General features: G+C 45.1%; 4 protein-coding genes across 6 annotated transcripts in view; 3 read left to right on the forward strand and 1 right to left on the reverse strand.

Annotated features, from left to right (window-relative positions):
• The first annotated feature begins 868 nt into the window (after positions 1-868).
• On the forward strand, positions 869-11,529 carry AMACR (alpha-methylacyl-CoA racemase). 2 transcript variants are annotated; one of them, XM_004583639.3, is made up of 5 exons: positions 869-1,149; positions 2,822-2,965; positions 4,684-4,844; positions 7,627-7,813; positions 10,795-11,529. In XM_004583639.3, the coding sequence occupies exons 1-5, from the start codon at positions 903-905 to the stop codon at positions 11,202-11,204; spliced, it is 1,149 nt and encodes a 382-aa protein (XP_004583696.2). In that variant the 5' UTR covers positions 869-902; the 3' UTR covers positions 11,205-11,529. The 2 variants fall into 2 exon arrangements, with proteins under 2 accessions (XP_004583696.2, XP_058536103.1); XM_058680120.1 differs by lacking the exons at positions 4,684-4,844; positions 10,795-11,529 and having other exon boundaries at positions 7,627-7,811.
• A 3,124-nt stretch (positions 11,530-14,653) lies between these two features.
• SLC45A2 (solute carrier family 45 member 2) lies at positions 14,654-39,158 on the forward strand. 2 transcript variants are annotated; one of them, XM_004583638.2, is made up of 7 exons: positions 14,654-15,065; positions 17,037-17,213; positions 25,591-25,916; positions 32,522-32,665; positions 33,432-33,555; positions 36,066-36,277; positions 38,846-39,158. In XM_004583638.2, the coding sequence occupies exons 1-7, from the start codon at positions 14,681-14,683 to the stop codon at positions 39,071-39,073; spliced, it is 1,596 nt and encodes a 531-aa protein (XP_004583695.2). In that variant the 5' UTR covers positions 14,654-14,680; the 3' UTR covers positions 39,074-39,158. The 2 variants fall into 2 exon arrangements, with proteins under 2 accessions (XP_004583695.2, XP_012782020.2); XM_012926566.2 differs by lacking the exons at positions 25,591-25,916; positions 36,066-36,277; positions 38,846-39,158 and having other exon boundaries at positions 33,432-33,457.
• A 5,269-nt stretch (positions 39,159-44,427) lies between these two features.
• RXFP3 (relaxin family peptide receptor 3) lies at positions 44,428-46,405 on the reverse strand. The gene is made up of 3 exons (XM_058679997.1): positions 46,337-46,405; positions 46,162-46,244; positions 44,428-45,997 (listed from the first exon to the last, which is right to left on the reverse strand). Exons 1-3 carry the CDS (start codon positions 46,403-46,405, stop codon positions 44,428-44,430), a joined length of 1,722 nt encoding a protein of 573 aa, XP_058535980.1.
• An 18,900-nt stretch (positions 46,406-65,305) lies between these two features.
• Positions 65,306-69,927, forward strand: part of LOC131483082 (A disintegrin and metalloproteinase with thrombospondin motifs 12-like) — a 25,372-nt gene continuing 20,750 nt past the window's right edge. Inside the window, exon 1 of the mRNA XM_058679998.1 lies at positions 65,306-65,726. Coding sequence (XP_058535981.1) covers positions 65,600-65,726 — 127 coding nt within the window. The 5' untranslated portion in view covers positions 65,306-65,599. The remainder of the gene's footprint in view (positions 65,727-69,927) is intronic.

Genomic DNA, 69,927 nt, shown 5'->3' on the forward strand with positions numbered 1-69,927 from the left:
TGATCCTGAGCGTTAACTCAAGCCACAACTGCACTTCTTTTAAAAAAGAAAAAACAGATTTGGAGCAAATATGACGAAAGACTAATGTGCCAATCTGAATGCTTTCTAACTTTGTCCGTTTTAAGTTTCTCAAAAACAGAACATAAAAGGAAAGAGACATGGACATTCTTGATGCAGGCAGAGCAGGGTGCTTGCCACTCCCGGGGTGCCAACCCGCAGAAGGAAAGTCACAAGAGCCATGGAAATAATGTTTTAAATTCACAAAGTGAGGCAGATTAAAAAAACAGACAGCTATCCATGTCAGGCCAGTGAGCAAACTGAAAAAGAAACCAAAGGCAAATTCAAATGCTTTCCAAGTGTACCTTGCCCTTTAATATATTTTATTTATTTGAAAAGCACACAGAGAGGGATTAATTTTTAAAAATAGATAAATAAAACCCACGAAAAGTGTAACTCAAAATCATTTTTTGGAGGAAATCAACAGGTAGCTAAGGAAAAAGGGCATGAAGCCGACCGCCCAGAGTCCGTAGAAGGAAAGAAATACTTGGGCATTGTTCTTATCGATTTATGCTTTTTTTTTCTTCTAGGGCTCGGCAGGTGCGCGGGCTGAAATAGCAGGAGGGAAGGGGCGCACCGCAGCTTAGGTAAAGTCGCCCAGCGGGCACGGTGCGCCCAGGCACAGCCTCTGCCCAGAAGAGAGCTGCAAGTCAAAGTCACGCACTTTGCACTTGGCGCCAGCGACCCCGCGAGGCTGCGCAGGGAAGCGCGTCAGTGCGCAGACTCGGCGGGCGGTCGCACGCAGGCGCACAGCGAGCGCACCCCGCCTCCCCGGGTTGGGGCCTGGCGCAGCTCCGCGGCTCGCTCAGTCAGCTGTGGTATAGCGGCGGGCCAGGTGGCACGCCATGGCGCTGAGGGGCATCCTTGTGTTGGAGCTGTCCGGCCTGGCGCCGGGTCCGTTCTGCGGGATGATCCTGGCCGACTTCGGGGCGCAGGTGGTGCGCGTGGACCGCCCGGGCTCCCGCGGCGACGGCGGCGTCATGTCCCGGGGCAAGCGCTCGCTGGTGCTGGACCTGAAGCAGCCGCGAGGGGTGTCGGTGCTGCGGCGCCTGTGCGCCCGGGCGGACGTGCTGCTGGAGCCCTTCCGCTGTGGTGAGCCCGGGTCCAGGATGGAGATGGCAGCTGCCACCCCGTTGCCCCGTGTGCGCCCTGGACGCTTGACCTCCCCAGCCCTTCTAGGTCTTCCTGTGGCGTGTGAGGCCCGACCTTTGCCTCTGAGGCTCATCTTGAGATAACGGCGGTGGTCCCCTCTTCTTGGCTTCTCGCTGACCCTCCTCCCCCTTATTCCTAATCACCTTGCTTGTGGACGTGTTTGAGCCCTGTGAGAATCCCGTGTGAACCATAGATTGTCCCCCTGGGGAACTGCGATCTGGTGTCTGGTCCATTAACTGCCGTTCTACACAGAGTTGGCCAACACTTTCTGCCTTCAGGATTGGTGTTCCTGTGTTCAGCTTCAGCTAGCTTCCTTGACTTTGCCCTCAGCTCCCTGGTGTCACTTTGTCCATCCCACGTGACACCCAGATCTCGGCTGGTCCCTCTGCAGCTCCCTGAATTCCCAGTCACCTCTCCTGGGGACAGAACTAGTATCCGTGCAGGTACCTGAGTCAGGTACCCCTAGTTCGTTTGACACCCATTTCTGTCAAGCTCACCTGCCTTCAGCGATCCGGGAACTAGTGGGTTGGAATGGCTCCTGTCCATACCAGGTACAATCACGTGGACCCTGGCTCGGCAGCCCTTTAAAAACTGGAGTTTGAAGTCCACCATCACTTGCAAGCCTTCTCAGGCAACCTACCACCAGTGAAATTTTGCTCAAGTTACCTATGCCAAAATACTGCCAGGGAAGAAAGAGTTAGGAAATGTTTGATGAGAACATTGGGTGGCTGGAGAGTGCATTGAAGTGTAGCTCGGTTCACCCTGGCAGCTGTGTGAGGACTTAATCATTAGGGTTATATAATAAATCACACTTTAATTGAAGATGAGGGATTAGAGGTTGTATGGCTGGTGGCTGGCTAGCTAGAGGATTATCAGGTTCTTTATCCAGTGTTCGTAGCTCTCAGATGATAGTGTCTATTATGGAACCTTGATTGTATTTAGTCCCAGCAGATGTGGGTGCCAAGCACCTGGCTTTGTTCCCTAAATATGTTTGTAACTAGATTAAGAACTCAGGAGCCATGAGAGCTGGCCTTTCTGGGATAGCTAGCCCCTTCCCATGGGTCTTTATTGTGTCTCTATTGAAGGTGGTGATGTATGCTGGGCACTTCAGGGGCTTTAAAAGAGTGAATCCTGAATTTTAGGTTAAAAAAAAAGCTTAATCATGCATACATTTTCACAGTGTACATTTTTCACATTATGAAATTTTTAAACCAAACAAAAAATTTTTTTTTGCTTCCAAATAGGAATCTTTTTAGCTTCATTTTCCATGAGATTTTGGCCTGCAGCCTGAGTTTGAAGGTGATAGGCACTGATGTGGGCATAGAAAGGGGGACACAGGGACAAGTATGCCAGCTCTGTAGCTTGAGTAGGGGTTGATACACCTACAGGGAAGTAAAGGGGTCCTAGGAAAACAATCACTCTCTGGGGCAGAGGCTGTCCATCCCAGAGGCAGGGCCTTCACTCTCTGGGTCTGTAATGGAAACATGTTAGAAAACCCACCGCAAATGTGGGTATTGGGATCACTTCCAGGATGCTGGCCACTGCTGGCCTAGAAGAATAGATTTTCTCTAGGTTCAGCACAAGCTGTCTGAAATTGTTGTTGCCTCTGCAGGTGTCATGGAGAAGATGCAGCTGGGCCCCGAGATCCTGCGGCGGGAGAATCCCAGGCTCATCTATGCTAGGTTGACTGGGTTTGGCCAGTCAGGCAAGTTCGCCAGGGTAGCTGGCCATGATATCAACTATTTGGCTCTGTCAGGTATGTCATGAAGGGAGATTTAGAAGTTTCTCTGGATCTTGTGTTTGTTTCCTGTGGAGCTACAGGTGCATTGATGAAGAAGCATTTTTATATGTGAACATGTAACTAGGTGTCAGGCGCAGTAAGAACTCGGTTATTTGAAGTGAGTTAACCAGCACATTTGAGCGATGATATAGTCTCACTTGTCATATTTCTTGACTGCGTAAGTGGTGTCAGTTATCAGATAAGCCCCTAGCAGGACCCAAGAGACTTGCTGGTGTTGGGGTGGTTGTTCCGTAGATGGTTGTGTCACCCCTCCCCACCCCTCTCCCTTGAATCATTGTTTCAGGCTTCTGTGAACACTAGAAAAAGCACCTGGATCTCAGGTGCTATACTCATTTCATTACAATATTTGCTGTAAGAACTTGCCTTAGGAGGACCTGATTCTAGAATTCTACCAACTCTGTGTTACATGATAAAGCATGGGTAGGGGATGTCTGGCCGGCCAACTGTACAAAGCCAAAGAAATCACTTGAGACTGCCGAAGAGACCAGGCATTGAGCAAGTCCATAGCAGGCTGATTGTCAAGTTGCTGACTTTGTGTGGTGGGGCCTCAGCTACTTGTGCTCTCACCCAGGGCCTCCCAGTGTGTGCGTGTGTGTGTTGGCAGGGAGCTGGAAGCAGAGCTTGGCTTGAACCTAGGCTCTAATAGAAAATAAAGGCATTCGGTTTTTTTTTCTTTTTTTTTTTAAGATTTATTTATTTATTTTTATTGGAAAGGCAGATTTACAAAGAGAAGGGGAGACAGAGAGGAAGATCTTCCATCCACTGGTTCACTCCCCAGATGGCCACAATAGCTGAGCTGATTTGAAGCCAGGAGTCAAGAGCTTCTTCCAGGTCTCCCACACAGATGCAGGGACCCAAGGTCATAGGCCATTCTCTACTGCTTTCTCAGACCGCAAGCAGGGAGCTGGATGGGAATGGAGCAGCTCGGACACAAGTCGGTACCCATATGGGATCCTGGCACTTGCTGGGGAGGATTAGCCAATTGAGCCATGTGCTATGCCTGAAATATAGACATTCTAAACTTTTGGTGGTACCAAATGCCTGCCCTGTTATGCTGTTCTAAAACAATCAGCTAAATTGATAATGATCTCCTTCTCACTACTCCAGAAGTCAGCATTAAAATTCCACAATTGTCAGCTGTAAAATTTTGAAGATAGGCCTGGCATGGTAGCCTAGCAGCTAAAGTCCTCACCTTGCATGCACCAGGATCCCATATGGGTATTGGTTTTAATCCTGGCTGCCCCACTTCTCACACAGCTCTCTGCTCGTGGCCTGGAAAAGCAGTGGAGGATGGCCCAAAGCCTTGGGACCCTGTACCCGCATGGGAGACCCGGAAGAGGCTCCTGGCTTCAGATCAGTGCAGCTCCGGCCATTGTGGCCACTTGGGGAGTGAATCAAAGGATAGATCTTCCTGTCTGTCTCTCCTCCTCTCTGTATATCTGCCTTTCCAATAAAAAAATAAATCTTTATAACAATTTTTTTGTAGACAAAAAAATTTCAAAATTAGGAGCCTGTCTTGAGGGAGAGCCTGTTAGTCTGCTGAAGAAGTTGGATTTGGAAAAGTGCTGTGTACTGGTGTTCATGTAGGTCAGCTACTGGAGAGACGTGTTAGTTCTCTAAGGTGCTCATGTGTTTACTTAGAAGGGACATTAGATTTGTTTCTCACGGTGCAGGTATTCTGTCCAAACTTGGCAGCACAGGTGAGAGCCCACATCCTCCTCTGAATCTCCTGGCTGACTTCAGTGGCGGCAGCCTTGTGTGTGCGCTGGGCATCATGATGGCCCTTTTCGAACGCACACGCTCGGGCAAAGGTCAAGTCATTGATGCAAGCATGGTGAGTACCAACTGGAGAATTGTCATAGAAACCAAGGAAGGATCAGGTGCTGGGGAGAAAAAGATTTACCCAACCTGGGTAAACACCTTGAGAGTCTGAAGACCAAACTGTGTAACTTGGATTGGGTCATTGGTGACCTTTGCAAAATCTATTTCCACACCAAAATTGCCTTCTTTGGGGTACCTTGGCCTGCTACTTCCTCTCTGTCCTACCAGGTGAGCCCAGCCCACCCCATACTGTGTGCCTTGTGACACTGTCATTAGGATACATCTGACATTGTCCCTGTGTCCTCCCTGGCCTGTGTTCCAGATATGGGCAGCTTGTGGTTTTATTTCCAGCTTCTGGCTCAACTGTGGTTCAGTCGCAGCATGAAATAGCAGGAGCTCTGGTTTTGTTGTGGACACATGGAGTTTTGTCCCCCTCAAAGACAGGTGTTCTAAATGCAGAAACATGTAAGCTGCACAGAGTAATTACTTGTGTTAAAAGGTGAGAAAGTGAGCATGACACATGCATGAATGGGGTTGTTTCACATGGGGAAATTGCTTGCCATCATGGGTCAGAGTTGCCCGAAGGGAAGAGGTCTGGGGGAAGGGAGAGAGGCACCTGAAGAATATCCAGCTGTGTTTCCCAGTGAAAGAGAGCACGACACTCCCCTAAACTTGGCCTCCATGATGAGGTAGGGAGTAGGGGGCTAGTACCTCCACAGGTGTGAAGCCACCTCCACAAGTTCCACCTGGAACTTAAGTTCCATGTTTCCATGACAGCCCCCCAAATGTCCCAGATGAAAAAAAAAACATTGTAATGTACAAGTCAGGGGACAGAAGTACATAGAGAGACTTGCAGTGACTTCCAGCTCACTACCAGTTATACCATATCAGTTTCATACCTACTTATACCATATCAGTTTCATACCTTGCTGTTCACCTCCTTTCATCCGTGAAGGTGATTGGCATGGAAGACCTTTGATCTGAGAGAGCAGACTGCCTTCTTCTGCAGCAGGCAGTGGCAGGCCTTTTGACCCCGAAGCCTGGGCTTTCAGTCATGTGTCTCTGCTGCCCTTCACATGATCCATGGGGGCCGTGAATGAGGGGCAAACACACGCCCTTGGAGTTTAGGGGAGAATCTGAGGCTTACTGAGGACTACATGAATATTTAGCCATAATTTGAGGAATTTACTAAACATAAATTACTTGCTTATTAGAAGTCAAATATAGATAAAAGAAGATGGCTGCTTTCATCAGACTATAATTGTATTCACTGCTGCCCAGCGTTGTGACACAGTTTCCCCACTGGGCCCATTCCCTTTCTTGGATCTCGCACTCTCCAGGTAGTTCTGTGGTGTAGTTTGACAGGATTTGCCCCCAGTCCTAGCATCTGTCGGCTGATGCTGCAGCAAAGTCCAATCAACCTGCACTTATCCTGGTTCCTGCATGCACCAGTGGCACCAGTTAACCTAGCCTTGTTCTCCCCTCAACCTAGTCCACATCCAGGCCAACAGGTGTTATAGCCCTCCCCAGCCTGGTCTGCCCACAGTCCCAGTTCCCGCACTTGCCAGTGGGAGCAGTAGCCCAGCAGGGAAGTCCACGCTGCCCCACTACCAGGCTCGCCACCCTTCCCCTGAGATTTCACATGGACTGATGTGTGCTGCGGCCCAGTCTGGCATGGCCTGCTTAACCTCAACATTTGTTGGTAAGTGCTGTAACCTGGCCCGGCCCAGTCTGTGCCCACTGCCAGCTCATGCTGGTAGGTGCTGCCACCTAACCCCACCCAGTCAGCCCCCAGTCCTGGCCCTGAAGTGAATAGGCTGGTATGTGGTCCAACCTGGCCTGTCCTGGTTCTCAGATCTGCCATTGAATGTTATAAACTGGCCCAGCCTGGCCTGTCCCCACCCTGATCCACACGTATGCCAATGGGTACTGTAACCTGGCATGGTTTCTGCTATTACTTGTCTTGGTTATTGCACTTACCTCTAGGGACTGCTTCTTGGTAAAGGTGTTCCCCAAGCTGCTGTATCAGGTCTCCTCTCAATTGCAGATTTTGCTCACACCAGTGGGTCCTTGACCCAGGCTGACTTAATTTACTTTCCTGCCAGGAACAGTGTCCTTACCCAGCTGCCCCATACCCAATGCGGTTCTTGCTGTTGGATGTTACAGCCCAGCCAGATCTGTCATGCCCAGATACAGTTCTCATGTGATTTAGTGGATGCCGAGACCTAGCCCAGCCTGTTCTAGACTCACCCTGGCTTTCATGAGCACCAGTGGGTGCTGGGTTCTCGTCCAGTCTGGCACACCCCAAACTCAGTCCACATCCATGTTGAAGGACACTACAGCCATGTCCAGCCCAGATTGCCAACCCCATTTTGGCTTTTGTGCTCACAAGTGGGAAGCACAATCCAACTGGGGCTTCCCCTTACCTCCCCAACCAGGCCTGTTTCCAGCCACAGAGCTTGCACACATTCTAGTGGTTGCTCTGACCCAGCCCAGCGTAGCCTATCCTCCATCTCAGTCTGCCATCAGATGCTGCATCCTGGTCTGATCCTACCTGCCCCCAGTCCCAGCTCTTCCTGGAGGGTGCTGCAGCCTAGCCCTGCCCAGTCTGCTCCCATCCCTGACTCATGCAAACCAGTAGGTGTGATAGCCTAACCCAGCATGTTCCACACTTCAGCCTGGCTCCTGCACATGCCAGTGTGCAAAGGTTTGGTTTGACCCTGCCTGATTTGCCCATAAGTCATACTCTTACGGTAAGATTGTCTGGATTTGCATTGTATTTTGCTTCTTTAAAGGTGGAGGGAACTGCGTATCTGAGTTCCTTTCTCTGGAAAACTCTGAAATCGGGACTGTGGGAACAAGCTCCAGGAAAGAACCTGTTAGACGGTGGAGCACCTTTCTACGCGACATACAGGACTGCGGACGGGGAGTTCATGGCTGTGGGAGCAATAGAACCTCAGTTCTATCAGCTGCTGATTGAAGGTAGTCATCTTGATTGGCCTCTCCCCACTTCCTTTTGCTGTGGGTATTCTTTAACCTCTATTTTGGGTTCTTTTGTGAGATTCATTTCTTTTATTGTTTATCCGCTCTCTAATTAACCCAATGATCAGCTCCAACGCTTGTTATAGCTTTGCAACAGGTTCACATTGGGAAGAATAAACCCTCCAACTTTGTTATTTTTCAGTATTGTTTAGGGTATTCAAAATTGTTTGCATTTTCATATGCATTTTAGCATCAACTTCTAGTTTCTGCAAGCTTTTTTTGAGAGGGGGCTGTATTAGCTTGTGCATCAGACTGGAGTGTGGTCATCTTTTAAGCCTTTCAATCAGAACGTGAGACACTTCTATTTGGGTCTCTTTAGTTTCTTTCAGTGATGCCTTGAAGTTTTCAGGTCTGAGTCCCATGCTTGGTGCACATTGTTATTTTTTTTAAAAGATTTATTTTTATTACAAAGTCAGATACACAGAGAGGAGAAGAGACAGAGAGGAAGATCTTCCGTCCGATGATTCACTCCCCAAGTGAGCCGCAACGGGCCGATGCGCGCCGATCCGACGCAGGGAACCAGGAACCTCCTCCAGGTCTCCCACGCGGGTGCAGGGTCCCAAATCCTTGGGCCGTCCTCAACTGCCCTCCCAGGCCACAAGCAGGGAGCTGGATGGGAAGTGGAGCTGCTGGGACCAGAACCGGCGCCCACATGGGATCCCGGGGCGTTCAAGGCGAGGACGTTAGCTGCTAGGCCACGCCGCTGGGCCCGCACATTGTTATTTTCAAACGTGCTTGTGTGGAGTGCTCATTGAACGTCTGTTCTGCCTCAAAGAAGGAATCATTCTGAAGTGCTAAAAGTTAAACAAGACATTGTTTTAGCAAATTAATTGCCTCAGTCCTCAACTTCTGATCACCTTCTTGTAAGTTTTCTCCTGTGGAGTTCTGTAACATGTATGTCTGGTTGTTCCTTCTCTGCATCCACAGTCCTCTGTGATGGCCTTAGCCTGCTTTTTCTTCAAAATCTACAAAGGATCCTAGTTGCAAGTGGGTAAATCAGCTTTTGTATAGTCTACCAGCCCCTGCCAAAATATCCCAGAATTCTTTTTCTTTTACAATATTTAGTTATAAAAATTTTACCTGTACTCATCATGAAGGGACCTCAAAAGTATGTATTTTTGTAAAGTTTTGAAACCCACACCTAGTTTTTCATAATATTCATTTCCCATGCATTTTTAGAAGACTTATTATTTCTCTCTCAGTACATACTAGACAACTCCCCACATTTATAGTGGTTTTTGAAGTAGCTTTAATTGCACATGTTGTTTGTTTCCTCTTAATTTCGTGACGTCTCTGTGGCCGTGTCTTGGGGTACATCCTCAGTGTCTGAACACAAGTGCACAGGCTTTGTGTAAGCTGCACCTCAGCTGCAGTGTGTCCGTGCTTCCGGGGCAACGAGGTCTCCTGGACTGAGAGTGTTGTTAGATTTTATGACAACAAAACCTTTTAGAGTGCAATGAAATAAGCAATAGAGAATTTTAAAAAATTGTCTTAAAACTTCAAAATACTGTTTTTATAAAATCCAGAAAAAAGAAATTATCACTGGGAGCATGGAGAAGCTGAAACCCTTTGGTATTACAGTGGGGGTAAACATAGAACCATGCTGTGACTGCATAATAAAGGATAAACAAAATATGGCAGCTACATGCAAAAACATTACTAAGCTGTGAAAAGGAAGGGAATTCTGACTCACCTACAACATGGATGAACCTTCAAGATGTTGTGTTAAATAAGCTCAGGGAAGAACAAACATTGTGTAATTGCACTTCTGTAAGATAGTCACAATAGTGCAATCCATAAAAGCATATAGTAAAATGGTGGCTGTTGGAGGCTGGGAGAAGGAAGGAATAGAGAATTCCTGTTAGATGGATAGCAGGATTTCCTGTCTTCTTGCTTCTCTGGGGACTTGGGCATCTTCAGAGCATTTTTCAAGTAGCCACTGAGCTTTTCATGAGGGGGCGGAAAGGAAGGTAAAGGCATGCATGCGGGAAAGGGCCTTTCATCATCCACATTAAAACACACTCTTCTATGAGAGAAGAAAAATGACATTTATTCTCCGCCCCAGGAAACCGGCCTAGGGTAGAAGTTAACCAGTACTGGCACTCGGCAGTATTTGCAGAGTCGGCTTGTGCAGTCAATAAAGAAGCACAGATGAGGCCTTGGGCAGAGGAAGCCACCCTTCCTGCTGAGTCCCCAGGCTCAGGCTTTCATCTCCTGGTGCTGAGGGGTCCTGCCAAGCCCTTTCGTGCTGGCAGGTCAGTGTGCACTCCCCACTGTTGACTGGCTGGCTGAGAACTTTCTTGCTTATATACTGTAGACAATTTGTAGGAGACTGTGGCTTTATACATCCTTTGTTCCTGGAACTTAGCCTTTTTTGCTTCCTTTACTTTAACCAAATATAGAAGTGAATGTTTGTGACACTGCAATCCTGAATTTAATCATTTGTCTTCAAGGTTTCTTGCTTAAAAACTGAGATAGTGAGTGATATTGCTTAAATTTATTATTTTTAGAGCTTAGATATATGATACAAAACGTGGGGTAGTTTTAATTCAGTGTGACAGATAATAACAGCCTAAGGAAATGTCTTTCTCAAAACCAACCCAGAGAGGAAGGGAAGACATCAGTCTCCGGAAGCTGGACATTGATAGCAGACTACTTTTGATGAAATGTCAATATCAAAGTCTTGGCAGTGACTGCCTCCCCTACTATCGCTGCCTTCTCCAGCCTTTGGCTTCAATTTCAAACTGAATCTGGATTTTCTTCCCTTGTCACATTTAAGAAATCATCATAGAACATCTTATCTGGAACAGCATGGTGGGCTCAAAATTTATTTCCATTCATTCTAATCACTCTATCCATAGCCTAGTAATTTCAGAAATTGCATTCCCCCTTTCTTCTCTCCCTCCCCCAACCTCCACCAGGACTCGGACTGAAGTCTGATGAACTCCCTAATCAGATGAGTGTAGCTGATTGGCCAGAAATGAAGAAGAAATTTGCAGATGTATTTGCAAAGAAGACCAAGGCAGAATGGTGTAAGATCTTTGATGGCACAGATGCTTGTGTGACTCCCGTGCTGTCCCTTGAAGAGGCTGTTCGTCACGAGCACAACAGGGAACGGGGCTCGTTCATCACGGATGGAAGTCAAGATGTGAGTCCCCGCCCTGCCCCAGTGCTGTCCGACACGCCAGCCCGCCCTTCTGCCCAAAGAGATGCTTTTATGGGAGAACACTCTGAAGAGATCCTTAAAGAATTCGGATTCAGCCAGGAAGAGATAAATCAGCTGAAATTAGATAAAATCATTACAACTAATAGACCAACTGCTAATCTGTAACTTAGGGCTCATAGTTCAGGTGAAGTTGAATATTGCTTTTACAGTGTTGAATAATCTGCAAAATTATATGCATGGAAACATGGCAGAACAGTAATGCAGTGATCCAGTTATCCTGATCATGAAACAAACAAGCATTGATTTCCTGGTCGTGATAGGGTTCTCAGTATGATGATCATGAAAGTGTTGATTTTGAAGCCTTTTGAGTATTTATAATGATTTAGGACAGTATTTCTATACATTTAATTAAGATATTTTAGTGATATTAAAATGCTACTATATATTTTAAATGGATAAATTTAATGTGTTTAATTAAATTGTTTTCGTCTAAAATGTGCTTATACCTTAAAACATTTCAAAATTTTATTTAAGAGGCAGAGAGGGACGGAGCTCCCATTCCGTAATTTAATGCCCAGCGATGCAGAGGAGGGGTGGTATAGAGGGACGTGAAGCTAAGCAGTGACCTGGTTCCTTGATTCATCACTACTGCTTCCCAGGGTTTGCAGGAACAGGAAGGGTTGAACTCTAATGTCATACCTGAGCATCGTAACTTGTATCTTAACCACTAGGCCATATGCCCGCTTCTGCTTGTACTTTTAAGTTTGTGAGAAATCTCTTCAAATACCATTTCAATAACTTTGTGATTAATTGAAATATTTTCGGTTCAATTGTTTTACCAACGTGAAAATTCTTTTTGAAAACCACAGTTACAGAGAGAGGAAAAGGCGGAGGAGACAAAGAGAATCTCCCACTGCCGGGTTTGCTCCGCAGGTGGCTGCAGTGGCCACCTGTGCAGTTGGTCCCTGCCCGCAGGCTGCTCCCTGGGGCTGCCTTGGCATCCTGGTATTTCTGCTTTTCTGAGGCTCATGTGCCACACTGCTTGCTGCTTTCCCTGGTGAGCATTTCGTGTTGCTGTTACCTCTAACTTCCTGGGATCTCCATCGCAGCTTTCCTGCGGCTCTATTGAGCATGACCTCATCAGAGGTTCCAAACCCGTGGTACAGCTTTGGCCAGCCTCCCAGGCTTTCCTTTATATCGTGGTGTGAGCCACCTGACCCCCCACAACACCAGCATGAGCCACCCCCAGGCCTACCTGAGCCATAGTTGCTGTTCTAGCATGCTCCACTGCCTGAAAGCAGGGATAAAAGCTGGTTACTTTTAGACAGTCTCACTGAGAGCATCCTATGGTGTCCTGGCCTGCCAACCAAGGGAGAAGGGCGTCCGGCATCTAAGTTCTCCTGAGTGCCCTTGGGGCTCCTTCTCGCATTGTCTTAGCACATGTCTCTGTTTCATGGGTGCTCATGTCCTTAGCCAGTGACACCTTTCCTCTCCCAAAAAAGCTCTTTCTTTCTTCTCTGGCCAGACAGCAAACTTTTGTTAGTGCCTCTGATTCTCGCTGTGGGATTTACTACACATGTCCAGCAACACTCTTGGACAGCCTGGATGCTTTTCTGTCAAACACCTGTACACATCACTTTTAAGTTTGGCCTCCAGCATGATGTTGGGGCAAGACACAATAAAATCAGGTTCTTACAGTGCAGCAAGGGTGATTGTTAGCCCAATTCCCAGTAAGATATTTCCATTTAAAGTATCATCAGTGTGGTTTTATCATCCACATTTGTGTCAGCGTTCTGCTCTTGTAAGCCTTCACTGGAACTGTCCTTAATGCTCTGCTTATAAACATTCTAGGCTTTCTCTGGCCAGCTTTTCCAAACTTCCAGTATTTCCCAATAAGCCAGTTCTAGTGTTCAGTAGCAATTAGACTGAGCTTGATAATTTGCCAGATATTGTCATGTGAATCAAACAAGGGTGTTGGTGACACAATTTTGGCTCCCAACCTAGAGGCTAGAAGAGGTTGCCAGATCCAGTCACTTGGCTGGGCATCACCTGGGCTGACTGTTTGCTCTATCATCAGGTGAATAGCAAGCTCTGGATCTTATCTCCACACAGAGCCACAGCAGAAGAGAGGTCTCAGGAGCTCCCCGCAAACTTTGGACTGAGCGAAGTCACAAGCCAGGCCTACCCCAGTCTTTGTCAAGGAAGGGAAGATCCTGCTTAGCAGGTCAGCTGGCTTCCAGAGCTGCCCTGAACTCAGCTTCCCAAAGTGCAAGGGTGTAGGATGGAGCAGTGTGTTCCAGGACCCTGTCCAGGTCCCACCAGGATGGAGGGATTGCAGGGTGGGGGTTGGAGAGGCAGCTAGCGAGGTCTGTTACAGACAGGATCTCTACTGCTCCTCAGTGATTGCAGGGGACGGCAGAGCAGGTGTCCCTACTTCACAGAGGAGCAGAGACTCAGAACATCCTAAGCCTCATTAATTCTCCCCTTCTGTAGTGTCTCCATAATTGTTATCCATGGCACCCTATGCAGCGCACATAGTTTACTCACTTCATGTTCTTTCAGCAAATGTTTATTGATGAACTACAGTGCCAGCTGTTATATTAGACATTAGAGGTAAATTAATGAGCAAAACAGACCTCACCTGCCCTTAAGGAGATCAAAGACTGACACAGGATACAGCACAAACACAGACCTGCCAGCTATAACACTACAGGATGTGCAAGGAAAGTATCAGGGTGTCAGGAGACAGCTCATGATTTAAAGGAAGGGTGAGCCTTTGCACCATTTGAAGTCTTGTTTGTTTTTTGCTTTATTTTTAAAATTTTCATTTGAAAGGTAGAGCAGCACACACCCAAACATACACACATATACATGAACATTCATATGAGAGAGATATGATCGGAGGACTTTTCCATCCTCTTACTTACTTTTACAAATACTTGCAGCGGCCAGGTCTAGGCCAGGCTGAATCTGGGAGCCTGGAACTCCGCCTGAGTCTTTACAGGTGAGAAGGGCCCAAACACCTGAGCCATCATTTGCTGCCTCCCAAGCACATAAGCAGGAAGCTGGATTGGAAGCAAATATGGGATTTGAACCCAGGCACTCTGATAGGAAATGCAGGGATCTCAATGGCTGATTTACCCACTGTGCTACAGCTCTTACGCCCTAAGTCTGGTTTTTGACTACATATATGTATAAGCTTATATAGTCTGATACAGAATATCTAAAGGCAGACAAAAGTATATTTGTAAAAGAATACTGACCCATTTATATTTTGATTTACATTCTGTATTTGTTATCTCTAAGCCATGTAAGGGGGAGGGAGAGAGAGAAAGAGAAAAAGAGAAAGCGGGAGAAACAGGGCAAAGGAAGATAGTGTAAGAGAAGCATTCAGACATTCTAAGGAGCCAGAGGGCTCCCAGCAGCTAATCTCCGTCATGCTTTCTACCCCAGCACCTCCCCACCCGTCCTTTCATCGTGACTTGTGATCTGAAAGGCATGAAAGAATTTGAGCCCCTCCCCCAGCCTGACCATCTCTGTTGGCTGCTCAGCCTGGCTCCATGTCAAGCCATTTGGAGCACAGAGCTGGGGAGCGTGAGGGAAGTCCTGGGCGCCCAGCAGGTTTCCTTGTCTCATCGACCATGGGCAGCGACAGTGGGCAAACAGACACCCACACCTATCACTCTCTAGCTGCAGATGGGCCCTTCGGCTCTGTGGAGCCTTCTAAAAGGCCCACAGGCAGACTGATCATGCACAGCATGGCTATGTTCGGCCGGGAGTTTTGCTATGCGGTGGAGGCGGCTTATGTGACCCCAGTCCTGCTCAGCGTGGGCCTGCCCAAGAATCTGTACAGCACCGTCTGGCTCCTCAGCCCTGTCCTCGGATTCCTGCTGCAGCCAGTGGTTGGATCGGCCAGCGACCACTGCAGGTCCAGCTGGGGCCGCCGCAGACCCTACATCCTGGCTCTGAGCATCATGATGCTGTTAGGCATGGCCCTGTACCTCAATGGGGATGCAGTCATATCAGGTACGTGGACTGCATGAGGTGGGCGGGTGGAGATGAATGTCCTCTTGTACCCCTTTTAGGAGGACATGGTTAATTTCTACTTAGTGACATTTTGTAGAAATTGATTAGAATCAGTGATCTCTCTTAGGACACAGTGAACTTCCTCCCACCTCTGAGTGACGGGTTCTGTGGCCTTTGAAAACAAAGTAATAGAATGCATTGCCTTTTATTGTGGTGAAGATTTTAAAATAAGGTCACATTTGTACGTATTTTAACAAATCAGTGTTATGTGTTTATCAGTTGAGTTTCCCTTTGAGCGCATTATTCCCTACTTAGTACTTTATCCAATTGGCCGTCTGCCAACTGGCCTCATAAGTAATTCTAGTAAATCACCTTTATGTAGAAATGAATATTGATTCTGCCCATAACTTTGTGTAGAATGTTTTAATGTGTATAGAGCATCAGTCTGTCAGCTCAAGGAGACATTTTGGCATTGTAAATTCTGGACAAAAATAAACCTGGTGGTAGGCCCTATTCTAGCCACTAATCAGCCATCAATTAATCAGTAGTTGGCAGAGGAACAACATAAAGGTAGCATTGAGAAGGATTGTTAAAAATAGCACACATTTTTAGGCTGTTAACTCGCAAGCTGGATGGTTGTGAACCAGCCAGATCAGGTACCATTTGTATATATTTGAAAGAATGCAAAAATGAGTACTTCTAGGATATTTCTGGAATAATGAACAAAAAACTATTAAGAATCGCTGGCTCTAGTGAAACCTAAAGCATTGGAAGTGAGAAGTGAAGAGTAGGCTTATGTTTTTGAAAAAAAAAAAAAGTATTCAGTGGTGACTCTTCCAAATGTCTGCTTCTGGGCCAGGCTGAAATCAGGAGAAGGAAGCTCAGTCTGACTCTCCCTGTGGGTGACATGTGACCTGTTGCCTCCCAAGGTCTGCACTAGGAGGAAGCTGGAGTGAGGAGCAAGAGGCAGTAGCAAAGCCACGGACTCCAGTGAGAATATGGTCATCTACACTGGTGCCTTAATGACTAGACCACTCCTATGCTTATTTTTATACAGCAACTTTTTTTCAGCATGGGCATGCATTGCATTTCATTCTGAAGAAAATTAATGCATGGTAAAGGAGTCCACAATGTATGTTCAATGGGGGAAGACTGAATAAGTCACAGTCTATCCATAGAATGAAGTTAAAAATGGTAAGGGAACTCTTCCCTAACTAAAATGAAAAGCACAAGATGGCTGAGGACAGATGAGCAGGTGCACACTCTGTGACCTCGTTCTCCAGTACTGCTGAAATGTGTGGCCTCTGAGCTCCAACAAGGACGTCAAGCATCATGTGGGATGATCGGAGATGCGAATTGTCAGGTTCCCCCACCCTGGACCTCTTGAATCAGAACTTTGGGAAAGTTACAACATGGTGCTTAAGTGGTGGGTAAACACACTCAAGTTTGCACAGCACTGCATTTGAGGACAGTGATACACCTCCATGTGTGTGTTGATGTTCATTAACAAAGGTTGGAAAAGAGTGCCACGGCTGGGCCTGGGATATGAACCATTTCCCTGTGCCTTTATTTATCACTGTGATTGTTTATGATAAGTATGCCTACATTTTTATTTAAAGACGAATGATTCACTACCAGAAACTTCACCACTTAAAAACATGCAATTCAATGCTTTTTAGTATATTCATCAATTTCCAGAACATTTTCATCAACCCAGAAAGCAACTCCTTAGCAGTTGCTCTCATCTTCTTTTCCTTCCCTCCAATGAACCAGACATAGGAAATCATTGATTTATTATGCATCTCTGTTCACCTTTCCTGGGCATTCACTGATAATAATGAAGCTATTTTTATTTAGGAAACAAAGCAAAATGAAAGCAAAGGGAAATGAGCTGACAGGAAGCTTAGATGGAAATAAAAAATGTGGATCATTCTAAAGACTTTTGGAGACAGATATGTTTTTCTCTCTTAGCTTTGGTTGCTAATCCAAGGAGGAAACTGGTTGGGGCCATAACAATCACCATGATAGGTGTGGTTCTCTTCGATTTTGCTGCTGACTTCATCGATGGACCCATCAAAGCCTACTTATTTGATGTCTGCTCCCATCAGGACAAAGAGAGGGGCCTCCACTATCATGCCCTCTTCACAGGTACGGGGTGCTCCAGGGAGTCTCTCCTTCAGCTCTGCAGACAGGGAGACGCTCTCTGGGTCATCTGACATCTCTGAACAGGAATTGTTTCAATGAATGGACTCATTGATGGGATGTTCCCATGATGTGGAGTCTACTTCCACATGCCTTTCTCTAAACAAAGTCAGCTTGTGACTGGGGTTAAAGAGTTTTAGCAAAGGAAGTTTATGCAAGAGCTTTCTTAAGAACTCTTTGTAGATATGTTTGCAAGTGAAATAAAAGAAACTAAAAGAAACTTTGTATACTTGCGTTTTAGAACAGTGGAGCATAAGGTAGAAGCTTACTGAAAATGCAGATTCCTGGGCCCCTCTTCCAGTTCTCCTGATTCAGATGATCTGGGGTTCAGCCTAGAAATTTGTATTTTCTTTAATAAGCAGTTCATATGATTTTGTGGCAAGGATCTTAAGAATCACATTTACAAACAGAAACAAACCAAGTAAATAAAAAATGTCAGGTCTGTGATTTCTTGGGTATACAACAAGTGGGTAGTTCTCTGTGTCCTGGCTTGAAATAGTACATGCCAAATGAACAAGTGTGTTTTGGGATTCTTTGGATTACTAGGTACTGCTGTCAGCCTTTCTTTTGGTTGCTGTTGGGTCAATCACTTAGAACAGTTCTACTTAGGGCACTAGTTGGTACTGTGCGAGGATGCGTGTTACATGACATCAGGATCCTGGCCCAGAGAAGATTGTGACATCTAGGAGAGGGACTTTGTTAGCCCCCACTTTATTAGATTGTCTTCATAGCACAACTAGTGTATTATTCATTTTATGTTTTGCTGTGTTCTGTCTCCTTCTGTGACCAGAAAAGGAAAAATATCACTTTTGTTTAAGATTTATATCTGTGGAGTAATGAGTAGTGTCTGCACACATATTTTGGGGTGACTGGGTCTAAATTTCTGTCTCTCATGCAAGAAGGAATTTGAGGGTGAAATATAAATGAAGGTCAGCAGATACAAGATTTATTCACATGCAAAGAGAAAATACACAGTCAACAAGGAATGTGAGCATGCTGAAGAGAAATCTGTACTCAACAGGGTTTGGGTTATCAGTGGATCCTACTTATCAGTGGATCCTATCTAGAGGCACAAGGAGCAGTGTCTCGGGTAGCGTTTAATTGAATATAAAGGGCAGAGTTTCAGAAGGGACTTGCATTGCATTCTTTGTTGGAAATGGAAGTATAATGGTGTCAGATGCATGATGGGAATGAATGTCATCAATTATAATTCTATTATAGTAGCATTGTAATGAGCCAAAGGTCATCATGAGGACACAAGCAGAAGCCAATTGGAGATTTTTGCTGATATCAGCTCTCAGTGGTGGTGTAATGGAGGCTGAGGCTTTCTGTGGCACTGACAGAGGTAGAGACGGGTCAGTGTATGTGGCTCTGCAGCACAGTGGAGGCCACAGGGAAGACTATCTCACCTCCTCCTACCTACCTCCCTGCCCATGTCATGTGGGAGACATTGGGTCATTGCTGTTTGAGCAAACATGTGAATGGTGAATTTTTACTGATTTGAGAGACTCAGAAAAAGAGAATCAGTGACACAGACAGAGGAGAGAGCTCCCTTCATACATGAAGTAACTGGCCCGTTGCATAGACTGGTTGTCCTAGTTTCAGATTTTGTTTACCTAGTTTATTCTCCTAATCCCAAAGTTTATTCTGTTTCATCATATTGGCTGAAATTAAAGCAACGTCATGGAGACTTTTTGGCTTTGGAACCTGACACATGGAAAGTTACTGCTCAAAAGATGTTAGGCATGTGGCCATGGCTTCCCAGCTTACCAATGTAAATAAAGTATGCTTTGCTGCTGCTAATATTAGAAGTAAAGAACCCTATTATTCCAATGCCAACACATGGTAGATTTCTGCTAGTTTAAGGCATACATTCATTTTGAGATTTTCTGCTGCTACTGGTACTTGTGTGGAGCCACCAGACACACAAGTTTGGTATTTCCCTGGCTCAGGCTCTTACTGTGTCATGTCTGAACCACAATACTTACCCATTAACCATTTTTTTCCAATCTCTAATTCCTTCTCACTCCAGTTAAACCAATAGACAGTTTCTAGATTCCCGTTTTCACCAACTGTAATAAGGACTTAATGACATGTATACAGTGGCTCCCCATTTACTTCCTGAATAAGCAACTGATTTCCAGATAGAATTCAAGCTCCAACTCTTCCAATCTGTTTACATCTTCCTTGCCAAACTTTCTTTTCTATTACTCTATCCCCACTTTTTGGGTTCGAACCAATTTCCCAATATGTCCCCAGGGGCAGAGGGCAGGTCTGCTTTATTCACTTCACGCATCATTTCTCCACATTGCCTGGCAGAGCACAAGTACCCAAAATTAATACTGATGGACAAATGAAGAAACCTTAAATTTCTTCTGCAAGTTCTGGGTCTTGGAAAACCGCTGTCCCCTTTTCTGCTATGGAGATCAAGATTGCTTGGAAACATTCACTTCTAGGAAGTGGACCTCTTACTAGCTCCCAGATTGTATATCTACTGAATTTCTAACTTCGTTAGGGACTTGGTCCAAAAAAGAATCGAGCACAAAGATTTATTGAGTGACTGAACATCAAGATATGAGCGATGTTTGTAACTCTGGCAGGAACAGACAGTCAAGACAGCAGTTCACATACACATCCTGAACTTTACCTCCCCTTGGCACTTGTATGTCCTTCTTGGACTGACCTTGCCTGGAGAGGTTAGAAATGCAAGACCAAGTGCCAGCATGGTTGGTTTCTCGTGGAAGTTCTCACACAGCATGCTCACACTGCCTTTCCCCTGCACATCCGTGGATTCTTCCTTCTGTCACAGCAACACCAATCGTATTATATCAGGGCTTCATTCAGCCTTAGTGACTTCCTTGGAAGTCCTACCCACAGGAAGCAACAGCTTGGCCCAAGTACAGAAGTCAGTATGCTTGGAAGCACACGATTCTGTGGCCTTGAACTGTTGCTCAACTGCAGACCCTCACCTGCAGGCCTTGACCTGGTCTCAGACCTTTACCCACTGGTGGACTGTTGCCTTCAGAGTCTGACCTTTGTCTCTGACACCAGCAGCCTGTGAACTCAAAGTCTGCCCTGCTCTTTCTTATCAAGCATGTTGTTATTATTATTAACTAATTACTATTATTTTTTTTACAAGCTACCTGTAGCACCTTCCACTTGCTGCTGGCCCCTTCTTTATCTGTTATTTGGATTACACTCAAGCAATTTATTGCTTAGGGAAAGGTTTGGGTGTAACAAATCAAAATCCCCCAGTAGCTTAAACACACAGGTTCATTTTTCTTATGCAAATAAAGCCTGATACCTGCTGCTAACTAGATGGTGTCCTGGTGTTAGAGGTGCTGCTTCTTGGATAGTTTCTGATCAGCAGCCAGATGTCAGAAATATTGAATTTATGTTTACTTGATTGCTTGAGGAAGAGGGCAAAGGGATAATGTAATAAGTAAGGGAAGGTAATTTCATGTCTTTTTTTAGAAAAAAAAATTAATGCTTCAAAAATGTATGTTTTCACGTTATTTGAGAGAGAAGCAAATTTCTTTCAGTTCACTCCCCACTTGCCTGCAACTGCCAAATCTGAGCCAGGCCAAACTTTGGAGCCAGGATCTCCATCTACACGGGTTAATCCATTGTGCCACAAGTCACCCACGCTTTTTCAAATGTTATTCATGTCTTTCTTGCTTTTTCTGTCTCTTTCCCTTTTTCTCTCCCTCACTTGCCTGCTCCTCTTATAAAGTGTGACTAGTTGAATTCTGATGAATTAAATGTAAATGTAAGACATTACTGTATTTTCCTTGTTCTAAATGGAAGCCAGTTAAAAAAACAAAGTGAAAATGAAGAGCAGTGCATTATTACGACACATTATTGTGTGACACACCTTATGAATTTACATAAACTTGGCAAACAGATGACTGTAGCATTCCACTTGAAACAAGTATTCTCTGGCAAAAGGTTATTTGGTGTCATTGACTATTTTGATTTTTTGTTAATAGCAATGTTATTCATCCAAGGAATCCAATCATTCCTGTAAATTGAAATTCTTTTTATTTATTTCAGAGTTGTAGACATGGACTAGTAATTTCAAATGCCTCACAGATAAGTGTCAAAGAGTTCACTCCCAAGATATTTCCTAGTGTGTTTTTGATATTATGTTTAAAAGAGTCTACTGGCTCTCAGGAAAAAATTTTATTCTTCCAGCTTCTGTCTTTCACGTGCCAAACTAAATTTATTAATTTTTTTGAGTGCTAGAGAGAAAAACGGTGAGGCAGATATTTAGAAAGAGCTCCCGTCTTCTTGTTCACTCTCAGATACTTGCGACAGCTAGGTTGGGACAGTGTCAAAGTCAGAAGCTAGAAACTCAATCCAGGTCTCCCACGTGGGTGGCAGGAAGCCAGCTGGTTGAATCATTACTAAAGTCTTCCATTAGCAGCATGCTTAAGTCAGGAGGTAAAAACCAGAACTTGAAACTGTGTACTTTGTTGTAAAATGCGAGTCCCTTAACCTTTGGGATAAATGCCTACTCCTCTGTCTCTTCTGTTTAAAAGTAACTGTACCCTTCTTCCAACCCTGGCATAGGCAGGGTATGTCTGGTGGCTCCACCCATGTTTTCTTAGCACGCAGGAAAAAGCTACACTTTTCTGTGTATTTGGACTGAGTTGTTGCTCAAATTGTAGCTTAAGTTGTGAAATGCAGCATCTGTCTGCTAAAGCCATTGATTCTCCATAGGCTCACTATGTTCTTGGTTTGAAAACACAGCCTAGGGCTGTGAGGAATCAGCCGGCTGGCCCACTGGTGGGCCCTGCTTTGCAAAGACCTGTTATCTAATGCTGCAGCAGCTGTTGCTGGGATGCTCTAGCTTAGGGCTTGCCCGAGAGCCTGGTGGTTGGTTTCAAGGGCCTGAAAGAGAATGATCCTGGCAGCAGAGATAAATGCAGTCTGGATGTAGATGGGGAAGGTGGTAAAACGATTAGCCTTTGTCTCAGCCAAAATGAGGAGACTTTGCTTAGAGACTATCTTTGAGACTATCTTAGAGACTATCTTTCTTAGCTTAAGCTAAGAAAGCAAAGCAATGAATTTCTATACTTCTCTACTGAAAGTATAAAATAAAGCTACGTCTCCTCCTAGTGTTCTAATATTCTGTAAGAATAATTTCCTCTGTGGCCCACAATGGCTCCCAGGTATATCCTGTTGTGCTATTGTAATTTGTAGCCACATATCATAGTAACCTTGGGAGTTAAAAAAATTTTTTTTGCGTGTTTTCCTCTGTCCATAATAGAAGAGAATGTAGACAATTCTGTTAGTTACCTATAGCCTATGGATCAGTGTCCAAGATCCCATGGCTAAAAAGCACACAGGCATGGTTCCCAATCCCTCTGTCCACACAATCTCCCTTTCACTGCACGCTGCAGCTCAGGGCTTACCTAGCTTAGTCTTCAAATGTCCTTCCACTTCAAATGTCTTTCCACCATTTTTGAATTCACTAAATCCAAGAATTTTGGGGTAGAAGGAAGTATTGAACTCTAATAAATTTAATTAAATATTTAGAGGACTCCTACCATATTTGTTAACAGCCAGCCCCTTTTTCATACCATTAACTGAGCACCAGTACTCTGTGGAGCTCTAGTGTGGTCACTGAGTACCCAGTTCATTGTTGGAGCTCGTTTATTGCAGGTTTTGGAAGGAGCTCTTCACATTTATTTATTTGCTTCTCACGCTTGAAATTGTCACGGGTTAGGACACAGTGTTTTTATGTTTATACCTTCTGAAGCTGACAGCGTCCTCTTCACAGATTTAGTCCTCAGTAAATACTTATGGAAATAGAGTAAACCAGTAGAGACAATGGAGTTGAGAAAGCGTTCCATCACAAACCTCAGTCATTCAAATCAATATCTATCATAAATCTTTCTTCATATTTATAACCATGCACTTCTACACATAAAATTAATATTACATTGTACCTGGAGGATTTATTTAACTTGCCAGTTCTTTCAGATGGGCAGGGAATGTGGGGGTTTTCCCTGTTACCTTGGTGGAGATGCTTGGATATTTGAAGGATAGAAATGTAAGTGATAGGGCCCGGCGGTGTGGCCTAGCGGCTAAAGTCCTCGCCTTGAAAGCCCCGGGATCCCATATGGGCACCGGTTCTAATCCCAGCAGCTCCACTTCCCACCCAGCTCCCTGCTTGTGGCCTGGGAAAGCAGTTGAGGACAGCCCAAAAGCTTTGGGACACTGCACCCGCGTGGGAGACCCGGAAGAGGTTCCTGGTTCCCGGCTTCAGATCGGCGCGCACCGGCCCGTTGCGGCTCACTTGGGGAGTGAAACATCGGATGGAAGATCTTCCTCTCTGTCTCTGCTCCTCTCTGTATATCCGGCTTTCCAATAATAATAAAAAATCTTTAAAAAAAAAAAAGAAATGTAAGTGATAAGAGGGTTGAATGGCAAAATGGTAACTATCAATCTGTTTACAAATGATAAGTAATTTCAAAAAACGGAAATGTACGTTTGTCCTAATGTTAGGTCAGGAATTCTTAACAAGAGATTTCTTTTAAACCTCTCCCATTTCCTAAGAATATTTGGAAATGTTCGAAGGCATTCTTGGTTGTCATAATGGGCATGAAGAAGAGAGGAAACCCACAGATTGTTCTGGTTGATTCCTTGGCTTGGCAATGACCTCTGACACCCTCCGTATTTCTACAATCATGTGAAAAGAGAGTCAGTGTGTGCTGATCACTGCATGTGCTGCACGTCTCAGCTTGACCATCTGTGTCAGAACAGAGTGTGGCTGTGTGAGGCATCCCCTTCCTCTCAGGTCCTGGCATTGCATGTGCGGACAAATATTCCCATCACCCATAACTAGACCACACATTCCTTTGTGACAGAGAACATACTTCTTACTTCGTTGTATTCCACTGGACATGGAAAAACTTCCCATAATTTTTTCTTAAAACACTTCATTCAGAACATAATGACAATGCTTATCTTTTGGAATCCAATGATAGGATAGTTGGTCATCTATAAATAGTTTTTATGTTAAATTGCCTCTAAAGTCAGCATAATTGTCCATTCTTACATAATTCTGGATAAAGTAGGACTCATGGTGTTTGTCACTCAGGTGTATGTCCATGGAATCAAGTTTATATTAACTTAGGATCAGGGACAGAAATTTTTATATTCTGTTTTCTTCCTTAATTCTCTGGTAAATGAAGATGATGTCTTTACTTGAGTCATAGAATGGAGACTTCACTTATAAGAAAAAACAAGACAGAAAACATAAGCTGATCTGTGCTGTTAGGTAGCCCGAGATAGGGAGGGCATGTTGGAGGCTGATCAAGGTTTTTGTCTGAAGCAACAGCCTTGAGTACACTTTTGACATCTGCAGAGGGTATGTGTGGTGTACAACTCCTTCATGTCCTCCCTCCCCTCCCATCCTGCGTGTCATCCCTTCTTTAGTCTGGTGTTCCCAGAAGTCACTGTTGCCTGTAATAGAAGTAATAGCAGAGCAACACTTAGCCTTTGGTGCTGAACAGTGTGATGCCTTGCCCAAAGCCACATCACCAATAGTGGAATTTCAGATATTAGATCAGTAGGCTGGGATCCACTTGGAGGAATCCTGTCTCAGTGAGCCTCCGGGGACACTGTGTGAAAGCCTAAGCAGGTGAAGCAAGTGTCACAAAAAACTTCAGGCTGGAATCCTATGGGATGCTAGCGTGGCTTTTGAGAGCTTCATATTGTAACTCTTACAATCTTTTTGTAGCTATCCATTGCAAGGAAGTACCTTCAACTCCTACTAAAGGGAAGAGGATAATTTTCAAGGCTATTTGATCTTAACAAGTTCGCTTCCATCATCCTAAGACACTTATCAACAGATAAATATTCTTATTTCAGCTAAATATTGTTTTTCTTTGAGACTGTTTCAGATCGGAAGTTCAGTTCAAAAGCACTGTGGACAGTACAGGTTGGAAAGGCTGACAGATATCTGAAGAATGAAAAAAAAAATATATATATATATATATGAAGATGACAACATATACTCAACACAAAGCTAGCACTACTCTGAGCACTTGCTACTTTCAGATCTTATTAGATGGTTCCTCCTTTATTACTATCACCACTTTACCGGTTGGGAGCCCAGGGTGATAGCCAGTGGGTGCTGGAGCCAGGACTTGAACCCATGTTGCCGGGCTGCAGGTGTCTCGGCCTCTTGGTCTTACACAGGCTGCCTCTGCTGTGCTCAGGGGTCTTCCCACTGCAGGGGAGGGCCTGGGTTTAAGGAAATAGAAAGATGGTTTTCCCAGCATTCTAATACAGCTCTTTTTTTTCATTCTAGGTTTTGGAGGTGCCCTGGGTTACCTTTTGGGTGCCATGGACTGGGCCCATCTGGAACTGGGAAGAGTGCTGGGCACAGAATTCCAGGTTATGTTCTTCTTTTCTGCGTTGGTGCTCATTTTTTGTTTTATTATTCATCTATGTAGTATCCCCGAAACCCCACTTAGAGATGTTACCGAAGCTCTGTCCCCTCAGCCATCCCTGCAGGGTCCTCTGCTGTCATCAGAAGGACTTTATGAGTATGGCTCTATCGAGAAAGTTAAAAATGGCTGCAGAAACCCAGAGCTGTCTGTTCAGGGACAGAAAAACAAAAACACTGCTTCACAGGTAAGTAGACATATTCTTTGTTCTTGGGAAAAACATTTTTGTTTGTGTTCATTCTTCTTTCTTAATCTTTGTTTTGTTTATTTGTTTGATGTGAAGAGTTTTGTAAAGTCTAATTGAATCCTCAAATCCCCAGCAGCTGTTATCCCTTAGAATTAAAATTCTGGACTTCAAAGACAAATGTATGCATTATCCTCTAGTCCTTGTGTTTCTTACTCTTTTTAAAGCATCAAACCAGAAAGCCATTTCTGACAGGTTAGACCTTTAAGAGTAGCCTAGAACCATTTTTGAGCCAGAACAAATATTTTTCAAGGCTAAGATTATAAACTATTGATTTGTTCTTCCACATAGCAGCATATCCAGGTTAATGGTTGAGTTGGAGATGTTGAACTTACGTATTGAGAGTTAATTGGATATTCTTTGTATTACATTTTTTGTGACTATGTAGTGAGTTTATTAGATTAAACTGTTGAAGAAGAACCCACTAAATGGCAGACAAATGGGGCCACATTCTGAGGAAGAAGAGGCTAGCATTATGCTAACCAATACAGGAGTTATTAAGCTGCTGAGGCTTTTTAAATAATAACTAATTCAACTAAAACAAAACTAGAACTTTGGTCCCTTTAGAGTTCGAATGCCCCATAGCTCGAGGGGGCTGATAACTGCTGTAGAGAACAGTATGAATACGGGACTTTTCCATCGTTAAAGAACCAGAATCCACATGGGATCCCAGTGCATGCAAGGCAAGGACTTTAGCCACTAGGCTATCATGCTGGGCCCAGAATTCTTTCTTAAGAAAGTTTTGTGGTCCAGCACAGTAGTTCAGTTGGCTAACCCTCCACCTTGAAGTACCAGGATCCCTCGTGGGTGCTGATTCATGTCCCAGCGCTCTGCTTTCCATCCACTTCCGTGCTTATTGCTTAGGAACGCACTGGAGGATGGCACAAAGCCCTGGGACCCTGTAACCATGCAGGAAACCCAGAAGAAACTTCTGGCTCCTGGCTTCAGATGGACTCAGTTCTGCTTGTTGCAACCACTTGGAGAGTGAACCAGCAAATAGAAGATCTTTCTGTCTGTCTCTCCTCTCTGTACATCTACTTTTCCAATAAAAATAAACCAATCTTTAAATAACAGTTTTAATCATACGAAAATTTGCAAAGCAGTAGGGGGAGTCCCTGTCTACCCTTTAGCAGCTTCCTTCACATGTTAACAGCTTTCTGAACTGTGCATTTGCCAAAACTAAGAAATCAATGTTGGTACAAACTATTAAATTGTAGACTTTCTTGGATATCCCCAATTTTTCCATTAATGTTCTTTTTCTGTTTTAGGACCCAATCTAGGGAAACCACTTTGTGTTTCACTAACTGGCTTTAAAAATAGGGAAGCTGTGCTTTTTATTAATGGTATTTCAAGGAAATGTTTTTGCTACTTAGTAGAGAACCTCCTGTATATTTACACATTATTGTACAAACAGCAAACATTAAATCTTAGTTATTATTAGTAGTTTTATCAAGGTGAAGAATTCCTCCACTTTTGTTTGAGCTATTTATGTCCATAGTATTTAGTTTTGTAAAATTAATGCCAAAGTAAACTTCAACATTGCTTGTGTTTGAATTGATAAAATGCTTCTTTATGTGGGATGTAATCACTGTGTAGTCATAATGGCCTGGAAGTTCAATTTCTTCAGGTGCCATCCTCCCTCCCACCAGGGACCCCCATCTTAGGATGAATGAACCATTTTCCACAGAAGTAGGCGAAGAGAAACTAAAACATCACTGCCATGAAGCCTTCACTTGATCACAGAGCAAACAGAGAAACCAGGAGCGGTTAGATCATCTGAGACCTGCACTCAGCTCCCTTGCCCTGCACCAGGCGGCGTGGGGCAACAGCACCTGCACCCCTGCCTCTCTTGCATTAATGAGTCAGAATTCTGGGACAACTCCTTAGACCAGAAAATCCTCAGGCAGCTCTTCCTGGCAGCTGGGACATTGAGAAACAGGTGTGCGTAGAAGCCCGGTGATCATTAAACGATGTGTGTGTGTGTGTGTGTGTGTGTGTGAAGATCTGAGGAACAGATCAGGCACAACATCCATATGCACAAGATTATCTACATTTTTGGAAAAACTACTCGCATATGGAGAAAAAAGTTAAAACAATGTGGTAAAAAGGCTTGTTGAAGTTATTTTCTCTGAATGTCAAACAGATTTAATTTTCTTTTAAAAAACTGAAGTATAACAAACATTTCTATAATAGATATACAAAATAAAGGAAAATCAAGGAAACAGTGAAAATAAAGAACAAGGAAGGTTGTGATTTACGGAATAAGACATCAGGGATCTTTAGTAGAGAGATGGCCATTATATCAATTGAGTATCTGGTTCCAAGAGTGCCCTTTGGGAAGACTGGAAGTCTCCCTCAAGAAGCCGTTCAGCGTGGGTTAGCTCACCCTTTCAGACTATTGGGAGTATTAGAGAAAATCAACAGTGGGGAAAGCTTTTTGAAAGCATTAATCTGTCCCTATTAGTAAGAAAATAAATTCATCAAATGCTATACAGATAATTTTCACAGGACAAGTGTTAAGGGATATAAAACTTAAAAATTCAAGTGATTGCTCTACTGTACACATGATGACTACAGTTACTAATAGTGTGCTGTATGCTTGATATCTGCCAGGAGTCCATTTTAAGCATGGTTGCCACAATGCAGTGATACGTATTTGACATAATATGTTTATTGCTTTCATTATCCATTTCAAAATGCATATATGTCTCAAAATTTTATTTTGTACATCCCAAAGATATACAGTAAAAAATAAGAAAAACATCAATAAGCTTTCTAGTATGTGCCACCTACATAGCACTATAGACTAAGTGGTTCGGTACTTGATTTAAAGAAAAAAACCAAAAATTAAAAACAGCAACGTATTGTAGGCTCACAGTCATTGAACGCTGCAGTGGTGAGAGGTCTCCAGCTGAGGCCTGGGCATCATGTCAGGGCCGGCACCAAGGCTGCCATTGTTTGTCAAGGTTATTTCCTTCCAAAGGGAAAATGACTGTGCGCTTTGAGAGCTGAGATTTTTCTTTTTCATGGTAGACATTTTCAAATTCCAAGTGGATCTATCAAATCCACCTCCAGTCCTCCCTCCTTGCCTCAATTGCTCTCTTCAAATTTGAAGTGTCCGTTTGAGTGCGCATTTGTGAGCTTTCTTCTCCTTGGGGCCCCAGTGTCTTTTTTTTCCGCTCATAAATCCATCCACATCCCTTCTGCTGCTGATGGTGGTACAAAGTTTATGCAACAAAACAACTCCCAGGGGGCTCAGCGTCAATGAAAAGGCCGTGCCAAAACAATTGATGAGTCAGGAACGTGGTGCCAGCTGGATTTCCTTCTGAATTAGAATAACCAATAGAACTTTGAATATTCACATCACCAGCTTTTACAGAAATACTAGGCACAATTTGAAATTGCCTATTTATTTTTGGAAGAAAAGAACAATTAGGCCACAATGAAGGCAGGTTGAAATTATGTATAAGGAAGAGGCATAAATTAATATTTCACTGAAGCTGAATATTTGCTCACCAGAGTAACTTTCTCAGTTCTGCAGTTTGGGGAAGAGGGAGGAAAATGAAGAAAAATCACTGAGTCTGGGCTATGGAAACCAGGCTGGTGCTGCATAGGCTCTGGCTTTAGCTGCTTTTATTCTGCAGTTGAGGCAAAAGACGTAATTCTTAGCCACATTTGTAGTCTGTATTTTGACAGATAGCGTTTTCTACTTACATAAAACTTATTTTTTCTTTCATCAAGGGAATGTGTATACTTTTTAATAGGGATAAAGTGTACAAAATCAGTATAGTTTTGGTCAGTGGCTTCAATACTGTAAGACTGATCATTTTATATGACAAAACAAAAATGGGTAAATATAATCTTCCACAAGAAACACAAAGAATCATTTTACAAAGCTGGACTACAACACCCTTGGGTTCACGTGGAAGACAGGGCTGGAAACAGAACTGACCCAGCAGTTGAAACCACCAGCATGTGCATAAGCTGATGGGGCGACGGACTGTGCCGGACCCTGTACTGGCAAACACACACAAGAATCAGGTCTGGGATCACCTCAGATGAAGTTTCTTTGGAGATCCCTCCAACTGAACTGCTGATCTCAGAACTCCAACCATGAAGAAAGTATGTCAGCCAGTGGATTCTGAAGAGATTTCATCGCGCTTGGAACGGCGAGATTGGCAGCAATTCAGAACTGTTGAACAATCAAAACTGCTTGAGCAGGACCCTCGGAGTGTGCCTCACATTGGGGACCTGGGATGGGAGGGAGGCTGGATGGGGCTTTTCCCTTTGTTTCTCCTCTGACCCCAGATACAGGGGGGGAATGATTATATTAGTGTGGAAGCAATATTACCCACTTTCCTGTAGCCCTTGACCCTTTGTACCCTAATCAACTAAGTAAGATTATTAAAAATAAATAAATAAATAAAAGTGCCCATGCAGTTTTTTCATAATATTCATTTGCATAAATTTTTTGAAAACTTCTTTGTGTGTGGGTTTTTAGTATAGTATATGCGAATTGTGTTGTGATGTTTGCATACAGTGTGGGTGTGTGGTGTGTATAATGTGTATAGTGTGTGGTACGTGTGTTATGTGTATTTGCTGGCTGTGGCACATGTGCATAGTATGTGTTAAGTGTGCAATGTATGTCTCTGTGTGTCATGTATGCTTGGACTCTGTTCTCATTTTGACTCAACATAGGGTAGACTCACATGTGTCACTGGCAGGATCTGGGGTAATAACCCAGCAACAGGCTCTCGGCCAGCAGCAGGCAGCTGAGGGGTCTTCTCCACTAGTTTTCTCTTGCTGCATGAAATATTATCACAAACTTGGTAGCTTGAATCAGTTCTCATCTGCTACCTTACAGTTCTGTAGATCAGACATCTGAGTAGGCTTCATGAACCTCTCTGCTCACAGTCTGACAACGTGAAAGTCAGCAGGTTGGACGATGCTGTACTTTCATGTGAAAGTCTCACAGGAAGGAATATTTTCTCGGAGATCCCTGCAGTTGTGGGCAGAATCCAGTTCCTGGTGATGGTAGCACTGAGGCCCTTTTTTCTTGCTGGCCGTTGGCGTGCTGCTCTCATCCCCTGAAGCCTCCTCTCCGGTCCTTTCCCTGGGCTACCTTCCTACCAGAAATCTTTGTGCTTTAGGGTGGGGAAAACTGTGATTCAATTAGGATCACCCATCTAATTTCCCTTTTAATTAGCTTAGAATTAACTGATCAGGGCCTGGCACAATGGTTCAATGACTAAATCCTCACTTGGCAAGCGCTGGGATCACAAATGAGCATTGGTTCATGTCCTGGCTGTTTTGCTTCCCATCCAGCTCCCTGCTTGTGGCCTGGGAGGGTGACAAAGGATGACCCAATGCTTTGGGACCCTGTGCCCATGTGGGAGACCTGTGGGAAGTTCCTGGCTCCCAACTTTGGATTGGCTCAGCTGGTCATGCGGCTATTTGGGGAGTGAGCCAGCAAATGGAGGATCAGTCTGTCTCTCCTCCGTAAATCTGATCTGCCTTTTCAATAAAAAAAAATAAATCTTTTTAAAAAGAAGAATTAACTGATTGGTAACCTTAATTATATCTGTAATAATTTTTTTCATATAAAAATACAATCATGGAGCTAATATTAGGGGACAGAGATCATAAAAGGCATTGTGGACTTGTCTTACCATCTTTAGAAATGCAAAGATTATCATATAAATGCTGGCTTATATATGCGTCTTTTAAAAATATATATTGATTTTTTAATTGGAAAGGTAGATTTACAGAGAGAAGGAGAGACCAAAAGAAAGATCTTCCATCCACTGAATGGCTGCAGTGGCCAGAGCTGAGCTGAACTGAAGCCAGGAGCCAGGAGCTTCTTCCTGGTCTTCCACTTGGGTACAGGGTCCTAAGGATTTGGGCCATCTTCCCCTGCTTTTCCAGGCCACGATCAGGGGGGGATCTGTATGGGAAGTGGAGCAGCTGGGACATGAACTGGCACCAATATGGAATTCCAGCATTTACAAGTTGAGGATTAACTAATTAAGTCATTGTACCAGCCCCTACATATTAGCCATTAAAATATATTTATTTTTATTTGAAAATAGAGAAGCAGAGAGACAGAGTGAGAGAGAGAGAGCACTCCCAACCATTGGCTCCTCAACACCCACAATGGCTAGGACTAAGGGCTAAAGCCAGGATTCAGAAAGACAATCCAGTCTGTCATGTGAGTGGCAGGAATTCTGTCCCGATTACTTGAACTGTCATTTCTGCTGCCCACATTGATAAGAAACTGGAGTCTGGAGTCAGGATCCATAGCTGGGCTTTGAACCCAGGAATGTAGATGTGGGACAGGTGAATCTTTTCTTTAAGAAAAATTATTTACAACATTTGTTGCAATACATTTTTGAATGGCTCATCCTTCTCTCTCCGCTTTGTTCTTCCTCATTTTGCCTCCTACCATTTCCCCCATATCATCACAAAAGTAGTTACTTAGTATCACATACAACTTTAACTTGCTGTGCTCACTCTGATCAAAAGTCACACTGTTTCATGTTTTATTTCAGACTCAAAGGGCAATGACCATGAAGTCACTCCTGAGGGCTTTGGTGACCATGCCTGCCCACTATCGCTATCTTTGTATCAGCCACCTCATTGGATGGACAGCCTTCCTGTCCAACATGCTCTTCTTCACAGACTTCATGGGCCAGGTAATGAGCTTGTGTGTGTTCCTTCTTTGACTCATGGGGCCATCCACAATCAGAAATTGTCAGGCTGCTTCTGGGCTGGACTTTAGGATGAGCACAGTGGGAATGTAGGAAGTAACACCATCAAGGAGTTGGTCAGATTCTAGAAGGAAGCTGCTCTACTCTAAAGAACCAGAGGGCACTGTAGGGCCTATTAGTACTCAACAAAATACAACAGGGGAAGTCGGTGCTAACTGACTATAAAAGCAGTATAGTATTCACCTTGAATGGTGGCTAGGAGTTAGAGAGATTCATGACAAGTCTTCAAATATTTAGTGGAAAATGTATGAAAATTTTTTTTGCAGTAAGATAAACTTATCTTTTAATTTCATTTTTTTTCATGAACCATTTGAATGGAGAAAGAAAACATTCCAAGCATTGGTAGGAATTCATGTATAGAGATGAGCTGGAGCCTGGTAGTGTCCTGGGGAATGAGGGGCTGTGTCAGTCAGGCAAGGCTACATGGAAGTGTATCCAAGACCTAGAGGAATTCTGTTTCAGCATGGCAGAGTAGACTTCAGACTTCCAAGGAGCTAGAATGTCTAAGTTTAAGGAGTTGTCTTAGCATGGAGGTGTGATAGGATGAACGGGGTGAACTGATTGTGCCACAATGAGCTCTGTGCCCTGGGAGTGGCTCCTTGGGCAGGTGCACATTACTCCCCACAGTGCCCGAGGAGGGGTCCCTGCCACATGCTGTCTATAGCTCAACAGCCCCATCCCTGTCTTTCAGATTGTGTTCCAAGGGGATCCCTATAGCCCGCACAACTCCACAGAATTTCTCACCTACGAAAGAGGGGTTGAGATTGGATGTTGGGGCCTGTGCATCAACTCCGTATCTTCCTCACTTTATTCTTGTAAGTCTTGCTCCCCAAAGAGGGTCTTCTAAAAAATGCTTACCTAGACAAACTTAAATTTTAAGTGTCTGTACTTATTTTCTGCTCTTCAAAACGCCACATTCATAATGAATATATGGAGATTGGAAAACTTGAGAAAAGACCACAAAAGTATGCTTTTATATAGTGAATACTACATGCCGATTTCTTTTGTATTTGGCATCAGCAGGTTGTTGATCCATGGTTCTTTGGAAAACAGAAGGACCCTTTTATATATATATGTGTGTATATATAATATTTGTATATTTACATATATATGTAAATATATATGTAGTTTTTAAGCTGGTGAGGTATTGGGATGGGCAAGGGATCTACTGGGGCAAGACCATGGGAGACACTCAGATGCACCCATCAGAATCAGTAGTTGATAAAGTCAACATGTAGAATGATCTGAGCACAGATGCCAGGAGTGGTAACCGAGAACGCTTCCATCTGCTGGTTCACTCCTCAAATGCCCTCAACAACCAGGACCAAAGCAGACTAATGCCATGAGCCAAGTACTGCAAGTGTGTCTCCCACTTGGGTGGCAAGAAACCCATCATCTTTCATTTCGTAAGTGCTTTAGGAGGGAACTGAATGGAAAGCCTAGAGTAGCTGGAACTCAAACCAGGCTCCCTGACACATGGGCTCTGTCTTAGCTTGCATTTCTTAACAAATCTTTTACTTCTGTTTAGAATGTATGAACTAAGAAAATCCCAGGAGGGGAATTTCAAATACTTAGAAACAGAGTATTAGCACAAAATGGTCTAACCAATTATCTAAATTCCCCTGTGATCCTAAAGACTAGAAGGGACTATTTACTACTATCCTCATCTTGTAGGAAAAACACTTTTCTCCACATGTAACGAGGTAAAATTGGTCTCCGTCCAAGCCTAAAGAGAGGCACTGTGTGAGGATATGACTGTCACAGGATATCAGACCCATGGACAGGCAAGACTGACCCTGAAATTCAGTGATTTCCCTTCGTGAATAAAGCCCTCTTTTTCAGCCTGTCAGTCTTTGTTCAGACATCGCTTGTGTTTCCAAATATCTTTTGCTTTCTTTGTCTTTCCCCCACTAGCCTACACACTTGCATAAAAGCATTTACCCAGTGAAGAGTGAAGCTGCCTTTCAGATGCTGAGACACCTTGGATTGCATTTGCTGCACAGATATAAGCATCACACAAACAGAAAGTGACCTAGCATTATACCGTTTTCACTCTCAATTTTAACAGTGACCCTCCAGGTGTGGTTGAATTTAATAGAGGATACAAGGTTGTCCCTTTGTCACTTTTAGAGCCTTGTGTTTATATCTGCTAGCGACAGTGTGTTGCTTCAGAATTGATTCAAGTGTGACACATGTTAAGTTTCTTATCTGTGCAACACTAAACCCAAAAATTATTTGACTATATATAGAAAGTCTCCTTCTTGAATAGGTACACTTGCATTTACCTCTGGTTTGGGTAGTCCAGTAGAACAGTATAGGGGAGAATTAAGATGTGAGAAGATTAAAAAACAAACATATACATTCTTTAGGGATTTTTTTGCTATCACTATAGAAAACATTACAAATCTTTTAAGCAAAATCTTTAGCTTTAAAATAATTAGCCTTACTCTTATGTCTTGATGAGCATGCCAGGGGTACTTGTTGAGATAAGAACCCAGTTAAACCTAATCTGACTTCAACCAAGCCTGTAGTTGCTGAAATAACACCAACCACACTAACTAAACATCTTTTACGTGTTTGACATTGGGATGGATAATTTCTCTGACATTTCATTCTTATTCAACCCTGACACCAACCCCAGAGGAGAGTTTTATTGTTCACATTTTTGAGATGATGCCATGGTGAGAGGTTAAGGTACTTGTCCGTCAACAGTAGATAGGCACCATGTGCCGTGAAGGCCACTTCCCAGCCAGGGAAAGGCTGGCAAATGAGGGAGAGCATCTACAGATAACAGTGTATCCATTACTTCTCTTTTGAGTGAGAGGTGGGTGCTAAGATATTGTGAACAACTTGGATCATTCTGCAAAATCTGCCAACTGTGGTTTTTGTTTGCTCTAACATGATGTTAAGCAATTGGGCCAAAGTGTTTGGTCCTGTCAGACCTCTCTGTTGAGAATGTCCCACACTTTTCTGCCATGCCTTGCAGCCCCAGAGTCTGGCAGTCAAGGTGAGACTCCCCCACCCCATTCCTTCTTTCACATCCTTTTGCAGTTCTGCTCCCTGCTAAACCCAACCCGCCCTCCATTGTGGAAAAGAAAATCAGCCTAGCAAGGCAATTTCAAGCTGCCCTTTCTTGCAAGGGATTTGAAACTGATTTCCAAGCCAGCTGTTTTTAACTGCAGATGAAGAGGTTCTTTTGTTCCTAACTCACTATCAAAGGAAGTCTCCTAAAAGGAAGTGAATCTTCAGAAGAAAGGGTTGTCTGATATTGCTGAGTGCTTTGAGGTGCTGTCAGCTGTAACGTCTTCCTCTCTTCTCCCCACAGACTTTCAGAAGGCCTTGGTATCCTACATCGGATTAAAGGGTCTTTACTTCATGGGGTATTTTCTCTTTGGCCTGGGAACAGGATTCATTGGACTCTTCCCGAATGTCTACTCTACCCTGGTCCTGTGTGCCTTGTTTGGCGTCATGTCCAGCACGCTGTACACTGTGCCGTTTAACCTCATTGCTGAATATCACCGTGAGGAGGAGGAAGAGGTGGGTCACCATCGTCAAATCTCTGTTATGGGTTACCTTGAACCTTGCCTTCAGGCTGGAGTGGGGGATGTAATGAGAAAGTTCAGAACAGAGCTGGAAAATGATGGTCCTTGAATGAGCAGCACTGAGCTGGGCAGCCAGCCGTAACTAGTTCTGATGTAGGCATGAGCACCAGCTTTGCTGTCTCCTTGCAGTGGCACCCTGTATGTCTGAGAAGCTGTGGGATAAACAGCATCACTCACAGTTATCCAGTTAGGAACTGGGGAACGTGGTAAAGCCGAGTCCCGAGCACCACCACACAGAGACGCAAAGGATGGTTCTTCTTCATCCACCCCACGCGTCTCACAGTGCACCTGCAGCATTACTGCATGCCTACTGTGGAGAACTAAACTTCCTCCTGCAGAGTGGAATCTCTGGGCAATAGGGATCATAAGCAGTATTGTTTGAGGGGGAGTCCAGGCTTTAGTAAATATGCAGGGAGGGAAGTTGGTGCCATTTGTGGTCATTCCACCTGACCACGCAGCCCCCAAGGGGATGTGTCCCACTTAAACCTAGGAAGTTGGACTAGAGAGCAGTTTGCTGTGCAATCCTTGAAAGAACAAGAAATTGAACAATTCTGCTCTAAAATTAATACCTCTTATCAAATGTACAACTTTCTCTGATTCTTTACTGTGGGGGCAGAAAAAAATAAATATATAACTTTGAGTTTAATCCATCTCAGCTTGAAATTGCAAAAACACTGAACACATGTCCATGTGACTATAATTCCCATCTCCCTTCCCATCGTTTGATTTGGCAAACACAGCAGGGCAGAGCTATAATGGGAGATAAATCCTTTCAAACAGGAATGTAGGCTGTCTTCCACCGCAGGCCATGTTGCAGTTCCCCACAAGGATTTGGCTGTTAAGGAGGGAGTTACTGCAAAGAGCTGTCCTTCCCAATAGAGATTTCCACGTCAGGAAGGCAGAAACGCGAGAATGTTGGACTCAGAGAAGCATGGATTTAATTTCTGCCTCCTTCACTTCAAAATGATGTGACACTGAGGAAGTTACTAATTTATTAAATAACACTTATAAAAAGCTCCTTTTAATTGTTGTAAATATTAAGAAGTACCATTTTGTTTGAAAGAGGAACACACGTGTGTGCATATATGTACACACAAATTCACATCTTCTATTCGCTGACTCACTCAAATAATTCCTCAGCAGCGCGGGCTGGGCGGGACAAAGGCCAGGAGCCTGGAATTCAGTCTAAGTCTTCCACGTGGGTGGCAGAGACACAAGTACTTCACCTGTTGCTAGATGCCTTTCATGACCTACATTAGCAGGAAACCACATTGGAAGCAAAACTAGAATATTCACTAGGCAGTAGGCTATGGGATGCAAGTGTCCACGTCGTAACATGTCCCAAGGGTTCAGTTCTAGGTTAGCTATTATTCCCATGGTTCAGCCATCTCAAGGATGTATGAAAGTATATCCTGAAGTGGCTGCTTCCATCAGACCCCAGCCCTGATCTGTTACACTCTTTTGTTTAGCTTTCAGGTTTTTTTTAAAAAAACACATTTATTTTTATTGTAAAGGCAGATTTATGGAGAGAAGGAGAGACAGAAAGATCTTCCATCTGCTGATTCACTCCCCAAATGACCACAGTGGCCGGAGCTGAGCTGTTCTGAAGCCAGGAGCCTCTTTGAGGTCTCCCATGCAGGTGCACAGTCCTAAGGCTTTGGGCCATCCTCTGCTGCATTCCCAGGCCATAGGCAGGGAGTTGATGGGACGTGGAGCAGCCGGAATACAAACTGGCACTCACATGGGATGCTGGTGCTCACTGATTGAGGATTAGCCAATTGAACATTGCATCAGCCCCCTAGCTTTCATGTTTTTAAGTGAAAATCAAACAAATATAATCTATTTAAAATAATAACATGCATTTCAGTACAATGCTTCCCCCCCTTACCACTAAGGGAAATTCTTCTTCAAACTCAAAGACTCAAGTTTCTTTGCCAGCCATATGGGAATAATAAAATTCACCTTATAGGATTGTTGAACATTAAACAAGATAGTATATATAATGTCCTTAACAAAGGGCCTATCCTGCATTTGACAAAGACTGAAAAACAGTGCTTATTGTTAGTTGTTATTATTATCGCATGGGTAATGATAGTGTGTGCATCTAGGGAGTTGATAAGGGTGAGATCAAGTGATGTTTGTGGAAGAAGTTTGCACAGGCTTAGTACAGCCAAGGGCCTGCTGAGCAGATGCAGCCTGTCAGCTGTTTTTGTGCTGTGCAGGAGATAGGAATTTCCTTTTACATTTTTTAAGTGATTGCAAAACAGAAAAGTCAAAAGGAGGACAATATTTAGTGCCATGTGAAAATGACGTGAGATAGATCAAATGCCAGTGACCCTAAAATGCTATTGGAGCTCCATTTGGTTACCTATGATAGCTGTTTCTGTGCTGCAGCATTGTGGAGTAGTTAGAAGGACCCACAAAGCTCTTCACAGTTTGCCAACCTCTGCCCTAAGCGACAGCTCCTTGAAGACCAACTGCTGTTCCTGTGCTTCCCTTGCAGAGGCAGCAGCTGGCCCCCGGAGGGGACCTGGACAGCAGCGGGCGAGGGAAGGGCGTGGACTGTGCCGCCCTCACCTGCATGGTGCAGCTGGCTCAGATCCTGGTCGGAGGCGGCCTGGGCTTTCTGGTCAACACGGCGGGCAGCGTCGTAGTTGTGGTGATCACGGCGTCTGCGGTGGCATTGATCGGCTGTTGCTTTGTGGCTGTCTTTGTTAGATATGTGAATTAGGTCAATAAAGAGACACTGATCCTAACCTCAGACAGGTGACACGCACAGCAGAACATCTGTCTTTGCTGAAGTTTTGTGCCCTTGGGGTCTGCTTGTTGTGAGTTCAACTGTGGTAATCGACACCTAGACCGGCCAGTTCCCTGCACATCTGTCCCTGTATTTTGGGCTGTGCCTCCATGCCCTGATGGCAGTGGGGATGTGTGGGTGGTGGCAGCAACAAGCACCCTCCTTCCTGCCTCTCAGTGTGCCACTGGGAGAGACGGGGTGAAATTCTAGAAGCAAACTAATTGCACATGACCTCATTTGTGCCAGATGCTTGGGTCTGTTTTTATTGAATGATTTTTTTGTTGTTGGGAGTCCTGTTTCATCAAATATCCAAATACTGTGCTGATGATTTTGTGGGATTACTTTATTCATATTTAATTTACTGATCATTAATTACTATTAATTTATGATGTTCCTGGCAAATCTGCCCAACTCTCTCAAGCTGGAGGATTTGCCACTTTCTGGCGGCTCATCTCACTGACACGGTGACAACAGTCCTTTCTAGTCGATGTTCTTTCGTCCTCCTCTGGAGCTGATTATGAAGTCTTTCACAAAACAGCCTCTGGTTTTTCCTATGATCTTGTCTTCTCCAAGCTAAGCAGTTCTTCCCCAGCTGCCCCTCTTCAATTGCTCTTGCTAGGAGGGGAGGCAGAGGAGATGTTCAGCAACCTCCAGAGACGCAGCAAGATCGATACAAGGATCACAAGCGTTGGCATCAGGCTGGTTTCAAATCCTGGCTTCGCTGCTCAGCAGCAAATGAACTTCCCTGAACTGTGCATACCTGCACATTAGGAAAACTGTTTCTGAGTTCTGATGATGAATGAGACTGCTTACCCCCATTCTAAATAGTTTACCTGCACCCACTCAGTAATCTGGGGAGCCAGTACGTTCACTGGTGATCCACTTTGTGGGTGAGGAAACTGAGGCAGAGGGATTAAAGAACTCATCCACAGTCATCCAGTTGGTTGATGGAAGAGCTCAGCTTTGCGCCCAGGTGCCTTAGCTCTGCTGCTTGCTGTACCAGTGGCACTGGCCCAGGCTGGCACTGGTCAGTGCTCGCTGAGTGACAGCCAGTGATCATGACTGCTGCTAATGGCTCAACCTCCTGTTACCCATGCGGAGATCTTCTCTGGCCTTTTGTTAGGTTTTTGTTTACATAGCACCCAGTGAGCCCAGCTAGTGCAGAACTGAGATTTTGCCCATCCTTATTTAGGAATTAAAATAAGGAAGTTCTTTCTCAGACTTTAACTCAGGGTCTGGCCATGCACTCATGGATTACTTCCATTGAATTTCTAGCCACTCCCAACCTTTAGCTGCTGGGAAGGAATTGGAAAAAAGAAACAAGCTACATTCGATATGTTGTTTTAGTCTCAGGCAAGCCTCTTTCAATGTCAAGGTCTTCCTTCCTTCCCAGAGTTGTGAGTGGTCTCCAAAGGCTTGTCAGCTCATTCTGTTCCTCCTCTTACAGCTCGGGCCTGAACCTTGCTGCTGCAATTCTCCCAACTGCTTTCTTCTTGATTAAAAAGACTGCTGTCTTCTATCACCTAGTTATCATACCGGCTACTGTGGCAGGGCTAGGGATGTGGGGTGGGACACCTGGGACATCCCTACAGACCTGTGTGGTTGGGAGGCAGGAGATGGGAGGATGGAGAGAAGGCAGAGGCTTATGATGGAGGGCAGGGGGCACCAGGCCCTGCAGGCTCCTGCAGTTAATGCCATTGTTTCCAGATCCCTGGTGCTGTCCACACCTGGCTGTGCTGTCCTCTCAGACCTGAGTGTGCTACTCTTTCGTGTATCAACCCTCAAGCCTTATTCTCTGCTCTCCAGACCAGCACCTGGCAGGCCCTGTCTCCTGTTTCTATTAGTACCTCATTAATAAATAAAATCACCTGGCTGTTTATAGGGTGCATGTGTACAACTCTTCTGTCTTCCCCATTCCATTCTTTCTACTGTCTTCTCCTCATCTTTCTGCCCCATCATCCGTCCTGGGGAAAGTAAGTCATGACCAACTTAGAGGAGCAATCGGGAAACCACTGCTCCCAGTGCTATCGTGTGAGGCACTGAGGGTCACAGTCCAAGGATCCCATGCCATGTATTCCCAGAATTATGAAAGAAACAGCATCAAACTTTTCTTGCTTCTCCTGCCTCTGCTTGGCTTTTGTAAAGTTTAGAAATGACACAGATTCAGGCTAATTTCCTGTTTCTCAAAAGACCATGGTAGTAGTAAAAGACTTAGCAATGCCTTCCATAGGGAGCTGAGAAGTTGGTCCATCCTACTTTGTTGCCCAAGAGTTAACGCTAGTGATCCCCAACTCATGACAGGCCATCATCTGGGTTGCAAATGAGACTTCTTCAAGATGGAGCATCATATGGGCTCCTGAGCTGAGGAGGGGAGGGGAGCTATAACAGGTATTTCTCTCTCTCTCTCTCTCTCTCTCTCTCTCTCTCTCTCTCTCCCCACCCCTCCCCCCACACACAAACATGCACATTCAAATATTATGTGCAAATACTTTACTCATTGAGTTCAAGTCCACTAAGGTTTGACTCAATGAGTAGAATCCAATTTTAAAGCTTTTTGTGCAGCTTTGGGAACTAAAGTGTTTTTTCCCAGTACACTAACAACATGTTCTCTGGAAAAACAAGTCCTGCTTGCAAACAAAACAAATTCAGAGATGTGGATATTTTCAAAAGAAATCACAGGAAATGATGAAGGAGTAGGGAAGCCAGAACTTTGCTTCCTGCCTCCCTAGTCAAACCTCTGACCTTCCAAACACCAGGCTGTTGATCAGATCATCTCCTTGGCCTCAAACATCTTCTGGACCTCCTTGCTACCTTGTTGCTCTGCCCAGACTGTGCCCACACTTCTGGACCCATCTCAGATAACACTGTTGACCAGGATTTTTCAGAGTCCCTTGGTGAGAGTCAGTCTTTCTTCCCCTGTCTTCCCTCTGAGCTTCCTTTTAGCCTTCCTTTGATGTTCTGTGTGCTGTTCCCTGTACGATCCTGATTGTGTCCATGGCTGCTTGTCTTTCTGTGGTTTAAGTCCAGAATGTACCTGGATTATGCTGCTGATCTCAACACCCAGCACAGGCTTTGGCAGACAAAGGGTGCGGGTGAAAGCTATTGGCTGATTTCAACTGAATCAGCCATTTCCTTTGGGACCCCTTTGTTCTTGTGGAGGACAGAGATCATGGTCATGGATCCCGCCTGTCAACCTCCCAGAAGCCTTCTACTTTGGATTTGGGCAAGGCAGTGCTTTCTGCAGTGTGGGTGTGTTGTGGAGAGCTCAGTTCCAGTCCCTTGTCTTTTTCCAGTACCCCTAGTAGTGGAGTGCACATTCCACCCCCTTTCTGAGTTCTGATATACCCACACGTAAACTTACTGTCCAAAGCAAAGTATCAAGTTGCCAAAACAAGAGTCTTTCAGTAAGGCCATTCCAGTAGTGGTTCTTTCTAGGGTTCACTCATTTGTTTTGTAATTTTTGGATGCTTCCCTCTTTCTTATCCCAGTTGCTCTTCTGTATCAACGAATCTCCTCCCCAAGGCATGAATGATTTGATTACTGGAAAACACAAGAATTATTTTGCTTTCTGGAACAACTAGCTTCTCACAGCTGCTCAGGAGTGAGTCTGGGCCCTTTACATTTTGTTGTGGAGAGGGACGACTGTTTATTCATTTCACTGTGTTGTGTGACAGAAAGCAGGACAAACCATTAGAGCCTTACATTGAAAACACTGCAGGGACTTTGCAACAGTTACTCAACAAATCTACAGCTCAAGAGGTATTCAAAGACATGCATTTTCTAATAATCATTTATTGTATTAAAACAACCACATTACTGCCCATATTATGGTTTCTTTATCCCAAACCAAATAGTCAAAGACAACAGTGGTTCTCTGATGAAAGCATCCAGGTGGGTGGGGCATTGACATTGAGCCCGATTCTCAAAGAAACCTCAGAGAAGGACCTTGTGAGGAACTGGGGGATATTCAAAGGCTGTGACCAAGATGGAATTGTTAGAAACTTGAGTCATTCTATAGACAGCCAGAGAAACTACAAGTTAGAAATTCATCACAAATGCTCAGTGTGCAAAGCATTAAAGGAAGGGGTTAAGATAGTGTCCTATGAAAGGCTCTTTCCATATTGTCTTGGTAATAGTTTCAGCAGCAGACAACCCATTCCTGATACTCTAGAAAAGGTTCTTCAAAGGGCATCTTCCTGTTCCTATTCCTTTTTAGGGCAGGTTTTACCTGGCTCTCCTTCTCTTTCTCACTCTACACCTTCATTGAAAAGAGCAGACTTTCAGTTCCAAGGATTTGTTTTGCCAGAGCCAGAGGCACATCGTTACAGCCTTTCTTGAGCCCTGTAGCTTCTCTGGGCAACTGCCTCAGTCCAAGAGGAATCCGAGTTCCGGTGGTAAAGGAAAGGGCCGGCCTAGGGCAGCGCACGCCCTGACACGGATGTCTGGTAGGAGTTTCAGGTCCCGCTCACCTGCAGCTGGCTGACCTGAACCTGCAGCGTCTCTCCCGGGAGCCCAGGAGGCTTGCAAGGGAAATGAAACCCCTGGGCTTCCAGCGCGCCTGGAGCTCCACTTCCTGCTAGGTTCCCAAGCTAGCAAGGGAGAGCACTTTTTCCTTTAGACACGGTGTGCGAAAGAAGTTTCACTTAATCACCGAGTCAGCTTTCTCCTGGCCACGCTACTCCTCAACGACTGGCTCTCCTTGCTGATGACAGATGTTCTCCCTGATGACTTCTGAGCTCAGAGGCTGCTGAGTTCAGACACAGCGCGTGCCCGCTCACCCGGTCCAGGGGATCCGTGCTACCATGGCTTGGCGGGAGGTGCCACATCCTCTGGCTGAAACGCAGAGGAAAAGATCTGAGGACAGCGCCCCTCGCTGGAGGCAGGTTGCAGAGCCCCCGTCAAAGACTTTTTAGAAGTCTCTGGGATAAAGGTGCTTCATTGCGCAGGGTGTAGCTGAAACCCACTCTCCCGAACCCGTGCTTTTCTACACTCTGGTGCCTCTTCCTTTGTGGGCGCCCCCACACGGCTTAGCGGGGATGGGAGATGGGGAATCGGAGACAGATTTCCAGTTCCCATGGGCTAATCTCCGCATCTCCGCCAGCTTCTTTTTGGTCCTGGATTCCGCAGGCTTCCCTCTCAGAGGAGGTTCTCAGAGCCTTTTCACAGGCTGCTCCTCCACCCTTCCCCATACCCTTCCCTCCCTGGGTCTTGAATTCCGCTCTGCTCCTTCCCATCTTGGAAAGGGCCACTTGGCTGGATTGCATGCCCCAGGCCTCAATAGGCCAGCATCAATAGGCGGAGTTGTTGGGCAGAAGATCGTAGTGCCCTCCACTGTAGACCACCACGCCAGGTGGGTAGTAGAGCACATCTGGCTCTGCAGCTGCGTGGACCGGCGCAAGGGCCTGCAGCCCGTGGTCTTCGGGCTCTGGCTTGGTGGTGGCAGTGAAGGGGCGCATGCTGGTGAGCGAGGGCGAGGCAATACGCCACAGCAGGTTCTTGAGCGCTTTGCGGAACTCACGGCGCACCAGACAGTAGAGGATGGGGTTGAGGCAGCTGTTGGAGTGCGCCAGGCACACGCTCACCGGGAATGCATATACCTGGCACAGGAAGTACTCCTGGCTGAAGGGCACTGCGTTAAACTTGATGAGGATGCTCCAGGTGGTTAGCGCCTGGTTGGGCAGCCAACAGAGGAAGAAGGATAGGACCACGATGGTCACCGACTTCGTGACCTTGGCGCGTCGACGAGCGCTGGCTCCCGTCGGGCCTCCTGCCCCTGCAGCCCCCTCGGTCCCCACCACACGACGGTCGGAGATGAAGCGCACCAGTAGCAGGTAGCACAGGCTGATAACTCCCAGAGGCAGCAAGAAGCCCAGCAACACCTTCTGCAAGTGGTACAGGCCCAGCCAGAACTGCCGGTCGCCGCCCAGCAACCTGTCCGGGAAGCGGACCAGGCACAGCTCTTCGCTCATCACTTTGATCGTGGTGGAGAAGACTGCATTGGGCAGCGAGGCCAGTGCGGCCAAGGCCCAGATCAACACGCACAGAGCCTTGGCTGAGAAGCAGTAGCTGTTCCCCAGGCGGTCGCCCCAGCAGTCGCCCTGGCAGTGCCCTCGGGTCCGGTGGCTCTTTAGAGCCGAGGCCACCGAGTGGTAGCGCGCCACGCTCATGGCGGTGAGGAAGAAGACGCTGGCGTACATGTTCACGGACGTCACGACTGACACGATCTTACACATGGCGTTGCCGAAGGGCCACCTGAAGTCTAGCGCGTTCTCCACGGCCCAGAAGGGCAAAGTGAGCACGAACTGGAAGTCTGTGAGCGCCAGGTTGGTGACAAAGAGGTTGATGGAGGACTTGCGCCAGCCCTGCTTGCTCTTCATCAGGTAGAGTACCAGCAGGTTGCCCACCAGCCCCAGCGCGCAGACCACCCAGTATACTGCGCTGATCAGGATGCGCACCCGCGCTTCGGTGTCAGCGCTCTCCGCTGCCACACTGCCCGGGGGCGCGCCGTCTGGCAGCTCCAGCCCTAGATCCCACAAGTCCTGTAGCTGTAGCGATCCGTTGCTACTGGAGTTGGCCACTTCCAGAAGGTCCGGGACCGGCCCCAAGAGTCCTGCGAGCTCGTTCCCGCCGGCCTCCGCCTTCTTTGTGGTGGCCATTGTGGCTGCTGCGGCTACCTGCGCAGGTGCCTCTAGGTCATGGTCCGGGGAGAGGGGCGAGGACGAAGGGAGCAAGGGGGGTTGCGATTTAGTAGCCCGGGGCGCGCCGGAGCTTTCAAAGCAGCCGCTGAAGACAGCGCCTAGAAGTGGGTGCGGAGGGGTGCGCTGGGGGCCTGCCCAGGAGTTGAACTCAGCTGCTGCTCTGGAGAGAGGTGAGGGAACAGAGGCATGCAACTCGTAAGGCAAGCGAGCCGTCCGAGTCCCAGGCTTCCCAGGCAAAGGGCATAATCTCGATGTCCGACCCGCACACCCCTGACTTCCTCCCTCTGTTCCCGGCTGTCCCCTGGGCACTGGCGCCTAACCCACCCGACCACCCGGGAGCGCAATTCGGGGCCCGCGCCTGCCCTTTCCAATACCTTTGTCGGGTTTTCTCTGTTGCGATTGCTGTCCTTTGAGAGAGGAAGCAGAGATCCAAGTGTTTCAGCTACCCAGCTCTGGCTGCCTAGAGGTCTTCGCCTGTCTGGCTCTCTCCAGCAATTGCCAACTCTGGGTTAGTTGCAGCAAGCCAACGTTTCCCGGAGTTACAGCAGCGCTCGCAGACCAGCCCCATGGAGCATGCGTAGCCCCTGGGGTGTCACGGGCGCTTTCCGAGGTGCTGAATGCGCCCGTGGAGGAGCGGGGGACATGTGAAGGTGGGGCAGCAGGCAGACCACGCAACTCCTCTTTCGCTTTCCAAAGTTTCAGAAGGAAATGGTCATAAACCTTCATTGTCCTGTATTACAGGAGAAAGCCTATTGTAATTTGAATTCTCATCCCTTATTCCCAAACATCATGGCTAGAATCATCCCATCCTTCTCATTCCTGTGCGTTTACTAAAGTGGTCCTACCCGCTTCCTTATTTACAGCAATGATCGTGGTTGCCTGTCATTTCTAACTCAGACAACAGGTCCTAATGAAACATGCAAAGTCAAGTTCTTCTGCTTCTATAACTGCCTGACCGCGTATCCCACCTCTGAGGTTGTCAGGGATTTCCAAGAGTCTCCATAAAGCACAGCTCTGGTTCGAGTGTTGGGTGGTTGTGTTGCCCCTACCTTGATGTCTTCAGAGAAGTGAAGCTAAACAGAGCTGATAACAGGTGAGCCTATTTCCCCTGGCCAGTCCTCATTCAAAATCTGCCAGTGATAATCTTTCAGGTCAGATAAACCCACTCTGTCTTTCCCTGGGGCTAGATGGAATAGAGAAGACCTCGGGGGTGTGTGGCTTTGGACATAGCCCTCCAGTTAGACTGATTATCATAACCAGGGTTCTCTACCACGTGTTTCCCCGAACTACTGGGATTCTAGGGAATCTTCTTTTTTCTTTTGGGCAAAGGAAACTGCAAATTGACTTCTAAGTTTTCAATTTCAAGTCATTTTTTTTCTGGTTATTTATGCTTTTAAAGTGTTTTCTTCACTGTCTGCGGCCAAGCAGAAACAGAAGTATCTTAATCCTATGGCAATTGTCCTCCCTCCTAGGGTAATGTGGGACTCCGGGATTTACTCATGGAGATGAAGTGGATGTAAATTTATATTCATGTATAAAAATACAGTTAGCAGCAAAGAAACAAGGTGACCCCCAAAAGGGAAACACCCTTGATCCGCAAGCCAGAATACAGGAAGGAAGAGAACCTAGCTAAAGAACGCGTGTTAGGTTACTCTGTTCTCACTAGAGGGCGCCAGGGACTTGAACAAAAGCAAACCCAAGCCACACCGCATCCCTAAATCATTATCTGGAGGCTTCCGCACAGCCCAGAGATTGCAGCTGTGAACACTGTCTTCCCTGTCTCAGCAGCCCGACATTCCCATTTGCTGCCCATTTTTTGCTGCGAATTCTCCAACTTTTTAAAAAAACCTGTGTTTTGTAATGTTCCCGAGGGGATTATGGAAAAACAAAGACATCTAGGGAGCTGGCATTTAGCCTAAAGGTTGAGGACTGAATTTGATGTCTGGCTCCAGTTCCTGTTTCCCACTTGCAGCAAATGTAACCCTTGGGAGGTGCAGTGACATCTCAACTAGTTGAGTCCCTGCCAGCCACAGAAGACCTGGGTTCCACTGAGTGACTTGATGCTCACTCCTGCGGAGGGAACTAGTGCATGGAAACTGCTTCTTTCTCTCAAGGAGATAAAATAAGAACCAGGAAGCTGGGACATGATGTGAAAGCCCTCTGTTATTAAGTTATTAGTTAGTTTGTTCACACTAATGGCCCTCACCATCCACATAGACAGCTTTCTCTCTAGGTGCTTCCAGCCCTACCTAGGATCGTATGAAGGATTTTCAAATTGTGGAAAAATAGAACCGCAAAGTAAGATTAGTTCCAGGCCAAAAATTTCAGATCCCTGCATAGGTTCTTCATAACATGCATTTTGCATGATCTTTTTAAAGATACCTCAAGTTGTGTATTTCAATATTTTTAAGCAGAATAAACTTATTCTTAATTCAATATCCATGAACTTGTTCAAAGTATGTTAGTATCTAATTTACATGTACCGAATCATGTGAAGTTTTGACATTTTATTTATTTTCAAATTGTTCTAAATTTTATTTGCAAGGCAGACTTATATAAAGAGAGAGAGAGATCTTCTGTCTGCTGGTTAACTCCCCAGACGGCCGCAATAGCCAGACAAGAGCTGATCTGAAGCCAGGAGCCAGAGCGTTCACCAGGTCTCCCATGTGGGTGCAGGGTCCATCCTCCACTGCTTTCCAGGAGACAGGCAGGGAGTCGGATAAGAAGCAGTACAGCTGCACTCCAACAAGCATCCAAATGGAATGCTGCTGCTGAAGGTGGAAGCTTAGCTTACCAGGCCACAGCGCTGGCCCCAATTCTCACATTTTATGGAGTATTGAAAGAACCTTGGTATGATACGTCCCGCACTTACTGGTCATTTACTCTTTGCCCAACACTGCATGAGATAGAAGAATGTACTGTGACAAAAGGCCTCTGTCTTGATTCTCTCTAGAATGCCTTCTTGAGATGAATGTCCAATGCCTATGACTGTTTTTTTCCTGTTGTTGTTGTTTAGTCTTGTGCATGACTAAATTTTCTAGAATGTAATGATCTTTGACAGATGCACGGACTATCATTTTAGTTCTTTTATTTCTCTCTATTATGTCATGGGTCTGGCACATAATAAGCAGTTACACTGAACTTTGATGAGCTGTTCTAGCTTCAGGTTTGTTGTTGTTATTGTTAGCTTAAGGCTTTCCTATTTCTATCTGTATTAGACCAAATCATGAAAGAGGAAGGGTATAGAGCTTGTTATGTCACATGCATTGTCTTTTTTCTCTGTCCTTTCCTTCTCCCCTAATTAAGATCAGGTTGTCATGTGTCTCCAGAAAAGCCCTTTGTCTTTCTTAGTGCTGGGATGGCAGATTTTGAAACTTTTCCTCTGAGTGGCTTTTGTATGCTTGGAGTCCTGGGTACTTCGTGAAGCCATGGATGTGAACAATGTCAAAGCACACTCTAGGGCCCAGTGTGGTAGCCTTTGCTTTGCATGTGCCAGGATCCTGTATGGACACCAGTTCATATCCTGGCAGCCCTGCTTCCCATCCAGCTCCCTGCTTCTGCCCTGGGAAAGCAGTCAAGCACAGCCCAAAGCCTTGGGACTCTGTACCCACATGGGAGACGCAGAAGAAACTCCTGGCTACTGGCTTAGGATCAGCTCAGCTCCAGCCATTGTGGCTGCTTGGGGAGTGAACCAGCAGATGGAGATCTTTCTCCCAGTCTCTCCTTCTCTCTGTAAATCGGACTTTCCAACAAAGCTTTTTTTTTTTTTTTTTTTTTTTTTTTTTTTAAGGCACACTCTAATATATGACTCTTGGAAACTCAGAATCGAAAGATGTAAGAGAGCCTGGGCTTTAGCCCTGATTTTGTAGAGGAAGTCTGAAGAGGTGAAGGGACTTTCTCATAATCTCACTGACAGGAAGCAGCCACACTGGGTGTAAACCGTAAGTGACATCTCCCGGTTAATACTGTATTTCTCAACTGGGATTCAACTCATCACTGTTTTACGGCAAAGGGATGAGTGGTAGGCTGAATCACGCAGTATATCCACAGCCTTGGGCCTCTTGGATGTTACTTTATATGGAATAAGGACTTTGCATATGTGATGAAACCAAGGATCTTAAGACAGGGAAGAGGAGTCAGGGTCAGGAGAAGGCAACAAGGCAACAGAAGCAGTGATCACAGTGATGCTCTTTGAAGACAAAGCGGTGCCAAGAAGACAGGCAGCCAATACAAGGTAAGACAGGCAGTGATGTAAGCTCCTTCCACATGCCTCACTAAGGAACCAAATCTCCCACCGCCTCGACTTTCATTTCAGTGAAACTAATTTCAGATCTCTGATCTATAAAGCTTGGAGGGAAATAGATTTTTTAAGAGTATTAGACATTTCAATTCTTATTGTTATGTTAACCATGCTACCACTGAAGGACTGAAGAGTGTTTTCTATTTTAAGGTTTATTTATTTATTTATTTATTTATGTTTTATTGGAAGAGAAGGAGAGAAGGAGATACAGAAAAAAAGATCTTCTTTCGGCTAGTTCACTTCCCAAATGGGTGCCAGGGTTGGTCCAAAGCGAGGAGCCAGTAGCTGCTTCCAGCTTTCCCACATGGGTGCAGGGTCTCAAGGACAATCCTCCAGGTTCCCAGGCCACAAGCAGGGAGCTGGATGGGAAGTGGAGCAGCTGGAACTAGAACCAGGGCCTATATGGGATGTTGGGCAGATGCAGGATTAGGCTAACATGCCATCTTTTCTATTTTAAAGCACTATATTTGTGATCATTTCTTATAGCAGCGATAGAAAACCATACAGGTTGTACACAAGCCTGGCTTGAACATTCCCTACAATTCTGAGTTAAACACATTGGCTCATTTTAACATATTGTTCACTCATCAAATAGGTATTTACTGAGTATAAACTCATGCAAGTTACTAGGCTGTGCACTGAAGATTTAGTGGAAACTATCATCAGCACAACTCACATTCAAATATTTGCATAAAAATTAGAGAATCAGAATTCTACTGAATTATAAGACTAAAATTATCATAAGAAGGAAGAAGAAGTGAAATAGAAAGCTACAAAATTATCTGCTAGGAGAAACTTTTTGGGGGTGATGTTGTGGCATAGCAGGTGAAGTCCCACCGTGAGATGCCAGCAACCCACACGGACACCAGTTTTTGTCCTGGTTGCTCCACTTCAAATCCAGCTCCCTGCTCATGGCCTGAAAAAAAATCAGTCAAAGATGCCCCAAGTTCTCAGGTCTCTACTGCTAACAAAGAAGACTTGAATGAAGCTCCTGGCTCCTGGCTTTGGCCTGGTCCATTACTGCCATCTGGGGAGTGAACCAGCAGATGAGAAATATTTCTCTGTCTCTCCCTCTCTTTCCCTGGAACTCTTTCAAAATAAATTAAGTTAAGCACATTAATCTTGAAAATAGTCCTTTCATTATCATGAATATAGTGATTGAATTCTAATATTTATATCTTATCAAATGAAAAAAATTTAAGGTTTTTTTTATTGGAAAGGCAGATCAAATTTACATAGGGAGGGAGAGACAGATGACAGAAAAATCTCCCATCCACTGGCTCACTTTCCAAATGGCTGCAAAAACCAGAGCTGAGCCAATCCGAAGCCAGGAGCCAGGAGCTCCTTCTGCGTCTCCCACATAGGTGCAGAGTTCCAAGGCTTTGGGCCATCCTTGACTACTTTCCCAGGTCACAAGCAGGGAGCTGGCTGGGAACCGGAGTGGCCAGGACACAAACCAGCACCTATATGGGATCCTGGCACTTGCAAGGTGAGGATTTAGCCATTGAGCCATTGTGCTGGGCCCTAAATGAAAAATTTTTAAACTCAAGATGAATTTCCAGTTGCTATATGTGTATTTAATGAAGTTGCACTTTTCCTGGAAAGATTTCAGCAAACAATATGCTATTTCTTCCGCCTCAGCATTAGTCTTTGAAGGCATGTATCCTTACATAAGGAGTAGCATGGCTCTTTCTGCATACTCGTCATCTCACTGGAACAGTGCCCTCGTCTTGCAGGCTGCACCTTTGCCATTACCATTGTTGTTGGCTCTTGGTACTGAGTCTAGATCTTCTCGTTTGTGAGTACAGGTCAGAACTGTTGGTTGGATTTTGCATTTCTCTAAGACCATCCTGTAAGGGATGCAAACCTGGAAAGGTAAGTTATAAGCTGCCCCTAATTATGCACTCATTGAGGATATGCAAATCTAGTTCTGTTTTACAATATTTTATTTTCTCCTAAGAAACACCTGCATCTAGTTTAAAGACACCACACACTAAAGTCAGCGTAAAACCTTAAAGTGTATTGATGCCCAGTGCCAATCTTAGAGCAATTAAATGAGGAACATTTGTGGAAGGGTAAAATAAAAACTGCAGCTTCCTGATGGCTGAGCCCATTGCTTTCTGCTGCCCAGCACATTCAAAATATATTAGCTAATTCTTTGCTGTATGCTTTGATGTCTATAGTGGATTGGCTTATGCTGTTACTGTGGGCTTTTTTTTTCCCATTGTAGGCATGTTTTTTCACATGATGGAAGGTGAGGGTTTAGCCTGTTTCCATCACTGCCTCCTCCCACTTATACTGGCATCCCAACACCTCTCTTTTTAGTTATGTTTTACAGTTGCACTGTAATGACCATGTCAACTCTGTTAATGGCAAAGCCATTACACAATGATTGATTTTCTTTTCTTGTAAGACATTTTATCTCCATTGGAATGAATTATTTGTTCAATGTGATTGTCATTCAAATATCCCCAAATCCTCTTGGAACTGTGAAAAATCTCTACTCAAAATTAAAATGACCATCAGGCTTGTCTTCAGCTGGTCAACTTCTGAGAAACCTGCAGTGTTCTGCTGCCTTACATGGGTTTCTTCCTTCTCTCAAAGACCTCACACAGCTGGTAATAGAGGGGGCTCTATAACCAGAGTGGGTTCTAGCAGACTCCAGAAAGTAAGACACAAATTGTGGCTGGCAAGAATGTGCAGTGCCAGTTCCAACATCTGGGCCATTTTACTGCTGAAACCTGCAAATAATTATGGGAATGGACCCTAGGAACGAAGGGACTATAATGCTGGATGATCACGTTTGTTGCCGTGAGGACACTACACAGAGATTCCAGATTCAATGTATTAGCTCAAGCTACAGGAAGTGGCTCTAACAGTATACTTGGTGGTTGACTGAAAAATGGAGTCAAGAGTAGCCCAGACAAAAAGAAACTGAAAAGCCAAACATTTCCTTCCTTCCTTCCCTGTGTCTGTCTGTCTTTTCCTCTATGTGTGTATGTGTGTGTTTTTCTCACCGTCACTTTGCCTTTTAATTATTTTTTAAAAGACATAACATACAGAGTGAAGTAGCAGCTGTTTATCTGAAGGAAACAGGCACTGCTGTATCTTGTTCACATTTTAAGTGATCTGCTGCTTGACTTGACTGGCATTGGAAGCACTTCAGACAGAAGTCTCCAATCTCCATCCTATTCCAGGCTCAAGGTTCACATTCGGGCTAAGCACTTTGAATGGGAATTACTGCACTCGGTCTCATCGACTACAGAGAAATTTTTAGCTGTTTTCACCACGAATCCAAGACGCCAGACACAGCAAGTGAGCCACATGGAGAGGTCCTTTTCTTCTCCACGGGGTAGGCATCCTTGGGGCCCAGGGAAAGGGGGAGCAGAGACGGAGAAGCGCAGAGCAGAGAGCCACTGAAGGTGGGTATGGGGAGAGTGGGTCAGGGATTGGCGGATGCGACTGTAGGTGGACGCCAGGGATAAATGCCTCCAGGGGTTGGTGGAGCAGGGTGGGCAGTTATGGAAATTATGAAGCGAAGGGAATGGCACGGTTTAAACCTAAAGATGATGAAGCTTACTTAAGCAAGTGGGCCTTAAAGGGAACTGAGAGTTGGAGGATTTACGATAGTGCTGGTTAAGCAGGTATTCAAGGTGTTCCAGGTGGCACTGGGTGTTGGATGGTGGAGTCAGGGCTCAGTCTTGGGGCACTGTTCCAGTCGCTCCTTATAGAAATGACTCAAGCTAATCATGGAGAAAACAAAAACAAAAACAAACAAACAAACAAACAAACAAACAAAAAACACTTGTAAAATAGGAGTTCTCCCGACATACTCCCAGCCAGTGGCCTGACTCCCTGGGGGAGCTTGTTGATAGCGCCTTCTCTGGCCACAGGTGCTCTCCATTGAATCAATGCTGGGGTTTAGCGATGCAGGTATCCGAAACACCACCAGCTGATTCTTGTAGTGTGGCGACTGCGAATCAGTGTTTTAAAACGAAGACGTGGCCTTTCCAATTAAAATAAAGTGAAAAAAGCAGCTTCTCCCCGGCTCCTACTTAAAAGGAAGAGGGGGAGGAGGAGGAAAGGAAGGAAGAAGACGGCAAGCTGTTGACCAGTTTTTCCTTTAGTGAAAACATGGAAGATAACAAGAAGGTAAGATACTGGGGAAGGGGAAGAGAGAGGGTGTGTGCAGACATGAGAAGTGGCTGCTTTTCTCTTAAGGTTATGGGAATAAAAAAATTAGCAGAACTTCTGGTTAGCTACTCTGCCACAGAATAAGTTGTTGATGCTGCGGTCTCTTAGCTGTCTTAAGATTCTCTTGAGGAGCTTAAAACATTATAATCCCCAGGTTTCTCCTCCTGGGAACTCTGATTTAATGGGTTTGAATTAAGAGCTGGAAGTTATGTTAATATTTTTGCAGGTTATTCTGTGCTTTTGAGCTGTAATTCCATTGTGCTAGATCCCCTGTTCTCTAAGATTCTCAGAGGTAATTTGAACTCCCTGTTAACCTCGAGGCTTGCAGGATTGAAATGGGGACATATAGCTGTAGGTTCTTGTGTTTGCCTCATACCCAGTCAAGAGCAGGTATTTCTACTCTTTTCCTTGCTTTCTTACTTACATGAAAATAAAATTCTGTTGTTTGTACGCCACTTGATTTAAGATATGTGTGTGTATATATATGTGTATAGGGCCTATCATGATGGCCTAAATGTTTGCCTTATACACGCCAGAATCCCATACAGGCATCAGTTTGTGTCTCTGCTGCTCCACTTCCCATCCAGCTCCCTGCTTGTGGCCTGGGAAAGCAGTCGAGGACAGCCCAAAGCCTTGGGACCCTGTCCCCGTGTGGGAGACCCGGAAGAAGCTCCTGGCTTCTGGCTTCCCAGTCCCTGGCTTCTGGCATCTCAGTCCCAGCTGTAGTGGCCACATGGGGAGTGAAGCAGTGGATGAAAGCTCTTTCTGTCTCTCCTTCTCTCTATAAATCTGCATTTTCAATAAAAATAAATAAACCTTGAAAGATATGTATACACACACATGTACCGTATCAATATGCATTAACTGCTTACTGTGGAGTGATCTCATGATTTTAATTTTCCTAATGACGAGGGGTATTAATGTTTTCATGTGTTTCTTTGTCATCCATGCATCTGTTCTGCTGAAATGTCCGCTCAAAGAATTACTCAATTATATGGTTACATTTCTCCTAATGTGAGAGGTATTTATGTAGCACACGTAAAGGTAATTATGACACCCATTCTGCACATATTCTGCTTATGGCTCATGTTTTCATCTTCATAACAGGGTCTTTTGAAGAGCAGAAGTCTAAACTTTGATGAAGTCAGGTTAGCTGATTCTTTGTTTTAGAGTTTGTACTTTGGCATTCCACTTAGCAAATCATTGGCAAATCCAAGTTCATTAAGAATTTTTCCCAAGTTTTCTTGTAAAGTTGTAATATGTATAGTTTTAAAGTTTCTTTTAAGAGATACAGCCTCTTTACATTGATTGTTGCAAATGGTGTGAGTTCAAAGTTATATTTTTTTCGTACAGTTGTGTCTGTACCAGTTATTGAAGTGATTATTTCCTTGATTGTTCTGTTGTGGCACTGTTTATGAAAACCAAATGACAATTCACAGTGAGTTTATCTCTGCTTGAACTATTTCAGCTTCTGTTTGTCTCAAAAGGTCTTTATCTCATCTTGGATTTTGAAGAAAGTTTGCTGATAACATAGCTTTAGGTTTTTAAGGTTTGTTTCAGCACTTCAAAGATGTTGCCTATTGTCTTAGGTGAAATTTTTTCTTTATTCTTTCATTCTGTATGTCTATTAGTCTGTTTTGGTTACTATCAAGAACACCAGGCTGAAATCCGGAGCCAGAAGCTGAACCTGGGTACTCTGGCGGGAGAAACAACCTCCCTAACCAACTTCTCAGTGCTAGCCTAAGTGCCCACACCTGTCTTCACACTTCCAAGTGTATTGTTTTGCTATTTGCAAATAATTGGATGATACACGTGGTGATAATTTCCATATTGGGTGCTAGATGTTTTTATAGTTCTTTAAATTCTTACTCTTGTTTGGGGGCCATAATTAAGTTACTTGTGAACAGCTGGGTTTTTTGAAAATTTGCTTTTGTCAAATGAGCCCAGACCAAGCTATATTACAAATCTAATTTTCCACACTACTAAGGCAAAATCATTGAAGGTGCTCTGCATATTATAAATTTTTATCTAATTTGGTTGCTGGGAAACAAATCCTTTCCAGCTCCATGTAATCACTGGAATCAGTTCATCTGAAGTCTTCTAGTATTTTCTTTTTCTGTAAGCAGCACTGACTAAATGGCTTGAGAGGAATCCTCTATAAATTTCTAGAACTCCCCTTACATGTAACTCTCTCCCTTCCTCTTCTGAGGTGTGCCCTGTCAGCTCAGAGCCACTTCAGTCCCCTCCAATTCTCAACTGTCTCAATTCAGACAGACCTTGGAGCTGTTTGTTCCCCTCTCTCCGCCCCTGCCCCCGGCCCCTCACTGTGAACTAGGAAGTATTTCTAGACAGGAAGATGGATAAACACCGGCTTCAGGTTGTTTCTCTTCTCTCTGGAATTACTGCCTGTGCTAGGGGTTGTTCAGTGTCTGAAAACACATGCTTTGACCCAGTATTTTATCAGCTTGAGCTGAAAGCACAAACGGCACTTCTACTCCATCAGCTTGAAGATGTGTGTCCTTTTTGCTAGGTATTTATATCCTGTCCTTACAAGGTTAGAAAATGTCTCTACAATATCTTAATTAAGCCACATATCTTTAACATTCTACTTAAGAAACACCTGGTGTTTGTCAGAGATAAGGAGAGCTGAAGACATTTTCGTTGTTGACTTGTAGTGGGAACTCTGGATAATGTATAATCTAACCAGTCTCAGGATTCACATTCATTTATTATCCTATGGTATAAAGATTACCCATTGGTCTCATCCATAATAAAATATTTTGGTGTAAATAATAGAACTCATATCTCCACCTCCCTTTTTAGGGAGTTGGTGGAGTTGGAATTGTGGTCCTGTCATGAGTCACCCACTGTGAGAGAGCCAGGCATGGGTTACCCTTCTTTGTCCATCTGTTGTGGTTAGATGCTGCAGGCAAGACCAGCGAGAGGGATGACTGACCACACCTCCTACGGGGCTGTGTAGACTGTTTTCATGTGATGGGTTCCCTAGATCAATCTTTCCAATGTGACTTAAACAATGGTTCCATTGCTTTCAGCAAGTCTACAAAGTATAATATTTATTCCTGGTACAAAAATAGGAGAGAGGAAATTAATAATAAGCCAGAATTTCTTTCCCAAGAGTGAGTGTTAGAAGAGGAAGCCAGCTTCTTTTAACAGAAGGGTGTCTCTCTGGCCCTACAAGTGCATCACTCCCCTGAGTGTTGTCCACCAGCTCATCCATGCACAGACTCACCCTCCGATTATGTGTTTATTTTCCCTTTTGAGGCAAATGCAGAAATGAGCATAGTCCTAGCACCTTCAGTTTATAACCAAATAGAAGAAAAATAACAAACACCTAATGGATTCAAAATCCACTGCACGAAATGTCACTTGGCGGCCTATTTTCTAGTTTGCTATGTGATACACTTTTTATGAGTCTTTTATGAAGTTTTCTTGGCCTCACATCCCTGTATTAAGTCAACATAGCCTGCATGTCTAGCTTTCCCCCACTGGATTTTGAAGGCTGTATGAAGTTACTGTAAATGAATTATACCCTCCTGTGACCATGGGCACTGCATTCCTGCAGGAGGCAGCGCCTGAGCTCAAGGACCCTTTGATCCTGGAGACCTCTCAGGAGACTTGGTGCAGGTGTAGTGTGACAATAAAACAAGTAACTACCATGTGAGTCAAGAATGTTCTGTGCAACACAGGCAGGGATGATGAAACAACACAGGAGGCCTCCTTGCAGCCTGGGAGGTGACCCTGGCAGGCAGCGCTGGGGGAGTGTGGTAAATATGGAGAGGGGGAGGAGTGGAGGCTTCCAGACCCGGGCAGCCATCCCCTGGGCTTCATTAAGGGCTTTGGGGGCTGGAGTCTGCCTTTCTGAGTCAGTGGCATATATGTTTGTGGAAGTGACCCATGCCCCTCCCTAGCAGTGTGGGTAAGCTATATGAAAACTCTGAAGAACCATGGAGGTCTTTCACCTTTTAAAAAAATGAACCTTCATTTTTTTTATTTGAAAAGCAGATTTTCAGAGAGAGAAATCTTCCACATGCTGGTTCACTCCCAAGAGGGTCCCAATGGCTAAAGCTGAGCAAATCTGAAACCAGGAGCTTCTTTTGGTTCTAGCACATGCAGAAGTACAAGAATTTGGGGCCATCCTCTATTTATTTCCCAGACCATATGTCTGGATCTGGATCAGAAGTGAAGCAGCTGGGACATGAACTGGCACTCGTATGAGATGTTGGCACTTGTAGGTGAAGGATTAGCATGTTGAACCGTCACACTGGCCCAAAATCTTTCATCTTAATCTAGGGTTAACTTCAAATGACTTCAGTATGTGTCTCTTAACATCACTTTGTCCCAAGGATAAATATGACTGTGCACAGGAATACGATTGCTTGATTGCACTTAGGAACCTTGCTTCATCAGTTTGGGGCAAAATCTGATAGCATGAATTACAAGTATGTGTGCTCATCTGCCTGATTTTACAGTAGGCATCTCTGATCAAACTTGCCCTCCACTCCTTTCAATTGATCAGTAGTATTTGAGGATACGGTGAATGAATATTCCATGTCGTGGAATAAAACTTAGAAGTAAAAAGGAGTAGTGTGTCAGCACATACACATGCTTGGGCTCCAATGGGCTGAGTGAAAAGGCAAACGAAAGTGAGTGTGTGCTGCATGACTCTGTTCCTAAAAATTCTGTGTAAAAGATTAATTCATTTGAAAAGTAGAATTACATATAAAGAAATCTTTCATAGATTGGTGTATTTCCCAAATGGCTAGTTGTGGCCAGAAGGGACCCAGACACTTAGGCCATCCCCTGTTGAATCTGTAGGTGCATAATTAGGGAGCTGGACAGGAAGAAACAGCTAGAATTCAAACTGGTGTGTGTGTGTGTGTGTGTGTGTGTGTGTGTGTATAAAATGATGACAGGGTTGCAGGTGGAGGGTTAACCTACCAAGGCACAATGTGGGTGTCTGGTTACATAGCATTGTAGAAAACGCAGATTAGCCTCCAATGACAGAAGGCAAACTTGGCTGCCTGCAGTTGGAAATGATACAAATAAGGATGGGAGGAGGGAGGAAGAGGTTGTGAAACAGGAATGGGAAGCCAAGTGGGAGACCAGGATGGAGTTCTAGTCTCCCACTTTCAGCCGGGCTCAGTCCACGGGCACTGCAGCCCCCTGTTTCATGGATAAAAGGAGCATTCTCCTTTTCCTAAAGCAGAAGCATCCCAAGGCTCCCTACTGCTTTCTATTCCTGTTTTTTATTTATTTATTTATTTTTTTGCTTGGACACAGTGGGCACACCATTTTCAATTCAGATTTACTCTTCAAGGTAAAATAAGAGTGTGATGCCTGTGTGGTTCCGAACCACATGGGATCAGTCTGATGAAGTCTGATCGTGGTAAGAATTGCTGCCAGCCTGTGTGCTCTTGCCCCTACTTCTCAGAAATCACCAGAGCATTTAATTGGTTACTAAATTGAGGAACACATGTCTCAGAATTCGGTTTCTCTAGTTTTCAATTCCATTGTATCTCCACCAACTGTTACATTGTTATGAAAGATGAGAATGGAGTTGTGCGTGATGTTTTTAATTCATAAATAATCTCAAACTTATGGAGAAGTTGTAAATGAACTGAAAGAAAATAATCTTTTTTTAAAGAGATGATTTGTTCATTTTTATTGGAAAGTCAGATATAGAGGAAGAGAGACGGAGAGGAAGATCTTGCATCTGCTGGTTCACTCCCCAAGTGGCCACTATGGCTGCAGCTGAGCTGATCTGAAGCCTGAAGCCAGGAGCTTCTTCTGTGTCTCCCACATGGATGCAGGGTCCCAAGGCTTTGGGTTCTTCTGGACTACTTTCTCAGACCACAAGCAGGGAGTTGGAAGGGAATTGGAGCAGCAAGGATATGAAGTGTCACCCGTATAGGATCCTGGCACATGCAAGATGAGAGTTAGCCACTAGGCTTGAGGTAGGGGAAAGAAAACAATGTTTTCTTTTGTTACTTGAGAGTTGGTTGTCAAATTGATCTCACCTTCAAATAGTTGAATGTGTGCCTCTGGCAAACAAGAGTGTCCTAAAACTATACTATGAGAAGCTGAAAACCCACAGACAGGGAAGGAGAGATGGTCCGTCTGCTGTTTCCCTCCCCAAGGGGCCACAATGGCCAGGCTGGGCCGGTCTGAAGCTGGGGACCAGGAGCCTCCTCCAGGGCTTCCACATGAGTGCAGGGACACAAGGATTCAGTTCAGTCTCTGCTGTTTTCCCAGGCCCTCAGCAGGGAGCTGGGTTGGAAGTGGAGCAGCTGGGACTTGAACTGGGGGATTAGTCTGCCATGTCCGTCACTGCACTGGCCCTTGATGATATTTGATACCTCACTCCAGGACATGTTCTCTAAGGTGGACACCTTCCTCACTCTGTCCAGGCTCTGCTGGCAAGCTCTATACTGGGACAGCTGCCCTTTTGACAAGATATTTGAGGCTTGGAAACCTTGCAACAGGCTGCTCCCAGTCCCTTCTCTTTTTCAGAACTCTCATATGAATTATCTTCTGGCCTTCTGGGTAAAGCCAGTTACACTTTAATTCAGCTGAACATGATCTGCCAAGGGAAGCTGGTCTCAACTAACTACAGAATGTAGACCTGAAGCTCACCCTTTCTTTCTAGAGTGGGCTGCTTTTGTTCAGCTAGTAACAAGTTTCATTCATCAGGGATGCATCAGCCCTGGCTTTCAAATTTCCGATTCATTACAGAATTGGAAAAAGAAAATCCAATATGGCACTCACTTAAACGCAAAGCTGAATGAGTTTAAAAAAAATCTGCCATTCATAGAATTCAGGTCCTTGAGCAGAGTCAGAAAAGTGAAATGTCTGGACTGGGAATGTTCAGTGTAGGTCATGCTCAGTATTGAACCAGTGAGACATTCAGTGCACTTGGATAGTGAATGAAAGTGAATTAACACTCCTGTGGGTTGCAAATACCAACCCCTGTCTTCTTCCAAAAGTCTGCAGAGATTTAAAAAGAAAGCATTGCATGTCATCACAATACTTAAATATGGATTTTGAAGATGATATTTTTATTTCCAGGTGAAGTTAAGGCGTTAACATGCTTGAAATCAGAGGAAGAATTGTCCGCCTTCTAATCTGGCTTAGGAAAAGCACCTCAGATCTACAAGGCCCAATGCAATGCTTGCTATCGTGAGGTGGTGCTGGTAGTGTTTATTCTGTGTGAGCGGATGTGAGATATTCACTCCTGAGGTTTGGGACCAGGACAGGAAGTGCTTTGTTTGGCATCTTAGATGTTTTGTCCCAATTTATGTTTTTGCATGAAAAATACTTTCCTACAATGAACTAGTTCTCTTCCTAAGTTACTCTGATGGCACCTTTGTGGTTTGAGGCACTGTGATAACGCCTAGACCTAATAATTGATGGGATAGTAGAGGAGCCTTAAGTAATACAGATCTATATTTAAAGACGCTTAGGGGCTGAAGACGCTTAGGGGCTTGAATCAGTCTCCTAAACATGCTGAACATCAATTCCTCCATTCTGCTTGTTTATTTCATAATGATGTGATGCTAGCTAAGTTATTTAACGCTTCAGAGTCTGTTTTCCCATTGATTGAATGAGAGTAGGAATAATACTATCTACCAAATAGAATTTTGTGAAGATTAAATAAAGCAAGAAAGACACTCTGGTTAACACAGTACCAAGTAGATATAATCTGTGCATGTAGCAGTAAATGCTCTGGGATGTTCATGTTTTGCAGGCTCAGGGATAGTTTGGAGGCAGTGCAGTGATTCACAACTTTGTTTGCTATAGCGGAAAGCAAAGTTAGGTGGCCTCTTTTATTGCCACCAGTATTTGTCACCAAGAGGATTTTTTTTTAAAAGATTTATTTCTTATTGGAAAGGTGGATATACAAAAAGGAGGAGCGACAGAGGAAGATATTCTGTCCGATGATTCACTCCCCAAGTGACCACAACGTCCGGTGTTGTGCTGATCTGAAGCCAGGATCCAGGAACTTCCTCCAGGTCTCCCATGCGGGTGCAGGGTCCCAAGGTTTTGGGCTGTCCTCGACTGCTTTCCCAGGTGACAAGCAGGGAGCTGGATGGGAAGTGGGGCTGTTGGGATATGAACTGGCACCCATATGGGATTCTGGCACGTTTAAGGCGAGGACCTTAACCACTATGCTATTGTGCCAGGCCCCAAGAGGATTTTTTTTTTCATGTTAGTTAAAGGGAAAGTTGAGAAGATTAAGTCTTTATACCCTGAGGAAATGTAAAGCTTGAGGGGGATTCTGTAAATTAGAAAAAGAATAGGAAACCACTGGTGTTAAAACAGTAGCAGAAAGTGTTTATGAACTAATGAAATCTGTGAAGTTGGAGACATGAATTGGTAGTTGCACCATTAGGTGCAATTATTTGAGTCTTGGGATAAACCGATGCTAGACTTTGAGGTGGAAGTTTTGAGATATCGAACGCACTGATTTATGGAGGTGGATATTAGGGTATGACTGGGTAATTGAAAATCAAAAATGGAATGCTAAAGAGATGGAAGTCCTTGCTGGCTTCAAGACCCAAGGTGCTGGGTATGAAAGTTAAAACAGGGCCTAGTGTGATAGGCTAGTGGTTAAATCCTTGCCTGGTATCTGTTGGGATCCTGTACGGGTGCTGGTTCATAGCCTGGATGCTCCACTTACCATCCAGCTCCCTCCCTGTGACCTGGGAAAGCATGGGAGACCCAGAGGAAGCTCCTTGCTCCTGGCTTCGGATCAGCTCAGCTCTTGCTTTTGCAGCCACTTGGGGAATGAACCAGCAGACAGAAGATCTTTCCCTCTGTATCTCCTCCTGTCTGTATATCTGCTTTTCCAATAAAAAAAAATAAATAAAATTTAAAAAATTGAAAAGGAAAGTTAAAAGGGGTTGACAGTAGAGGAAACTTTAGCAAATTTTATAATTTTAGTATTTCACTCTTGTCTGAATTCTGGATGATGGATAGGCCTGTTTACAGATGTCGGCAAAGAGGTGAAAGGGACTACAGGAAATGGTCAAATACGGGGAGTGTCAGGCTGAGGCCAAAGGGCTCCGCAGATCATCCCGTCTGTGTGGGCACGGCAGTCCTGCAGTGTTCTCTCTGCTTCCAGCAGAAGGGTTCATATCTTCTGGGCTTGAGGACCAGTACTGATCCTACCTTTGCAATGTGATCCTTCCTGCTATTAAAAGTAGAAGAAAATAGGAGGAAGGTGAGGAGGACTCCAAGGAGAAGAAGGAACAAAGAGGATGAGGAAGTAGAGAAAGGAAAAGGAAAAAGAATATGGTCAAAAAAGGCAAGTGAAACAGAGTTGTGTCCCAAAGTGATTCTTTAAAACCCTTGTAGACACATTTTGACCGAATTGCCGGGATGTTCACATCTGAATGTATTTCTCCTTGGCTGTGATCCTGTTGCCTGCTATTTATTTGAAAAGAGGAAAGGCTCAGGTCCTCCTTTGGCTGGTCCATGATGATTACACTGCCCGTCATGTAAAACATCAATGGGGGCTTCTAGGTTGCAGGTGGCATTAAGGTCGCTGATGGGTTGATGACATTATCTTGAATAGCCAAGATGGGCTCCCTTGTAACCACAGGGTTTCCTCACGAGTGGAAATAGAAGGATAGAGTGACAGTGACTCTGAAAGAAACGTGCAGGCGGCCACTGCTGACTTTGAAGATGGGGGAAGAGGGCTGGCTGTCGGCCAAAGAATTCTGGCAGCCTCTGGAAACTGGAAAAGGCAAGGAAGCAGACTGCCCCTTAGATCCTCCAGAGGAAAGGAATTTGGCTGTGCTAGCTCACTCTTTGTAGACCAGGAGACTGGTTTCAGATAGCTGATCTGTAGAACCATGCATTTACCACGTGCATTGTTTTAAAGCTACTTAAATGGCCATGTGTGACAGCAGTGACAGAAAACTAACACCCTTGAAAAGTCTGCATGTCTGTGTATCCCAGCCTGAAATCCTTCAGACAAGTCATCCCAGGCCAGGCAGCGCCACCCTATTTGGGCACCTGAAACACTGGGGTTGATTTGGATGCCCTGACCCTATGTACAAGGTTGGGTAAGCTGGGATCTCAAACCTGTTGCTGAATACATGTAGTTGGACAACAACCAAATGGAGCTCAATTGTCTGGGCCAGATTCCTTCTGGATGGCGTAAGGAGGCCTGCTTCAGCCCAGCTGGGAAGATTCTTGGCTGGGTTACTCCAGTAAATTCTCAAGATGCCTGGCATGCATCCTGGTTTGTAGAATTCTCTCACCCAAGTAAAAATTTGTGCCCCACTCCCAACTCCCACCCCATGACTCCTGGCTCCACGAGCAACTTTTTGGGATACACTGGATGAATGAATACCATGGGTCCCTCTTGGACCGTCCTGCATCATTCCCCTCCTGGCTACTTACTGGTGACTGGAAGTGCGCTAGGAAAAATGGGATTATAGAAGCAGAAAGAAACCACAGCTACAGAGGGGCCCTCAGGGGCTCCCCACACTTCATCTCAACCTCACTCTGAACTAGGCAACGAATAAGGTTTCTTTCTTTTTTCTGTTTTTAACGGGAAGCTTACTGATTTTTAAATAGAAATCTTAGTTTATCCTGGAAGGGAATCCCGGAGACCGCTGAGTGGGTGAGGAGTCACGCTCAATACAGCAATGTTAGCAAAAGTTCAAGAATTGGGAGGAGAAACTGCAGCGAAGAGGCAGGGCTGAGATGCGGAGGGGGCTGGGGTATTCCGTCTGCGAGGGGCTACCCTGGGAGTGGGGTGGGGATGTCTCTCTCACCACTTCCTCCAGCGTTGCCCGCCCAGGGTGGCGGTCCCGGGTCTCCCGTATTTGGCCCTCAGTCCGGGGCCCTGGGCGGGGCCGGAGGAGTTCAGGGGTGGGGCGGGAGTGGGAGGCCGGAAAGAAGATGCAGGCAGAATTGGAGAGCTGGCTAGGGACCCCCCTGCGGGCAGGTCCAAGGCGGAGGGTGGGGACCCAGGGTGGGCTGCGTCCTCCAGCTCTGACTCTTTGCACATAGACGCTGTCAGCTGATTCACTCTCCTCTAGGAAGGAGGGGAGGGGAAAAGGTATCTGCCCCCTCCTCCTCGGAAAAGCCAAGGCAACTCAGCGGCTCTGCAGCCTCTCCCTTCCCACGCCTGGACCATGCACTTCTGCACCTTTCTGGCAGGCCACTGGCGACAAGTCTGCTTCCGGAGCTGAGGGCTCAAACTTTCTGACTTTTCTACTCCCCGGCACCCGAACCATGCCATGTGCCCGGAGGAGCTGGCTCACACGCCTCTCCGCCGCAGCTCAGCTTTTTAGCTTCGTGGCGCTTTGTCTTGGGCGACACCTTCAGCCAGGCCTGCTTGGCTTTCCAGATAGGAGGCAAGGTGAGTGGCTTCCCCCCCCCCCCTTCTGTTCCTTTTTAAATCCATGCTGTGGTCGATCTGCTGCAACTCGGGTGCTTCCTCTTCCCTTCCCCCACTCCGAACTCTGCAAAGCGGCTGGGCTAAGCTGTAGGGAAAGCTGAGCTGGGGCCTGAGCGACCCACGGCTTGCTCAAAATTCCAGCTTTAAGTGAATCATTTCTTCATTCATACAGAAAGGTGAGGAGTTTTCCTACAACACTGGGATCTTTCAAAGCCCCCAGGGCTAGTTGGTGGCTTCTTCGTTCTCTTTTCCCTGCTTTTGAATACCACGCTGTTTCAGCTCCCTGCTTTTCAGATATGAAATTGCTTTTTTTTTTTAAAGAATAAAGTTCTAACTGGCGCTGTCGGTCACTGCAGCTTTTGGAGTTGGTTTTAAACGCCTGGGGTGGGAAGGAGAAATGTGATTCCGCTCCCTTGCTGAGCCCCCTTGGCTGTGTTTGGGTTTCCTGGAAAGATTTAGGATTAAGTTGAGGGGGGAGAGAAGAGGGAATTCTCCTCCCTGCTGTCGGGCTTATTTTTCTCTGTCTTGCCTGGCTGATCCTAGATGCGGTTTCTTTTCCCCCAACCGTATGAGGGCCGCAATATTGCAGATGGCATTGGAGATGCGGTGGGTAAGTTGGTACTGTTGGTGAGCCTCATGCCTCCTGAGAGTGGAGTAGGTAGTGCACAGGGAGAGGTATGCGAGCCAGCTTTTCCCTGTACTTGGAAGGGTCAGGGTCACTCTCCTATGGAGGGGACAGGGTGGAGAGCTCCTTGTAACTCTAGGGGCAAGCATCATTGGGCCATCCAACCACTGGGATGCAGGGACCCCGTCACTGTCCTTATTGCCAGCCAAAGGTGGAGCAAGGTTTGCATCCAGATAGCCTGATTTATAATCTTGCAGCAGTGTTATGTAGCAATGAGCACGCCCGCACACACACACAGCTAGGTTTGCATCCAGTAACTCCTGTGTTGGCTGATGACACTTAAGTCTTGTGATGTATCTTGCGGTAGCTTTCTGATAGCCCTTGAATTCCCAAGGCCACATGGGTGCCAAACACCAGCACCCTGGACTTGTGGAGAATTGTTAGGCAGGGTTTTCTGCCTACGTTGCAAAGTTCAAATCCTGCGGGAGACAGCATCTGCTGTGGCTTGATGGGAAGGGAGTCCCTCCCTCCCTCCTCTGCTTTACTTGGAAGCTGGGAGCTGCCAGCACTGGGGTTAGATGTCAATCAGCCAGCATTCGGCCTGTGTAAACGGTCCAGATACGATTTCCCACCCCCATGTTTAAAATAGCAGGGCTTGTTGTTCTTTGGAAAACAGTCCCTTTGTGAGAAGTCTCTCTTCTGGGGCAGCACAAACAAAGGCTGCAAGCCTGGCCCAGGGCATGTGGCGGTGGTTTGCTTCAAAGACACACATCCTCCTGGCGACTGCAGCTTTGCTCGGCAGTGCGTCTGCTTTGCAAGGGAACTGGGGGCAGCCCTGGAGAGCTTACCTTTCTGGAAACTGAGATAAGATTATTTTCCCAATCATGTTTTCAGTGAATGCGCTGAGTTTTTGCTGTTGTAAAATAGCTATTAAGCACTGAGTTAAAAAAAAAGTTTTTATTATTTGAAAGGCAGAGAGAGAGAGGTCTTTCATTTGCTGCTTCGCTCCCTGATACCTTCTCCAGCCAGCTGTGGGTCAAGCAAAAGGTAGGAACTGTAATTTGAGTTTCCCATGAAGATACTGAGGATCCCAAGTACCTGAGTTATCATTTGCCACCTCCCAGGGTGGGCGTGTGCAGGAAGCAGGACGGGAAGCCAGGATTCAAACACAGGCACTCAGGAGTGGCAACAGAGCCATGTGCCCACCGTGACCTCGGGTTTTAGAAGCCTTTGTACCAGTCTTAATCCATTAATTAGTGTATTTCGAAGACATACTTTCAGTGGAAGGGAAAAATTTTAAGCGGACTTCTCTAGTTCTAAAGGGGTAGAGGAGTGGGAGGGAGAGAAAAGGAATGAACACCAATGAGCAAGAGAAGAAATTTTGAGAATTCCCAGGAACAGGATGACCAGAATTTTGCTTTCTAATGTCCTTTTTCACTTCATTTTGCATATTTAAAAATTATTTATTTTTGTTGGAAAATTAGATTTACAGAGATGGAGAGAGTCAGAGAGAAAAATCTTCCGTCTGCTGGTTCACTCCCCAAGTGGCTGCAACTGCCAGAGCTGATCTGAAACCAGGAGCCAGGAGCCAGGAGCTTCCGGGTCTCCCATGTGGGTCAGGTTCCCAAGGCTTTGGGCCACCCTCCACTGCTTTCCCAGGCCACAAGCAGGGAGCTGGATGGGAAGTGGAGTAGCCAGGAGACGAGCTGGCGCCCATATGGGATCCTGGTGTATATAAGGTGACGATTTAGCCACTGAGTCATTGTGCCAGGCCCCCTGTTTGCATTTCAATACTGTTTTTTAATTGTACACAAATTCTGAATACCTAACTTCACAAATTACTTCAGATAGCACTTCCTCCATCCTTATTGTATGTATATATTGTCCTTAAAATTAGCCTGAAATTCTTTTTTCTCTCCTTTTACTTTCTTTTTCTTTCTCTCTTTTTCTTTCAAGATTATTTGAAAGGCAAAGTACACAGAGAGGGGATTGAGAGAGAGAGAGAGAGAGAGCGAGCGAGTGAGCGAGTTCTTCCCTCTGCTGGTATACTCCCCAAATGGCCGCAGCGTCCAGGGCTGGGCCAGCTGAAGCCAGAAGCCAGGAGCTCTTTGCAGTCTCCCACCTGGGTGCAGGAGTGCAAGACCTTGGGTCCTGCTCTGCTGCTTTCCCTGGTGCATTAAGAGGGAGCTGGATCAGAAGTGGAACAGCAAGACTGCAACTTGTTCCCAGATAGGATGCTGGCACTGCAGGGGCAACTTTACCTGCTACACCAATTTTGTTTTTCAACAAATAAGAAAACAATTTTTTGAACAAATAATATATTTTGCTCCAATGAGCTTGTATAAAATTTATAAAAGAATTTAATAAAGCAAAGAACATTGTAGAATAGAGGAATATTAAGAGAACCAATTTTGCCAAATATTCAAATATAATGTAATGACACTCTGATACAGAAATGAAATGGAAGTTGAATAATGATACCAAAACACAGTCAGACAGAAGTACTAAGTTCTTACCTTCCACAGGGCAATTGGATGATGGCAGTTCACAATAATACATTGTATTCTGCATGATGGATTGGTGGAGGGGAGTTGGTAGGCTCCAAGTAGTGAAATAGAAAGGCTAGGTACTTGGTTAGGATTGGTTTGTGTGATGCATATGTGTTGAAATAGTGTGCTCTACTCTGTGAAACTGTACAAGTTTTACATGTTAAATTTAAAAGGAAATACACCCTGCTTAGTTTTGTCAATGAAGAATGGTAGCCCTAGGTGGTCAGTTGATTCTTAACTAACCACATGTCCAGCAACTTCTAGATGCTGCTTTACCAGGGCCCTGCTGGAGTTGCAGAGCCCTCCCATCTCCCCGATGCTGGGTGGCCTCACTGTTTCCTTCTGGTTCTTAGGGTGGGGCTGAGTTAGGGTTTCAGTCCTAAGGAGGAAGTTGGAGACAAATCCTTCCTTTCTGTGACTGGATATGGTTAGGTTTGACCAACTCTGTTAATTGTTTCCATATTGCTCTGTAATGATGACAAGATAGCGGTGATGTCATTCCACAAGGTTTCTTGATCTCATAATTAGATATCAGAACTGGAAGAAATATTAACCTTGCTTGCAATGTACTGGCTGTCTTCTTTAGCCAATAATGTCACCCCATGTAGGCAATAATGTTCTGATCCCTGTATTCCTGCTCCTTGATTTGATAATAAGGTTGCATCCTAATAAGTCCATTACACATTGAAGGCATTTTAGCTGAGAAATGGCTCCAATACACCTAATCTACTAAGAGGCACAGCTTATCAATGCCGTGCCCTGTGCAGTGTCAGTATTTACCCTTGTGAACCTGGGAGTGTTTAAAATAGAGCAGTGTTGCACCGCACAGCCTGACGCAGGAGAAGAACAAAAGTTATGTATTTCAGTAAGGGTTCTACTGAATGTGGGTTTTGTAACATCATCAAGTGAAAACTCCTAAATCAAACCAGTGTACGTCAGGGACCCTTGATACTGATTGAAAAGTCCCAGCTACTACTCCCATCATTGG

The sequence above is a fragment of the Ochotona princeps genome, chromosome 23 (assembly GCF_030435755.1).
Source record: "Ochotona princeps isolate mOchPri1 chromosome 23, mOchPri1.hap1, whole genome shotgun sequence".
In the NCBI taxonomy this organism is placed as follows: domain Eukaryota; kingdom Metazoa; phylum Chordata; class Mammalia; order Lagomorpha; family Ochotonidae; genus Ochotona; species Ochotona princeps.

What these genes read in the sequence shown, in the direction of transcription:
- AMACR (XM_004583639.3), top strand. Translation starts at nt 903, where the DNA reads ATGGCGCTGAGGGGCATCCTTGTGTTGGAGCTGTCCGGCCTGGCGCCG. An exon ending in GCTGGAGCCCTTCCGCTGTG is followed by an intron (nt 1,150 to 2,821) that starts GTGAGCCCGGGT and finishes TTGCCTCTGCAG; the next exon opens with GTGTCATGGAGAAGATGCAG. An exon ending in AAGTCATTGATGCAAGCATG is followed by an intron (nt 4,845 to 7,626) that starts GTGAGTACCAAC and finishes GCTTCTTTAAAG; the next exon opens with GTGGAGGGAACTGCGTATCT.
- SLC45A2 (XM_004583638.2), top strand. Translation starts at nt 14,681, where the DNA reads ATGGGCAGCGACAGTGGGCAAACAGACACCCACACCTATCACTCTCTA. An exon ending in ACAAAAACACTGCTTCACAG is followed by an intron (nt 25,917 to 32,521) that starts GTAAGTAGACAT and finishes GTTTTATTTCAG; the next exon opens with ACTCAAAGGGCAATGACCAT. An exon ending in ATCTTCCTCACTTTATTCTT is followed by an intron (nt 33,556 to 36,065) that starts GTAAGTCTTGCT and finishes TTCTCCCCACAG; the next exon opens with ACTTTCAGAAGGCCTTGGTA.
- RXFP3 (XM_058679997.1), bottom strand. Translation starts at nt 46,405, where the DNA reads ATGGGGCTGGTCTGCGAGCGCTGCTGTAACTCCGGGAAACGTTGGCTT. An exon ending in CTGCAACTAACCCAGAGTTG is followed by an intron (nt 46,245 to 46,336) that starts GCAATTGCTGGA and finishes CCTCTCTCAAAG; the next exon opens with GACAGCAATCGCAACAGAGA. An exon ending in TTGCGCTCCCGGGTGGTCGG is followed by an intron (nt 45,998 to 46,161) that starts GTGGGTTAGGCG and finishes ACCTCTCTCCAG; the next exon opens with AGCAGCAGCTGAGTTCAACT.